The sequence below is a fragment of the Lycium barbarum genome, chromosome 3 (genome assembly GCF_019175385.1).
Source record: "Lycium barbarum isolate Lr01 chromosome 3, ASM1917538v2, whole genome shotgun sequence".
Taxonomy (NCBI): Eukaryota; Viridiplantae; Streptophyta; class Magnoliopsida; order Solanales; family Solanaceae; genus Lycium; species Lycium barbarum.
In genome coordinates this window covers 139,076,037-139,148,125 of record NC_083339.1, presented here as the reverse complement: position 1 = coordinate 139,148,125, position 72,089 = coordinate 139,076,037, and the positions used below count along the sequence as shown (strand labels likewise).

General features: G+C 35.2%; 1 long non-coding RNA gene and 1 pseudogene across 1 annotated transcript; both read right to left on the bottom strand.

The window, feature by feature from the left end:
* Positions 1 to 4,323: 4,323 nt before the first annotated feature.
* Positions 4,324 to 7,554, bottom strand: LOC132632955 (chitin-binding lectin 1-like; annotated as a pseudogene).
* A 38,855-nt stretch (positions 7,555 to 46,409) lies between these two features.
* LOC132634289 (uncharacterized) lies at positions 46,410 to 52,834 on the bottom strand. The gene is made up of 3 exons (XR_009580107.1): positions 52,689 to 52,834; positions 47,043 to 47,194; positions 46,410 to 46,717 (listed from the first exon to the last, which is right to left on the bottom strand). It is a non-coding gene; the product is annotated as an uncharacterized LOC132634289 (long non-coding RNA).
* Between the last annotated feature and the right edge of the window lie 19,255 nt (positions 52,835 to 72,089).

Here is a 72,089-nt window from a genome sequence, read left to right as displayed (position 1 = left end):
GTGTATCACACGACGGTATCTGGTAATTCAAATGTTTATTTACTGTTATATGTTGATGATATGCTTATTGTTGCTAATAGTATGACAGAGATAAATGATTTGAAGAAACTGCTAAGTAAGGAGTTTGACATGAACGATTTAGGTAAAGCTAAGAAAATTCTTGAAATGGAGATTCACAGGAAGAACGGTGAGGTACATCTTTCACATAAGAAGTATATTGAGATGGTACTTCAGAGGTTTGGCATAGATAAATGTAAAATCGTTACTTTACCGTTAGCACAACATTTCAGACTTTCTTCTTTGATGGCATCGCAATCAAAGGAAGAGGTGGAGTACATGTCAAAAGTTCCTTATTCTTGTGCAGTTGGTAGCATTATGTATGCTATGGTTTGCACTTGGCTTGATATTGCTCAAGTAGTGACTGTGGTAAGTCGATTCATGTCTAATCCGGGTAAGACACATTGGGAAGTAATTAAGTGGATATTGAGATATCTTAAAGGTTCTTCGAATGTTGATCTAACTTTCTGTAGGATGAGAAATGAAGGCTTCTCGGTCCTTGGTTATGTGGATTCTGATTTTGCAGGTGATCTTGATAGAAGGATATCAACAACGGGCTATGTCTTTACTCTTGTAGGTAGTGCCATAAGTTGGAAGACAAATCTCCAGTCTATGGTTGCTTTGTCCAAAACAGAAGTTGAATATATGGCAGCAGCAAAAGCAGTAAAGGAGGCTTATGGTTGAAAGGTTTGGTGTTAGAATTGAGCAGGGTTCAACATGAACCAACTCTAAAATATGATAGCCAGAGTGCTATACACTTGATAAAAAATCAAAGATTTCATGATCGCACCAAACGCATTGATATCAGATTCCTTTTTATTCGTGATGTTGTTGAACAAGGCACAATTAAGGTCTTGAAGGTTGACACAAAGGACAATGCAGCAGATATGTTGACCAAGGTGGTTCCTCTTGTCAAGTTCAGTCATTGTATGAATTTGGCAGGAGTTCGCATCAACTGATGCATCAGGATGGAGAACGGCAGGGCAAGGTAGAGCTATAAGTATGTACAAGGTTTCGATTAGTGTCTCTTGTTTCCTACACGGAGTTAGCTCACGTAGACCTAGAGACATTAGACTGAATGCCGTTCATATGGAAGATCAAAATTCATCTCAAGGTGGAGATTGTGAAGTTGAGAAGATATTCAAGTCAATTCCTACTCAAAAGACGAAAGAAATAAAAGGAAACTTTTTTTCTTTGTTGGTTTTCGAGTGTTATTGGGATTTAGATCCTTTCTATGAAACGATTAGACCGAGTAATATAAATACATGCTAGCTAGGATTTATTAAGCAGAACAGAATATAGAACCTAAGAGTATTCAATCTTGTAACTTACTTTCTCCCTTGATATGAATAAAAGTGTCGACCGTTCTCCGTGGACTAGGATCACATCGATCCGAATCATGTTAATTACTGTGTTTTTATCGTTTCCGCGATAACATATGGCAACAAGAAGAATTTTAATACTTGCATGATGATGCAATAAATCAGCTGGAATATGCGGGCATCAATCTTTAAAGCCTTCGCTACCAGTAGTTTGACATTACCCTAGTCTCTTATCGTGAGAAATCTCATTAAAAAAAGTACGCGACCCGAACACCACTTACTATTATTAAAAAAATTTAACCAAAACACAACGCATTACCGTGTAAATTAATTGATCAAATTATTATAAGGCATAATTACATTAATTGATACATATTTAACCAGGGATACTATTAGTTGATGTCCCTTTAACGATATTTCAGCAATGGGCAATGGTGGGTGCTACCAGTGTCATTAACAATGTTTAAAATAAGGATGTGTACACTGTTATTAGTGTTTACTTTAAAAATAAAAAAAAAATTAGTGTTCACTTCCCTCCACTTCTTCCATGAAAAGGAAAAAAAAAATAGCAAACAGAGGGAAATCTTAGTACCTCAGTTTGTAGGCTACATGAACTTCCACCTTGTTGGTGAGGGTTCGATTATAATCCTCCTCCCATTTCCGCTTCTCCTACCTCCTGTGTGACAAGAGAAAAACAAAGGGAACAGGAGTATGTTCAATAAAATGAAAGTCAAGTAACTGTCCGTTGAAATTCACTCTTCCATAAATGTTGAAACTAAATCTTTGATCACATAGACTTCTTAATTAAATAGTGACATATTAGGTTTGTCGGTCAATATGCTGATTTTGAATTTTGGATTAAGTAACGTTGAACAGAAATGATCTACAGTGGCGGAGCCAGATTTTTCGACAAGGGTGTGCAAACTTCAAAGAAGTAAATCGTGGGTGCGAGAAAAAAAAATCTTGTGAATGGATGCACCAAATTTTTTAAATAAAATTATATATTGTTGAACTAAATCATAAAGAAAACATGTAATAGAACTACCAATTGTATAAATCATAACTAATATAAAAAGTCAACTAAAGAAAATCGACTAGTCAAAATCCATAAAAAATAATACGTACAAATCAAAATAACATATAGAAGTTAACAAAATAGTAATCAAAGGAGACAGTGAAGGTGTTGAAGATTTAATTAAATAAAGCTACTATGTTAGTTTTAACCGTTTAATCTTTTAATTGAGCTGGCCACAGTATTTAATATATTTAGAGGAGAAATCAAAGGTACATAAACTTGAAAAAAAAGTCAAATATATTACACACAAAATTATATAGAAGAGGACGTAAAGTTACGGAAAACTTCCAAAAAGGATTAAGCTCCAAATAAAGACAAAACGATTAATACTTCTATAATGACTTTCATATATATATATATATATATATATATATATATATATATATATATATATATATATACACACAATGAGTAAATAGAGATAAAGGTCGACTAAAAAGGTAAATAAAGTAAAATTAAGGGGGATAAGAAAATGAGAGAGAGTCAATTTGACTAAAGAGAGAAAAAATACAAAAGGATGAAAGAGAGAACAGGGAGATAGATAATCATTGAGAATTAACGGACCTTTCTATTCCATTTGTCAATTAATTTTAAACAAGCAAAACAGCAATAAAAAATGCTCACGATGTAGTGAGCGCAAGTTCGATCTCGTGACATGAGACGCAAAGCATCTTTGCACACTCTTCACCGCTCGACTAAAGGTTGTGTTTGCATCAAGGGTGTGCAATTTCTTATATATACCAATATTTAGTAGAATTTGACCTATATACACCATGTAATTTTTCCGCCGAAGGGTGTTCACGTGAGCACCCTTACATGGCTGTAGCTCTGCCCCTGATGATCTAGTACGTACCTGAATCACATCATCAAAGTTAGCAACAACTTTGTCTTGAGAAGGTGCTATGGGATCAACTGCCACCTTTGTGCACTTGAAGACCGTAATGTCACATCCTAGTAGTCAAATTAAGGTAATGCAATTGCCATCATCATGTGCAGGTTTTCTTCTTTGGAAAGGACCATTAACATAAGCAGATTATTTTTAAACATCCAGAGAGTCGCCTCCCTTCAATTTGGATTTATATTATGGTCTGACAGCTCTTGGCATTGGCAAGAGAGTTCGGCCCCAAACTGATCAAAACACCACAATTTTTTTTTCAAAAAAAACTCAAAACGGGACGAGTTACCAGGAATAGATCACTAAAAGGCATCGTTAGATAAACTATAGTACAATATCTTAAACTACGTATCCTGTTAGTTGCGATCTCTTCAAGGATATCTCAGCTATATATATATATCCAGAAGACACAACAACACCTAATATGTATGTCAATTATAAGCTTAAGAGACAACTCTCTCTTAAACTGTATCTTATCCCCTTCACCGATATTTGCCCATGTAAAACTGTGTTACATGAAAGAAGAAAAGAACAGAAAACCGGAAGAGAGGATCAACTTATTTATTTTGCTGTATTTCCCTACATGTAATTTATATACAACTAGAAAAGAAGTAAAAGCCACTTATTTAGTGTTTTCCATCAATGTTATGCAAGATCGAAAACTTTAAATGTAGGGAATACTTATCACTCCCTGCTCTCCCAACAAGAAAACTCTCCGACACTATATCAACAGAACAAAAAAAAAAAAACTCAAATTATTTGTTGAAATATATATAAGCTAGCTACTTCATGTTTTTGATTAAGAGACAGTTTGTAGTAGAAACAACCAGGCCCTTCTTCAAATAAAGTGGTCATGTTCATCGACATATTAGGTTCGGCTTTCAAATTATAAAAACAAATCAGAGATTCAGTACAATTGAGGGTATTTTATAAAAAATGCTCTAATATTTCATCATAGGGGTCGAGTACGGTTACGCTGGGAATGGTAATATCACTCTTTATGGATGTAAAGAGTGGTAACTATTTGACATTAATGATTAAGATTTTCATTTTCATCGTTGGCTGTTTTGATTCAAACAAATTCCTTTATTTATTGGGGTAATAATTTCGCATTTCATAGGCATTAAATGCGCCCTTTACATTAATGTCAAGGGCATAGCCGGAGCTTAGTGCACCGGGATGTCCTTTTTTATAGGCATTAATTAAATTACACGCATTCAATTGCTTTATCAGTCCCAATAAAAGTTGGCGGACGAGGTTAGAGTTTTGAAAAAAGTTGGATCGATGAACTGACTTTGACAGTTTCCAGGAGCACAATGGGCTGATGTGGTTCCACACCAACCAGATTCACTACAACACTGTCCAGTAGGACATGCACCAGCAGCAGCTTGCTTTCCGCATCATTCCTGTGAGAATGAAGGGGGTGGGACTGGTGTATTACATTGGCTTTGACAGCTTTCAGGACCACAGTAGCTCCAACCTGTTCCACACCAACCGGAGTGATTACAACACTGTCCAATATGACAATATACACCACCAGCTTGCATTCCGCAACGTCCCTCTGGTATCGGGGGTGCTGGCGTATAACATTGGCTTTGACAATTTTCAGGATCACAATAGCTCCAACCAGTTCCGCACCAGCCATCTTTGTGGCAACAGAACCCAAGCGGACACGCGAGAATGTCAGTGTCTTTGCCGCACAGTCCTGGACATTGGTTTTGGCATTTTTCTTTGGCACAAGCGTGGTATGTGCTTCCACAAAAACCCCAGCGGCTACAACACTGTTTAGGAGGACAGTATTTTATATATCCTCTTTGATATCCGCACTGTTTCCCTTGTTGAAGGCCAAGGGTTTCATTGAGAGGAAGAGATAGCTTCTTGGCCGATGAGACTTCAATTATAATTACGAGGAACAATAAAATTAGGCTAATTAATCTCATCATTTTTCTATGGATGAGGATGAGTGGATTGGTTATTGTGTGGTCTCATGCTCAAGTATATATATCATAATTTTCAGGGGAATTTGCTTACGCTACAATGGCAATGTTTAATTCGATAATGGTTATTTCACCTACACCACCGCTTCTGAGAAAAAAGGACATGATATTTCTAAGAGTTTAATATACATGGTAGGGGTTGTATTTTGCTATTGGCTCCTGTTAATGTACTTGGTAGGGGTCTGCCTGACTCCCACCAGTAACGGGAGCAATCCCTTTAGCTTTTGTTTTGTCGTAAGTACTCTCAATTATGCGATATTTATGGTATTTGACGTGGGACACGAATCATTAGTTATATATTGAATCATATATATTTATCATGGGAAGAAAACTTTACGTCAACAAAAGTTAAGGCTGTCTCAGAATGGAAAGAAGTGTGTGCACTGTGCACTACTACGAAGAAGTGGATCCATTTATGGAGGATCCGACGGGTTCAAGTGGGCTTTTGTCATGTTTTAGGGAAAACAAGAATTTATATACAATAACCTATTAGTATGTGTTTTCATTGACTTAATTTTTAGTCAAGATCGAGTTGTTGATATATCATTCATAACTCAATAAAATCATTCACGACCTCACAAAGCACGGACAAATTTCCTAATAAAAAACAATTCTAGCAGAATCAGGTAGCCTTACTCTTTCTTTTTTTCCTTTATTGTTTACTAAATAAAAAATTACAAAATGAACTTCCTGACAAAATTTATTAGAAAAAACTGATTAAAAGGTTCGCGTACAAACCATATTTCACAAGTAAATTATGTCAATATTTAATTTGCTTGGGTTTTGAAAAAATATCTTGCATGGCGCATCAACAAAAAATCCTCTTAAAAATATGATCCATATTCAAGCGAGAAATTTTGAGATTTTTTTGATATTTAATTTGGTTGGTGCATCAAAATTCTTCTAAAAAATGTACTCCATATAACAAGCTAGCTTATTTGAAAGTATATCGATATGTTTATAAAAATGCTCTAATATTTCATCATAGTGTAGGCGGCGAGTGCATGACGCTTGGAATGGTGATATCATAACTTATGGAGAGTTAATTCCTTGGATGGTCATCCAAATTTAGGAAATTTCCTATAAAAGTCACTTTTGTTTCATTTAGGACAATAAGGTCAATCAAGTATCACTATTTTCCTCAAAAAATATCTAAACACCTCAAAAGTCTTCTTCTCTTCTAGTTGACATGCCATGTCATTAAAGCCCCATTTTTTATTTTAATAATAGATATATTTTACTCATCAAAATCATTTAACAAAATTCATATTTTATACCCAATTAAATATCACATGGCTAAAAAGCGACAAAAGAATCAAACCATACTTTTTATTAAGCCACTTTTTCAAATCTAAATTCTTTTTATCTCGATTCAAATATATTATCTTTTAATTTAAATTAAAGTTCAAGTAATTTAATCTTTCTATTCAAATTCAAGTTTTTTTAAATAGCATATTTTTTCCACATTAAACAACATATTCTTTCCACATTAAAATATAATTACACATATAACACAAAAGTTACATTCGTATTGGTTTAACTTTTAAAAAATCTAATTAAATTTTATATTTAAAAAATAAAGTTAGTGTAAATTTTTTCTCTCTATTTTTAGTTATCTATTCTTATATATGTAGTGTGCAATTTTTGGCATTTCCATTTTCATACCATCGAGGTCTTTTTATTTCTCACGCAAAAGGTATAGAATTTTCATTACTATAATACTTATTTTAAAATATTATATTATAACTCTTATTTTTTATTTTGAAATATTATATTATTAGTCTTATATGAAATATAATATATTCTTAATTTATTTCATGTTATGATATAGATATTCCAACTTGTCATGTTAATCATTTTAATACCTAGCAATATATTAAACTAAACCTCTAAACAATTTTTTTTAAAATTTTAATACTTATCTATAGATTTAAAAAAATTCTCTCTTTAATTTTAATTCATTTAGATTACATGCTAGTTTGTTCCTTTGCTGCTTTTTAACCTGGTCATATTTGATTAGATATAAAATATGAATTTGATTAAATGGGTTTGATGAGCTAAACAAGTCTATTATTAAAAAATATGGGGCTCTAATGACATGGCATGTCAATTAGGAGAGAAGGAAGTTTTTGAAGTGTTTAGTATTTTTGAGGAAAATAATGATACTTGAATGACTTTATTGTCCTAAATAAAACAAAAGTGACTTTTCTAAGAAATTCTCTAAACTTGGATAACCATCCAAGGAATTAACTCAACTTATGGAACATAAAGAGTGGTGATTAAATCCTTTATTTTGATGATGAATATAGATGAAAATGGTTGGAAAGATCTTGTAGAACTTCATTCGCAATTTTACTTCAAACAAAAGTCCTTTATTTATTATATTTCATGTGCATTATATTACACGCATGATCATCACTTCATATAAGACCCAGAGAGGAGTAAAACTACATCCTCTAGCTAGCTAGGACGTTATTGGAATGCACACAGATGCTAGCATCTAGACAGCGTTGAACAAGAAGCTTGCAATACCTCTCATACGATTCTTGTCGGGCAAGGTTATATTATTTTTTACAATAAATGAATCGACGCACTGATACTGGCAATTCCAAAAAGCGCAATACTTCGAACCAGTTCCACACCAACCCTGCTTATTACAACACTGTCCAAGAGGACACAGTACGCCACCAGCTTGAAACCCACATCGTCCTTTTGGGATTGGGGGTGCTGGCCTATTACATTGGCTCTGACAGTTTGCACGATCGCAATAGTCTTTCGTGTTCCCACACATGCCTGACTTGCTGCAACAGAATCCTGGGGGACAAGCAAGAATGTCAGGATTGCCTTTGCCGCATGGTCCGGGACATTGGTTCTCACATCGTCCAGGAATGCAGTAGTCTTCTGTGGTTCCGCACCAACCCCAATAGCTACAACAGTGTTTTGGAGGACACATTTTATAGCCACCTCGTTTTCCGCATTGTTGACCTAATTGATGAAGGCCAGGGGTTTCAAAAGGAAGAGATAGCTCATAGGCTGAGGCCTTGTAAATTACTAGGAGGAATGAAGCTAGAGCCAAAAGGCTAATTGAGAATGCACCTTTTGTCTGTTTCCCTTTCATTATTATTTTGTTCTAGTAGGATAGATGAGGATGAATGGATTGGCTAGATGAGGTCTCATGCTCTCAGCAGCTCAAGTATATATAGCAAAATTTTCAGGAGAATGTGCATACGTTACAATGACATTGTTTAATTCGATTACTGTTAAAAAAAAATTACTCCTATTTCACTCTATGTGTCCTAGTTATTATTTGGAGAGTTAACGATTCTTAGTTTATCACGAACTTTTCAAATACTTTTTTAAATTATTTTAGTTATTTGACTTATAGTGACTTTTTATGTACTCTCTAATTAATATGTAAATTTTATTCAAATAAAATTAAAAACTCTCTTCATATTAACATCGAACATCAATTAGTTTGACCCTTGTACTCCGAATTATAGTACTCCCTCTGTTTTAATTTACATGAATCTTCTTTTCAGAATACGGGGGCTAAATTTAAATATATATATATATATATATATATATATATATATATATATATATATAGCACTTTGTTAAATATACATGCATCCTCAAGCTTAAAGAGTTATATGGTGTCGTGGTTATTGGATGCACCCCTACAAGTGAGGTTGGAGGTTCAAATTTCATGTTTTTCTTATTGATTTTTCCTTTTTCTTATTGACTTGGGCCTACTCATGGGTAGGGCTGTTCACGGTTTTGTTAAAAAGCGATCCAAACCGAAAATCAAAATCAAACCGATTGAATAAACCGATATTTAATTTACTTGGGTTAGGTTTGGTTTGGTTTTAAATTTTTAAAAACCGATAATATTTGGTTTGGTTCTGATTTTACTAAAATCAAACCGAAGAAAAAACTGAACCGAACCGACAAATGTTATACATAATTTTTATAATTATATATATATACAATATATTAATTTTTATAAATACATTTAAATAATTTATATAATTTTTAAGCAAAAGTTCATTTTGTCTCTAATAGGCTAATAAACTTTATACCTTAAGCCGATTTTAAAAAAGAAATCCATGAATCAAACTCAATTATTCAAAGAAACAACTATATGAGATTTACCTAGATTTATTTTTTGTATTTCTTATAAACTTTATTCACTTAATTTAAATCATCAATCCTAAGACATTTTCTCCATAATGCAAGAAACTATAGCTACCACAATAAAAGGGTAATAATGGATTATAAGTAGGAAAAGGATAGAAAATTTCCTCCTAATTGTAGGGAAAAAAAAACATGAATGAGAGAAATACCGTTAATTTTCTTAAAAATTGAAAAACCGACCCAAACCTAACGAAACTGACTACAACCAAACTGATAGATATGTGTTATATTTGGTTTGGTTTGTCATAAACAGACCCTTAAAGTTGATAGGAAATTTCATTTTGGCACCTTACCTCAACTTGGTTACTTTGAAGCACCTCATGTATGCTAATAATTAGATTCTTATTTCGGGTCAAAATTTAAAAAGAAAATCTCGCAAAATCCACAAGCGGATATGAATAATATGTTGCTGACAATTGCCCTTGCTTAAAAATATGAGAAGAGTTTAAAAAAAATTGAAACTTTTTTCCAATCAGTTAAAGAGTATTATTTATAGTCCCAAATATTAATTGTTTTAACATTTTAATTTTTTAAAGAAGTTTAAACACCCCTATGATTGAGGTTGTTAAATTTCATTCTTTAAAGGTGTGAAAACACTTAAAAGATAAATAGTATGAATTTTACGCTTAATTGTCACTTATTTTACTTTGCTAGAACCAAAGTAATATCTGAGTGGTTTTTTCCTAACTCCCCCTCCCCCCCCCCCCCCCCCTCCCCGACCCCATGTACTCTGGTTGTTTTGGAATTTATGAAAAGGTGCAGTTCAACTATAAAAAAAAATCTTAGTGGTTTTAAACTTTTTAGTGGTCCTAAATTTAAAAAAGGAAAACTTCAATTTAAGTAATGCAGGTTTAAATGACACAATTTGAGCCTGCATAAGGTGCTCAAAAGGAATCTAGCTAAGATAAGGTGTCAAAATGAAATTTTCTGCCAACTTTGAGGGTCTGTTCATGTATTTGGCCAAGGTTCTATCTTCTATGCATGCCCCACAATAATGTACTATTCCTTTTGCTTCCAATTTTGGCGATTCTTACTTCTTTTTTAATTTATTATAAAAGGAAGTAAAATTTTCAAAATAATTTAATTTAAATATTTTATTTTATTTTTAATACAAGTTTTTATAGCTACATAAATATCACAGTACATTTAAGATTATATGTGTAAACTTTTTTTATAGACACACAAAAGGTTACTTATAATATGTTAAGATCTTAATTTTTAAATTTGATATCCACTTAAACGGATAATATAAAATGAAAGGACCGAGTAGGTTTGATGAACAACTTTTAAAGGTATTATAGTGGCTTGATTTTTCCTCTATTCGTATTTGTTTCCTTATTTATTTTGACATGTGCCAAATATATTGTGGGGATGCACGAACTTAACTTTTAGGATACATTCAATAATAATTGTACTACTTCACATGGTAATAATTAGATTCTTATTTTAGATCAAAATTTCAAAAGAAAATCTCGCAAAATCCACAAGTGGATATGAATGATATGATGTTGACAATTGCCCTTGTTTAAAAATACGAAGAGGAGTTAAAAAAAAACATGAAACTGTTTTCCAATCAGTTAAAGAGTATTATTTATAGTCACAAATATTAATCGTTTTAACATTTTAATTTTTTAAAAGAAGTTTAAATACCCCTATGATTGAGGTTGTTAAATTTCCTTCTTTAAAGGTGTGAAAACACTTAAATGACAAATAGTATGAATTTTACCCAAAGTAATATCTTAGTGGTTTTTTCGTAACATCCCTAACGCCCCCCCCCCCCCCCCCCCCCCACACCCGTACGAAAACTAATGCAGTTGGTAAATGACAAATAACTACTCTCAAGAATTATAAATTAGATATTCAGGACATTGTTATACTTTTTAATTTACTTTTTGTAAAATTTATAGTAAAGAGAAGAAAAGAAGGCCAATTACTCTTCACCTTCTAAATTATTGTTACTAATTGTCTTAAATGTTATACATAATTTCAATATATTATTGAAAGAGATGACTCATCTAGAAACAAATGCTTAACTAGTTATATATGTAATTACTTTGACCTCTTCCACAAATCAACCTTGTTGGCTGACTGAAATAATAGGACGATGCTAATGGCCGATTGCTCGATTAAACAATGGCCGCATTTTGCTCGATTAAACAATGGCCGCATTTTTTGGATGTTGTTTGCCAAACCTTTATGCTTTTGTGCACTTACCGACATAGTTTGTTTAGCATCGAGTCTAACTGAGACCAATTGAGTTTATATTAATATAATATAAATTGAATTGAGCTCAAGTAAATTCAGTCGAGCTTGTTGCATTATCAAATTAAGCACGCACCTGACTAGATCGAGCTTTATTACAATAAAGTTTAGTTCGAAGTTTAGTTCAGCCAAACTAGAATCCACTCTCTTTGATGTTTTCTTTCACACGTACCTTTAATATTAACTAGTCTCTAACTGTTCCTATAGTATAAGATTATAATCCACTTAATATTTCTCTGGGAATGATGTTCTTGATATATATGTTTTTTGTCTTTTCCCCCACATGAGAAGTATGTTACGACTAAGATTATTCAATATTAGGGATTAAATGACAACAAATCCAATATTAGTGTTGAAAATCATTACTAAACCAAATTACACTATAAGAATATCTTAATTTTAAGAATATTTAATTATTTATTATGAAAAAAAATTAAGATTTCAAAAAAGTGAAATATAATATTTGTTTTTAAAAAAAATCAATTCCTCCCGTCGCTGTAATTTTTTATGACATCATGGAAGTTTTCATGATGAAATGTTTATAGGAAGAAACAATTTCAACCATCTTATTTTCTTCACCATAAAGATTTATATACCGGCTTGCAAAAGATAATCAATTGATTTTATGATAACTATTCTTGTTTTTTCTCATCCTCTTATTTTATTTAAGCATATCCGTATTGATTCCCAAAAAATATATCCTAACCGATGGTCATTCAACTTTGAGTTTATCACAAAAAAGTCTTTTTTTCTATTTTTTGTTACTAAAAAATCATCCAACTTAAAGTTTATTCCACAAACAACTACTTTTTCTATATTTATTATGTAAAAAGTCAATTTCTAACATTCCTATCTTAAATTTAAAAAGCAAAAAGAAAGTGAGAAAGACTTCAAACTAAGAAAACAAATTAAAATACTTTGTATATTTCTCCAACAACTAAGAAAAGTAATTAAAAGGATGCAGGAAGAGTTGAAGGACTTTCAAGCAAAAGAATGAAAATCCGATTTTGAAGGTTCTAAGGTTTTTCTTTTTATTTATGATCAAAAAGTTGAATAATATAAAAGGTGTAGTTGTATCGTTTAGATGATTTCTTACTGTTATCCAGTGTAAAAGTGTTATCCTCTATCCAAGTTCAACCTTACTTAACTCTAATTAAACAATTACTACGGATATGAATTGAATCCTTTTAAAAATCAACCTAAAGATGACAACAAAGACCGATATTGTAGAACAAATCTTTGAAGACAACTTTGCTTTTAGATATCTTCTTCTCTTTAAATCCTTGCAGCCAAGCAGGGAACTTGCTTTTGATCAGCTCATTGATACGAAGAACTGATCAAGGTTCATCACCTTTGTCTCTTTTTTTCTTTTGGTGAGTTCGTTTACCTTTTCTTTACATGTTTGACGTGTGGAAGTTGTACAAAATTATTTGGATTGAGGTAATGTTATATCAATTAATTTGACCAAATTTTGATTGTGCGCCTGATTTTCGTTCATTCAAAATAATTAGGTCCATATTGGTTTAAGAATAAATGTTTTGTTTCAATTACATGCCTATAAAATTAAGATTAATGCACCTAGAAATCATATTGTAAATGTTACCAGTAATTCTCTTGACAATAAAAAATAAAAGATTTTCCAAAGTTGAACATCAAAGAACATATCTAAGACAAAGAAAATTCCATTTTTTTCACATCTTTTGTTTTTATTTAGGAGAATGAACCAAAATCAATTTGGGTGAACAAGAGAAATATTAGGTAACGTCCTAATGAAGATATCAGTCATAGTTGGATTGGAAGTCTATTTTTATTTTCTCCAAGTAGAATTAATATTTACATCGGCACCATATGTCTCGTTACAAATTTTAAAAAATCTTATTTTTAGTTGATTTCAAATTTCTTTTGTTAAGTGTTTAGCTTATAAAAATTAATATAAAAACAAAACATAGTGCAAAGGAGGAAATATTTTAAACAGATGTGATTTTCTAACTTAAAAAGAACAAGATAAGCTCCTGTTACTTAATGAAATACTTAGTACCTACTTCCTAGTTGTAATAGGATTGTTCCAAAAGATTATTACTAACGTGGGTTTATAGTTTGAGGTTTTTTGGTTTAAGAACTATGTCCAAAAGAAATAGGATTCAAGCTCATTAAGGGTATAAAAGTCGTTCAATATTGAAGCGTATTTTGGTTAACCAACATTTATATTCATGCTTTTAAAATAGATATAGATCGATATAAGTTCATCATAACAAATTGATTAAACTTTTAAGCATTAATAGTTTAAATTGAACCGAATTCAAATGTTATGAATTCTATAAAATTATACGTTTAAATTAAAACTCAAATTGAAATATTTAACATAAAATAAAACTTTCAAATTAAAAATAAATAAATAATTTAGAAATAAATTCAAAAACTTTGTATTCAATCAAGTTTGATTAAGTTCATTTTTAACTCTTAAATTAAATTTTTTTGTTAAATTTTTCTTTCAAAATTTTTTACATCGCCCTTAAAAGTAGTCTTAATATGAATGAAATATTAAGTACCTCACTTTTGTTCTTTACTGTGTATGTCGATTTTTGAGTTGTGTCATTAATGAAATCTTTCTAAAATGTAAATACAATCTTATCTAAAGTTTAGAGAACATTTTAATAATTTGTTATAAAATCTACCTATAATTTTAATAATTATTATTTTGTATTATGTGTATTGAATATATACTTTAAGTTCTCGCTCTCTTTTATACTCAATTGAATAAATACGATTTTTTAGTAGAGATTCGCTATTGATCAAATTACTGATATGAACAATTTATTTCTATTCTCAGATCTTTTGTTTTGCTTATTTTTCATATTCAACATTATTAAACTATACATGATTACTTCTTCTTAATTCAAAAATGAGATCTGGTGTTTTATAAATAGGTCCATGAATAATTTAGAAAAACAACAAAAACATATCATGCAATATTGAAAAAACAAAAACTCATCGACAATATGTGGCGAGTAGTCGTTGCTTCATTTTAATACATCACATCAGTAAAGCATTCATGCTAGTATAAAAGGACGATTTCTAGCTGTGATCATTGGCAGATTGCTTTCATTAAGTCGACCATGGGATGATTGCTTGATTATATTCATGGCCGAGTTTTCCTTTAAATATCTGTCCTCATCCTTGAGGTTTTGAGCACGTCCACTAGTATGTGTGGATGCAAAGTGTAATTTTCATTATGCCTTATCTTTGTATTAAACAAGTGTCAATTTTATAATACATGTTAAGAACTTGATTTTTTCTTTTATATATTAAGCCATCGATCCAGGCTTTCACCTCATGAAAATAGCCAAAATAGTGATTGTTAAGCCTTATCAAAAAAAGTGATTGTTACTTCTCTTAATTGTTATACATAATTTAACTATATTATTGCAAAAGATAACTTATCTAGAAAAAATGCTTAACTAGTTATATATGTAATTCTTTGACCTCTTCCACAAATCAACCTTGTTGGCTAACTGAAATAATCGGACGATTACCCAATCTAATACATCAAGATCTATTATCCAAAAAAAAAAAAAAAAAGAACTAACCTACTTTGAAATGGTATAGCTAGTTCTAATATATTATCCTAGAACTCTAAATATTTTCTTGCTTGCTTGTCTACCCATTTGCATAGAAATCAGACAAATAATTATGACTTCTTTACCATTTTTCAAATATGGGTTGGCTTGTATTATAAGAATTTAAGCTCTATCTATTTATAGGTTGAACTTTTCTAAACAAAGTTACTAACATTTGAAAAAAAAAATTGCCAAATTTTAGGGTTGTAAATCTTCATAATATTCAAGTGTACACAAAAATTTAATTCTCGATCGCACACTGATGATGGTATATATTATATTCAAATTAAACAAAAAAAAACAATCAATCAAACTTTAAGTTGAAACTCCTAACTAATTGAGAATAGTTTGGACAGTTGACATCCTAAGCCAAAAAATTCAAGATTTTTGACAAATCGTCTATATAGAGTGATGATACACTTGGGCTTGGCCAAGGCTTTGAAGTGATTGGAATTTGGAGCAAATAGGCTAGGTAAAAATTGATATTTGAGGCTGCTATACTGATTTACTTTCTAGAAGAAAAGATATATAGATGAGTCAAAATTTTCCTACTCTATCTTCCTTTGTGAGGACATGCTCAAACGTTAGACCAAATGCGATTAACATGTACACTTTTGATGTAATAATTCACATCAAAGTTTTTGATTAGCTAGCCATGTTTATCTTATGTTTGTAAATTATACCATTAGCACTATTAGAGCTCGTTTGGTAGGTATGTCTGATACGCTCAAATTACACCTATTAAATGACGTAAATCGAATGATGTCAAATATAGTAACCCAACAAGGTTGGGATCAAATCCACAGAGAATATGGTGTGAAAAGGTTACAAAGTCGTACAATACTTACTTGCGGTCTAATTTCGTATTCCGTTGAGTTTGTTGAAGATTGGTATTTACTAACTAATTACTTTTGGTTGTAATAAATGGGTAAAAGAAACCAAGGTTGTGTTCCCTTTTAGATAAAGTGTATGCTATAGTGGTTGGTCTTGATATACTTTTAATGGATCGTTGTATGAATGCACTTAACCTCTAATTGAATCCCTAATATTTTTCAATAGTTAAGGACTATTTCACTTTATGATTTTCCCAAATATAAAAGAATGTATATGAAGAACGGTTAATCTTTCGCCAAGTAAATTCCTCTTATCACTAAGTAAATCTATTAAATGAGGATTAATGCCCCGAGTTCTTATTACTTGTTCTTACCAAACCCTAATTTATCTTCCCAAATAAAACAAGGTTTATGGCTTAAGTTAATGTTTGCAACTATCAACTAACAATCTAGAACAAAAATAGGTAAACCCTAACAATTCATTATGCATATATCAATTTCGATTCCAATCGTATAACACCCATCCTAGGGTTCACAACCTTAGTAATTAATTTATTGAATAAAGAACAACATAATATAATGGAAATCACAATGCTTACGGTTGATTGGAATTAGAATAAGTAATTGCCCTTGTTTAGAATAAGTAATTGCCCTTATTTAAAAATGTGGAGTTAAAAAAAAATGAAACTATTTTCAATTAGTTAAAGAGTATTGTTTATAATCCCATATATTAATGGTTTTAATATTTTAATTTTTTAAAACAAGTTTAAACACCCCTATGATTGAGGTTGTAAAATTTCCTTCTTTAAAGGTGTGAAAATACTTAAAAGACAATTAGTATAAATTTTTACAGCTTAATTGTCACTTACTTTACTTTGCAAAACCAAAGTAATATCTGAGCGGTTTTTACCTAACATTCCCCACCGCCCCAACCCATGTCCTCTATTTGTTTTGGAGTTTATGGAAAGGTCCAGTTCAACTATAAAAAATCTGAGTGGTTTTAGATTTTTTAGTGGTCCTAGATTTGTTACTTCTCTTAAATGTTATACATAATTTAAATATATTATTGCAAGAGATGACTCATCTAGAAAAAAATGCTTAACTAGTTATTTGTAATTCTTTGACCTCTTCAACAAATTAACTTTGTTGGCTAACTGAAATAATCAGACGATTATCCAATCAGATACGTCAAGATCTATTATCAAAAAAAAAAAAAAAAGTCTAACCTACTTTGAATGGTATAACTAGTTCTAATATATACTAAAACTGTAAATATTTGCTTGCTTACTTGTCTACCCATTTGCATAGAAATAATACAAATAATTGTGACTTCTTTACCATTTTCCAAATAAGATATGAGTTGGCTTGTATTATAAGAATTTAAGCTCTATCTATTTATAGGTTAAACTTTTCTTAACAAAGTTACTAACATTTGAAAAAAAAATTGCCAAATTTTAGGATTGTAAATCTTCATAATATTCAAGTTTACATAAAATTTAATTATCGATTGCACACTGATGGTGGTATATATTCTATTCAAATTAAACAAAACAACAATTAATTCGACTTTAATTTGAAACTGCTAACTAATTGAGAATAGTTTGGACAATAGACATCCTAAACCAAAAGTTCAAGATTCTTGACTAATCATCTTTATAGATTGATTTTTGTTTTCACTTCATCTATTAATTCATAAGGGACATGATATGTCCATAGAAGCGTACAACATCATTTACAATCCAATTTGAGAATATTCCTTCCCATGAAAATTCGTGCAACAAAGAAATTGCAAACTTTGCTAAGTTATGAGCAACCACATTAAACCTCCTAGGAATATGTAAAAAGGCAACACAGTCTAGAGATGCACACATGTTCCAGATATCTTCACAAGCCACATTCACATCCCAAGTAGCCTTCATATTTCTCTTCAACATATCCAATATTCCATTCGTATCAAAGAAGACATAAAGTTTCCTCCATTCATATTGTAACGCATGTTCCACAGCTTTTCTAATTGTCTTGGACTTGGCCAAGGCTTTGAAGTGATTGAAATTTGGAGCACATAGGTTAGATAAAAATTGATATGTGAGGCTGCTATATTGATTTAATTTCTAGAAGAAAAGATATATAGATGAGTAAAATGTTTCCTATTCTTTGGTCTCCCTTTGTGGGACATGATCAGACATTGGACCAAATGCGGATTGACATGTACACTTTTGATGTGACCAGTCATATCAAAGTTTTTGATTAGCTAGTCATCTTTATCTAGCTAGCCATGTTTACTAACACAATTAGATCTCGTTTGGTAGGTATGTCTTAGATAAAATAGTTATAGTATTAATAGATGCCTGTTGCCCGTGCTCCATACGGGCCTGAGATTAGCACAACAAACTCTAGAAAAAGAACATTCACCGTAAGAATATTAGATATGAAGAAAGTAAAATAACATCAGGTATGAAAAAGGTAAAAGGGATGTCGGCTTATAGTACATCTAATCTAGCAAACCCCCCCCCCCCCCCCTCCCCCCATTAAGATGTACTACATAAACACATAAAGTCAACATGTAGATGTACTATATAAACCCATAAAGTTTGTAGATGCACATGAAAGACGTCAAGTACATAACTTCAAACAGTTTCCCCTCATTATTTTTTCCCTAAAAGCATGTATTCCAATCAATCCACATGGTATTTACAGCACAAAATATTTAAACTAATTTTTCCTGTAGGTAAAATAACAATTATACTCTAAAATAGTAGTGTATGAATTCATGGACACATCATTATGCTCTACACAAGAACAAAGTCTATAGTTATTAGCTCAGAAGTGTCAAAATCATATACACAGTGATAGAGTAATCAAATTACTTATATCGAATGGCATGCATTCATGACTTGGTGAAAGCCAACTCTCTTTCTCTAAGAAGATAGTAGGCCAAAACCATGTTGTTCTGACATAAATAACACCCAAGAAGATGTGAATGCATCACACTATTCACGGAAGATGCAAAACGTGCCACTGGTCTTCTTAATCCACGGCTATGAAGAATCGCCCAATGCCGTACGAAAATGCAAAAATAATTAATCATTATTATATCCGCCTTTGAAAAAGAACCAACTGAAAAGCACAAAAGTCTAAAGTAAATCATCTCATAAATTTAAATTATTTCTAAATATAGAAAGGGAACAATCTTTTTGGGACAGACTAAAAGAAAAGGAGGACAATCTTTTTTGGACAGAAGAAGTATATGGCCCGTAAAATCTTCAAATCTTGATCGTAAAATCTCATCCCGATTTCCAAATCTAAGCTCCACTTTGACGGACCGAAACAGTGGTTTTGGTTGAAACTTAAATTTGTAATCTGCATCACCATCTTTCCCAAATTAAAAACCTATGACTGCCATAATATAATGATCCCCCAATTATTACTTCATTAATACACCCCAATGATTGCATAATAAAAAGATTCTACTTTTAATATAGTAATAAAAAGAATGATATTCCTTTTCGTCCATTTCAAGAACATAGCTACCCTTAAGAGATTGAGTATATACCTGGATATAAAATACTACTTGAAATTCTAGGATCCACTTTTGTCTTATATGAATTCAAGCCTCTAAATTTGATTCCAAGAAATTGCTTCGTCCTCACCCTTAGTGTCGCCGTCAACTTCTATTCTCCTGTACCCCCTTTTATTTTTCTCTGTACCAAACCAATAAAAGGATTCCTAAAGTTATACTACCCAGGCTTCAAACGTGGCAGCAAAAGAAACTGGGCTTGCCCACTTCTTTCCCACTCAAGTCTTCTTTTCCCACTTAAGAATATTCTATCATCTAGTCATTATTTTGATTCACCAACTTATACCTTATTACACACATTTATATTTTACTAATCTTTATGAACATGCCTCGCACGTTATTTTCTGTCAGTTATATTGTACAATTGCATAAAAGAAAAATTATTGTATAAACACAATTGATGTAATAACATTAATAAAAGATAAGTTCTCTCAATCAAAATACATTTTTAAAGCATCAGAACCTTTAATGAGGTTGTAATCTAAAGGGAATATGCATATGACCACCAATTCAATTATAGGAAGTGTTGGCCCTCAAAATCCTTGCAAACACAGTTTGTTAGGAACATACCCCAAAGCTTTAACATGAAAATATAAAAATTGCTAAAAAAGTTATCATGTGAATAATTGCGAACACAATCATTGTGATTTAACAGCGGCCGGCGGGTTATTTTTATAGAACATTTTCTAGTAAGCCATATGCCTTGTCATGTCCCATCGGTAAAAATAACCATAAATAAGTGTTGTTATAATTATTATAGTTTCTATTCACATAATTGGAGATAAAGAGATAACTTTTTTAGCAATTTTTATATTTTCATGTTAAAGCTTTGGGGTATGTGTTACATCTAGGACTGCTTATCGGGCGGATTGCGCGGATAACTACACTTAACGGTTTGGCTTAACGGTTATCGGCTTTTAAAAGTACTAATCCGCTAGCCAACCGATAAGATATCGGTTGGTTCGGTATCGGGTTAGCAATTATCGAACGGTTATCGGTTAAATTACGTAACTATTTTTTTTTTTTTTTTTGCCTTGAAAGACAAACGTTTTGTTCATAATTTAACAACTAGGAAGTCAATTAAGCCCCATAGCCACAAGGCAGGACTTAACAATTAAGAATTCACAAGTTTAATCTCAACCCTTCCGATGGTGATCACTTCACCACCTTTCTCTGGAACCACAATTATTGCAATAGTAAATTCCAACACATAATAATAATAATAATAATAATAATAATAATAATAATAATAATAATAATAATAATAATAATTTATGGTTAATGGAAGAGTTTACTGAAGATAATTACTTATGGTTCAGACTTTTCACTTTAGTGCTTTAGCTTTAGATTTTAGTGTTTTAGGTTTACAATACATATTTTATACGTTTAGGGGTAAAAATATAAATATGATAAATTCTTAACGGGTTAACGGTTTGCCCAATAAGAAAATTGTGTAATCCGCCCCCACACCGATAAGCCGTTAACTACAAAATTTTAATTCATTCCCCAACCGCTAATCCGATAGCCCACTACCAATAAGCCAATAAGCCAAGTTTACGGTTGGGTTATCGGTGACGGTTCGGTTTTGAACGACCCTAGTTACATCCCGTATTTTTGGACTAGAAAATTGAATCGTCCAATATGAGCAAAATTACCCGAGCTCGGAGAATTCGATAATATTCAAGCATGAAAATCAAGAACTCGGTGTATACAAGGAATGAAGTCCCGAAATGTTTTAAGACGAAAAAGTGTGACGACGGTAACTGGAAATAATATTTTATGTGTGGCAAATGAGGCTATGGACTAGAGCCATGTCATATGAGCATAATAATGAGTATATGAAGTATGTTAAAAGTAGTTCATGTTTAAGTGAATTGAGATCAAAAAATTAATTCCGTGTGTAATAATAAATTTTTTTAGTACAAGACAACAAAATAAATAACATCTATGGATAAGTGATGAGTGGAAAAACCTCATCCATGTGGCAAAGGGACAACACATGAACGTGACAATTTATGGGATGAGTTGGTGGCAGATTTGTTTTGGGTAAGGATGTTAATATAAATCTATTTATTGAATAGCATGGGTCCCACAAGAGAATGATCACCATTAACAAATCTATATATAATATAAAGCTAGGCATAGACAAGGTGATGTGGCACCTCTCTATGGCCTAGAAACCTAATTATCTTTTTTCTCCTTTTTTTGAATTTTCTCTCATTTTAAAATCAATATACTATCTATTAAATAATTCAAAAGCCACTCTATTAATTAGCTTAATTACACCTCTTAATTATTTAATTGCACCTTTTCATCCACTTCTATCCGTTTGGTTTTTTCAACTTTTCCTAATAAGTCATTTGTGACCGTTTTCCTTAATTCTTAATTAATAGAGCATAAAAGTTCTTCTACTATTTAAGTTGGAAACAAGAAGGTTGCAAACAATCATTCAATTAAATTCTTCCAAATGATAGAGTAATAGTGTGTTCTTTTGTTCTTCCAACGAGGGAGTAATATTATTTATTTTTGTTTGATTATTTTGTTTTCCTACATTGTTGTTTTATTTCTAATATTAGATTGATTTGTTTTATCATACATCTTTATGTTTAATTTTTGTGCTATTGCGAATTTTAGATTGTTGTATTTTTTGTCTTCCCCTGCTTCGACAAAAGTCTAGGAACTATGATTCAATTAAATATGCTTCGGTTTCATCTACCCTTTACGAAATTAATGTTATGTACAAGATTTTTCTTTGTTCTTCTTCTATTTTGTCCACTTTTAGGATGAAGACCTTAAAGAAACTTCCTTGAGTTTTCCCGTGATTCAAGCAGGAGTAAAATATTGTTGAAATACTGAAAGAGACAAGGCAATTCTTAAGGTTCTTGATGTAATTATGTTATAATCTCAAAAAGTTACAAGTGCAATTCCATAAGTTATTGTATTCTTTTTCGCCTTTATAGATTCGCAGTAATTTTATGTCCAAAAGGAACATTGAAGAGGGATTTTATCTTTAACATATTCGGTTTCATAGTTTTTCTTTTCTTAATTATTCTCTATATATGTGAAGACAATAATTAATTGACTAACGAAGAAAAAAATGGAAGAAGGAAGACAAAAGGTGGAGTTGTAGAAATGGAAGGTTGTAAAATCTGCTTATTTCATTCATTATGGTATATCTATTTTAGTAGTTATATTCTTTTTTCCAAAATCCTCGGTCACTCTTTGAAAAATTAAAATCATTTTATTTAGAATAAGTCCTTTTAATTTGATAGTACGTATATTTTTTTGAAATAATTTAATTATTCTGACATAGATGAGGAGTTTTAATCATATTTTAGGTTTAAGTGATTGTTCAATAAAATAGATGTTATTTATGATTTAATCTTCTAAAAATATCTAATTAAAATAAAAAAACCTTAAATTTTCAATTTTGTATATGTACAAGATTTTTCTTTGTTCTTCTTCTATTTTGTTCGCTTTTAGGATGAAGACCTTAAAGGAGCTTCCTTGAGTTTTCCCGTGATTCAAGCAAGAGTAAAATATTGTTGAAAGACTGGAAGAGACAAGGCAATTCTTGAGGTTCTTGATATAATCTATATATAATATAAAGTTAGGCATAGACAAGGTGATGTGGCACTCTCTATGACCAAGAAACACAATTATCTTTTTTCTACTTTTTTTGACATGTTTTCTATTTTTTTCTACATTAAAAAAAAAAACTCTCACTTATTTAACTCTCTTAATAATTGTGTTAAATGGCTATGTTAATTAGATTACTCTTTCAGTTACATACCTCTTTGTATTCCAAGCATTGATAGAAAACGAAAAAAGAACGGCCGAATGAACATGAATGGGCAGGCAAAATTCAACTACTATAAATTTTAGATGTTGATCTTCCAACCTGTAGTGTAGGCATCCAAATTCACCTGTATGCAACGATTTTGTATGTAATAGTTTGCTAATGATATCTACCATTTTCTTATTTGCATAGTGTAATATTGGAGTTTTCGTTGATCTACTCCATTTCCAGGGCCTAAAGTTCTCTTTTTTTTTGTTCTTTGTTACCACCATAAGGCCAAAGAAACCCAATGGAAAAAGATAATTCATACCATTCACATTGTATCCATTTTTTTATTTGCATAGTGTTATAATAAGTTATATTGAAGTTTTTGTTGATCTACTCTTTCCCAGGCTTGAAGTTGTTTTTCATTAATTCTTTATTACGACACTAAGGAAAGAAGCCTAATGGAAAAAGGTAATTCGTATCATTCAGGTTAGAAGGCAGGCTCTCAAGGTTTGTGATTCAATTCATGATGATTCCAATCATTATAGATTTTTGCAACATAATATGCAAGGATTTTAACAAACTTTACCCAAGCATGCAGGGAGTATTTAAAGAGAGGTCGCCCCACAAAGTAATAGGTTTTTGGAAGTGCTAAGAATTTTCAGGAATGAAGGTAACACAGTATGATGAATTCAAAGTGCCAGGGTCAAAGCACTTGATATGGCACCTCTCAATAGCCAAGAAATGTATTTATATATATTTTTTTGACACCTCTCAATAGCAAAAAAATGTATTTAACTTTTCCCCCCTTTGTTTTAGTCTTTCCTCTAATTTTTCTATTAAAAAATGATTGTGCCTATAAATTAAATGCAATCAACCCCACGTAGTAGCAGTAACTAAAGGCCGATATTTAAGACTTTAACCTTTGCAATAAAGTCATCAAACCACGTAGCTGTTGTCTTAATAACCTACGTAACAGCAACCTTAATGATAATCACCTTAATGTGCATTACACTTGCATATTTAGAATATGCATGAAAATTATAAATTACATTATTAATAGCTTAAAAATTTAAAGAATACCTTCAAAAATATATGATTGTAAAAGAGTTCGGTTAATTTCAATAAACGCGCGAAGCGCGGGAAAGTACACTAGTAATATGGATAAAGACCAATATTTGGTCCAAGGAGCAGCACGTGGATCTCCAATCTTCATGATAAATAGGCTACTAATTAACTTAGGTGGCTAGTAGAAGAGTTAGGGAGGGACAATTGTCATCCTCATTATAACTAGGCTTAAGAGGTGGCATTTTAATCAATTAAATATTGGAATAACTTATGAAAAAAAGCAAAACAATTTGCTTCAGCATTGTTGTTGTATACGTATATTGCATTAAAGGAAAAAAAATGAACCAGCAAACAAAAGAAAAGGGTCTCACCTTGTTTTCTCAATTCAACAACGTTTTCATCTCCCTTTTTGACATAAATTATATACTTTCCAACAAAAATAATGGTACTACGTTCTACTATGGAGGCAGCAACGTATTAGTGTGTAAATATGCACACATCAACATTATTCAATGAACGTGCACAACTATGTTGTTCAATTTTATTTCGGATTTCACGCACCGCTTCAGTCTCATTGTTCCGTTTCATCGTGTTGTTGAATCCGGGCTTTCTTTGAAGGGAAGTTAGATTGAAGAAGAGTGGTTCTTGGCATATAAGGTAAGAGTTATTCTCTCCTAGGTATATTTAAATTCATCCCGGTCATAGCTAAATTGTGAGATGGGAACTACGACATTAAATGCGGGAAATCGGATAAGTTATGGAGTTAATATTGTAATTTTGGGTTGTTTTGAGAGTGATCTAAAGGTGGATTTAATTCTAGTTTGGTATGAAATTGTTGATATTGTTGTTGTTGGTATTGTTGTGATAATCGAAGATTAATTGGAAGTTCGGGTTAGGCGAGTTATATAGAGAAAATGCTGCCCGATTTCCGTTAAGTTCTTAACTAATCAAAATACTAATCAAGAAGTATGAACTAAGAAGTGATTCCCATAAGTGATTGGCTATAAATTTATAAATTTGGGAAGTCGTAGTTTATTAACAATAGTGTTACTCTCATATTAAACAGGCTAAAGGGGCGACGAAGCAAGCTTGGTTACGGTTGATCTACGACAGGTATGTAAAGCTAATCCTTCCTTCTTTTGGGCATAATCTTTATGAAACAAACAGATGACGTGTATATGACTCCAAAGAAGCTCCTATTCTTAGAGACACTAGGATGGTTAATGTTCTTGATTCCCAGAACTCATTTTATTATGTCTCGATACGTGTCTATGATTCGAGGCGTCTTATTTTGATATAATCCATTGTGACATTCGAAGGATACTTGATATGATTACTGTCTTGGTTTTCAAATGATAGTTCATTTTGATTATTCTATCGAGTCTCGGATATGACTTAGTTTGCATATGGTTGCTCACTACTCTGCTCGTGCATGCCTCAATATATCTTTCACCGAGTCCCGGACCGGGTATGTTCTCGTGCACAGTTTCACTGCATTGTTCACCGAGTCCCTCACTAGAGGGCCGGGTACGGTATATATATATATATATATATATATATGATGATGTGATGATATGATGATGTGATTATGGTGCCAAGGATGACATGTGATGACTTTATTCACCGAGTCCCATAATGGGCCGGGTATGATATATGATATTGATATGCATGATTTACATTTCATAAGACAAGTGTATTGGTATTTTGAATGTCATACTTGTCTCCTGTGGTCTCTATTTCAGTCATGCTCCTCTTTATTGTATTTCATGCTTTATATACTCAGTACATATCTCGTACTGACCCCCTTTCTTCGAGGGACTGCGTTTCATGCCCGCAGGTACATATACTCGATTTGGTGATCCTCTAGCATAGGGTTTCCACTCAGCTGTCTTGGAGAGCTCCATTGTTCCGAAGCCTAGACTTTTGGTACAGATCTTTGATGTATATATATATATATATATATATATATATATGTTTATCCAGGGGTACGGCGGGGCCTTATCCCGTCATATTTCATTATCGATACACTGAGAGGTCTGTAGACATGTGTGTGGGTTGTGTATAAGTTTTGTTCAGTTGTGTCTTTATGGCTTACGTACGGTATTGACATGTTGTGACAGCCTTGTCAGCTTGCATATGGTATTGATATGTAGTGGCAGCCTTGTCGGCTTGCGTATCATATTGACGTGTAGTGGTAGCCTTGTCGGCTTGCGCATCATATTATGTATTGATTAGTTGTGACTCCTCAGGAGACAGGTTATCCGGATACCTATATATGATGACGTTATGAACCTTTGAGGTTTTTTTGCAAGTTTTCATATCGTTCTTAAGAATCAGTTTGTCTATGTTTAATAGGTACGAATACGAGTGTCCAGCTCGGGCACTAGTCATGGCCCACGGGGTTGGGTCGTGACAAAAGTGGTATCAGAGCAGTTCATCCTCGGAGTGTCTAAAGACCGTGTCTAGTACAGTCTTGTTTATCGGTGTGTTGTGCACCACATCTATAAACAGTAAGCTACAGGACATTTAGGATGTTACCCTTCCTTTATATCTAAGATCGTGCGATAGAGCCAAGAGATAGGAAATGATATCCCTTATTTACTGACCTTTTATTTCAGCAGGAGAGTGGTGTCGATAAGAGAAGGTAAATAATGCTACTGGGAGTTACAGAGGCTAATATTTCATTGAGGTTACGTTATCATAATTTGTATATACAGAATGGCAAACTTGCCATCATCAAGGTAAGTTATTGTAAGTATAGTAAGAAAATGGATTTAATGTATATATTGTTGATAAGTTCAGTTATAAGGTGCGCACAGAAGAAGCTGAAGGAATCAGTAACGGTAAGCAGAAAATATGTCAGATATAGTGTGAATGTTGCAGGTATGATTGAAACCTGCGGTTAAAGATTTGAAACCTGCGGTTAAAGATTGAAAGGGAAAATAAACAAGAAAGTGTAACAGGTACAGTTTGAGTTGGACATACGAGGTAAGTTCATCATTTTTATATTGTTATTGATATGGGGAGCCCTGTGCGGCTATGATACGATATAATATATATGTATATATGTTGGCCCTGTGAGGCATTGTTGGTATTTCCTGCGTGCAGGTTTTGAGATAGTAAGAAATACAGAGGAAACTCTGCCAAAAATTTCTTAGAAATAAAAAAGGAGAATGAGATATAAGTTCGTAATATTCTTGAAAGGTCGATGTCAATATGGTAAAAAGGAAATGCTAGGACAATTTGGAAGGGCTTGTGATAATAAAAGATGATTTAGAAAAGGCTAGCAAATCTTAATAGAGTGTTATATTGAGGTATCAATTGAATTGACCAGCAGGGATAAATTACGACGAGTTTACAGTTAAAAGGAGTAATAGTATGATTAAGACAATAGTACGGAGGAGGAAGAATTGTGACGAATATGAATGTATTGATAAGACAGCCTGTGAGGTATTAAGGCTAAGATTGATCAGAAAGGATAAAAGGTTAAGTACACCTACTCCACAAAGTGTAATTAAACCATAGTAAGAATCGTGAATATGGTTAAGAAGTGTTACATCGTAGGATTGATTACGAACAGAATATAATGTGAATATTATAAGGATTGTTATGAAGACGAGTAAAGTCTAGCGAGGAAGTGACTAAAAGATATGACGTGATCTATGTGACTACAGTATAAAGGCGAGCTATAGAACGAATAAGAAAGACTTATAAAGTTCTTCTATAGGGAAAGTTCAGAATAAAGATTATGTGATAACAGAGATGATAGCGAGCACAAGAGAAGAAGGAGTTAATTGAAAGACGGAAATAAGAAGAAAGCGAGATAACAGTGCAGTAATAGGTTATGACATGTATAGCTGAGAACACGAGTAATATAAGTGATAGAACTATGAAAGATCAAACTATAGAAAGATGAGCAACGAGGTAGAATGAGTGTCAGAAAATGACTGGGATGATAAGAACAAATAGGGATGAACAGAATACGTTTTGAAAATGAGAAAGGGATTATGCAGAAGTAATGTCTTCCGAAGGATATAGCGGTAGCATAAGATTCCTCGTGCACAGAATAAAGATAGACATAGACTGGAGAAATGGTAAGGGAATTCTAAAGGAAGCACCCAAGATAGACGTAATTAATTGAGTACGAGTATTGAACGAAAGGGAAATATATAGCTACAAATTTAAAGGCGTAGTACAACGACATGGTGATAAGATAAGACTACCATTAAGATGAACTTGATATGATTTTGAGTAAGTTAGAAGTCGGTACTGGGTACACAATAATGGTAAAAGAGCATAAGGCATAAAGGAGTACTGCGTGTATATGACTTCACCTCGTAAACAGTGGAATCCTTGAGGGACAAAGACTGTAGGCTTGAGAAACAAATGATGTATTGTAAATTTGTTAAAGGAAACAGATGATATAAGTTGGGATAAAGATAATGTTACAAAAGAACTTTGGACACTTATCATCAGAATATAAGTGCTACCTAATTGAGAATTTGAAACGACTACAAGTGCTAATTAATTGTTGATTGGAGTAAGTGGAATGTGGCCTTGGATGAGTTGCTACATTGGTTGCATTACTCGATTACAGTCTATCAGATGAGATTTTGTACTATATATAGAAAGGTTCTCGTCGCTTCGTAGTTTTGTTAAGGTTTCATACATGGATAATCAAAGTTACAAATTATAAAGAAAAGACATGGATATGGTACAGTATACCAAGTGAATTGGAAAAAGGATCAGATGAATTTGAGATTAGAAATGGGGACATAAAGCAGAATATAAATAGATAATGGTATAAGTACACCCTAAAGGGGGTAAGCGGGTGAGAGAAATGCAGGTGTAAGATGGAAACAATTGACACTGAAGTATATTTGATATAGATGCTTAAATTTCAGTTGAGATCCCTCGCTGAAACAAGTTTGTAAGATCTGAAAGCCAACAATAAATGGATAGAAGTCATGATGGTATTTGATAGTGCTAAGAATCATTTGTAAAGAACTTGGATGATATGACCTTAGAAAGGGGGTGCTTATAAAAAGAAAGAATACGACAAGAGAATAGTAACGAGTAACTTAAGAGATATTATGAAGGATAGCAATGCTATACTGGATTAGAGGCTAAGATGTTGGCAATAAAGTTGTTTGCTAATGATATTGCGACTTACAAGTAGCAAAGGAGAAGAGATAGAAAATCTCCTATAGTAGGATATGAGAAAATCAAATGGTGAATAAAGGAAGGGAAAGGAGTATGACAAGATAGGCTACGAGCGATTCTTAGTACGGATGAGATAGGTAAAGCAGAATGAACCAGGAGAAGGAAAGACTATGACTAAGATTGGATATACTTTATACAAGTTGTACAAGAATAGTTATGCAACCTACGAATATTTGTATGCTAAGAATGAGACCAAGTGAGTACTTGATAAGAAGAGTAATGATTCAGTAATAACAATGCGGCTATGATATTTTGGGTACATTAAGGAAAGATGTAAAAATGGTTTAAGCCAAATTACCGAAATAGAATTAATACTAAGGGCAAATAGGACATGGCCATGGTTGAGCCGAAGACTTATCTCGATACTGATTGAAAGATACGAGAGGAGAAGGAAAGGTTAAGCATGAAGACTAGTAAGACGACGCTAAGGTATTTCTTGGGCTAATTTGAGAACCCACGTATATTCTTGTAAGATTGCAACATGATACGTGATAGGAAAACTAAGAGCAAAATCTGGGTAAAGAGGCAATAGAAGAGTTTGAATTAGAGGTAAAGAAAAGACACGAGATAATGTGCCTAAAGTGTTATAAGTTGGATTAAGGGAAATGGTTTAAGCGAGACGATCAGAACAAGCAGGTTACTGGATGACAGTCAAATCAAAAAAAATCCTTCAGAATTATACCAGTTAATGATGGTTAGGTCATAAAGCAGCTATGTAAAGTTATTATACGAGGGAAAATGATTCAGTAATAACAATGCGGCTATGATATTTTGGGTACATTATGGAAATATGTAAAGATGGTTTAAGCCAAATTACCGAAATAGAATTAATACTAAGGGCAAATAGGACATGGCCATGGTTGAGCCGAAGACTTATCCCGATACTGATTGAAAGATATGAGAGGAGAAGGAAAGGTTAAGCATGAAGACTAGTAAGACGACGCTAAGGTATTTCTTGGGCTAATTTGAGAACCCACGTATATTCTTGTAAGATTGCAACATGATACGTGATAGGAAAACTAAGAGCAAAATCTGGGTAAAGAGGCAATAGAAGAGTTTGAATTAGAGGTAAAGAAAAGACACGAGATAATGTGCCTAAAGTGTTATAAGTTGGATTAAGGGAAATGGTTTAAGCGAGACGATCAGAACAAGCAGGTTACTGGATGACAGTCAAATCAAAAAAATTCCTTCAGAATTATACCAGTTAATGATGGTTAGGTCATAAAGCAGCTATGTAAAGTTATTATACGAGGGAAAATGATTCAGTAATAACAATGCGGCTATGATATTTTGGGTACATTAAGGAAAGATGTAAAGATGGTTTAAGCCAAATTACCGAAATAGAATTAATACTAAGGGCAAATAGGACATGGCCATGGTTGAGCCGAAGACTTATCCCGATACTGATTGAAAGATACGAGAGGAGAAGGAAAGGTTAAGCAGGAAGACTAGTAAGACGACGCTAAGGTATTTCTTGGGCTAATTTGAGAACCCACGTATATTCTTGTAAGATTGCAACATGATACGTGATAGGAAAACTAAGAGCAAAATCTGGGTAAAGAGGCAATAGAAGAGTTTGAATTAGAGGTAAAGAAAAGACACGAGATAATGTGCCTAAAGTGTTATAAGTTGGATTAAGGGAAATGGTTTAAGCGAGACGATCAGAACAAGCAGGTTACTGGATGACAGTCAAATCAAAAAAATTCCTTCAGAATTATACCAGTTAATGATGATTAGGTCATAAAGCAGCTATGTAAAGTTATTATACGAGGGAACTCTAGCGCTACTTGATAGCCAACTCTAAAGGTCGAGATTAAAAGCTAAAAAGTAGAGTGACAGTTAAAGTCTTTTAAAGAAGTCGAGAAGTGATACATGAGACCGAAGATTCCAGAATATGTATTGGAATGGCAGAGCAATGTAAGATTATTGAAGTAAATAATGTAACACCTTGGAAAATTTTGTTTTATTCGTAGAGTCTGCGAAGGGTCTACAGGTTGCCAGAGGCATGAAATTATAAGGATTGTAAAGTCTAGTAAATCGACGAGGGACGCCTACGCGTTATAAAATCTCAGGTAAAGATTAAGAGGTAAGACGAAGTGAACGATACATCTTAAGGGAGTAACTATAGAAGAAGAAAGAGTTGAGTTATGACTAAGTGCATCAGGGAGTGAGTAAGATTTCAACAGAAGAGCTCGCATTACAACTGTCAACCAACTGCGAAATAACGAGGGGGGGTAAGACAACGACGTGACATTATTACCTCGAGAAGCAACACAAAGAGGAAAAATTACGGGAATGGTTACTTAAAAATCTGCGATGCATTAAAATAAATTGAAGGGAATCGATCCACGCAAGAGGCATGTGAAAGGCATGATTCAATAAAAGAACATTTAAGGAAGTATTGGGCGCGCAGTACTAGTTTAACATTTGAGGACGACCAAAGGAGGGAAGGATGTTACATCCCGTATTTTTGGACTAGAAAATTGAATCGTCCAATATGAGAAAAATTACCCGAGCTCGGAGAATTCGATAATATTCAAGCATGAAAATCAAGAACTCGGTGTATACAAGGAATGACGTCCCGAAATGATTTAAGATGAAAAAGTGTGACGACGGTGACTGGAAATAATATTTTATGTGTGGCAAATGAGGCTATGGACTAGAGCCATGTCATATGAGCATAATAATGAGTATATGAAGTATGTTAAAAGTAGTTCATGTTTAAGTGAATTGAGATCAAGAAATTAATTACGTGTGTAATAATGAAAAATTTTAGTACAAGACAACAAAATAAATAACATCTATGGATAAGTGATGAGTGGAAAAACCTCATCCATGTGGCAAAGGGACAACACATGAATGTGACAATTTATGGGATGAGTTGGTGGCAGATTTGCTTTGGGTAAGGATGTTAATATAAATCTATTTATTGAATAGCATGGGTCCCACAAGAGAATGATCACCATTAACAAATAATATGGATAAAGACCAATATTTGGTCCAAGGAGCAGCATGTGGATCTCCAATCTTCATGATAAATAGGCTACTAATTAACTTAGGTGGCGAGTAGAAGAGTTAGGGAGGGACAATTGTCATCCTCATTATAACTAGGCTTAAGAGGTGGCATTTTAATCAATTAAATATTGGAATAACTTATGGAAAAGAGCAAAACAATTTGCTTCAACATTGTTGCTGTATACGTATATTGCATTAAAGGAAAAAAAATGAACCAACAAACAAAAGAAAAGGGTCTCTCACCTTGTTTTCTCAATTCAACAACGTTTTCATCTCCCTTCTTGACATAAATTATATACTTTCCAACAAAAATAATGGTACTACATTCTACTATGGAGGCAGCAACGTATTAGTGTGTAAATATGCACACATCAACATTATTCCATGAACGTGCACAGCTATGTTGTTCAATTTTATTTCGGATTTCATGCACCGCTTCGGTCTCATTGTTCTTTTTCATCGTGTTGTTGAATCCGGGCTTTCTTCGAAGGGAAGTAAGATTGAAGAAGAGTGGTTCTTGGAATATAAGGTAAGAGTTATTCTCTCCTAGGTATATTTAAATTCATCCCGGTCATAGCTAAATTGTGAGATGGGAACTACGACATTAAATGCGGGAAATCGGATAAGTTATGGAGTTAATATTGTAATTTTGGGTTGTTTTGAGAGTGATCTAAAGGTGGATTTAATTCTAGTTTGGTATGAAATTGTTCATATTGTTGTTGTTGGTATTGTTGTGATAATCGGAGATTAATTGAAAGTTCGGGTTAGGCGAGTTATATAGAGGAAATGCTGCCCGATTTCCGTTAAGTTCATAACTAATCAAAATACTAATCAAGAAGTATGAACTAAGAAGTGATTCCCATAAGTGATTGACTATAAATTTATAAGTTTGGGAAGTCGTAGTTTATTAACAATAGTGTTACTCTCATATTAAATAGGCTAAAGGGGCGACGAAGCAGGCTTGGTTACGGTTGATCTACGACAGGTATGTAAAGCTAATCCTTCCTTCTTTTGGGCATAATCTTTATGAAACAAACAGATGACGTGTATATGACTCCAAAGAAGCTCCTATTCTTAGAGACACTAGGATGGTTAATGATCTTGATTCCCAGAACTCATTTTATTATGTCTCGATACGTGTCTATGATTCCAGGCGTCTTATTTTGATATAATCCATTGTGACATTCGAAGGATACTTGATATGATTACTGTCTTGATTTTCGAATGATAGTTCATTTTGATTATTCTATCGAGTCTCGGATATGACTTAGTTTGCATATGGTTGCTCACTACTCTGCTCGTGCATGCCTCAATATATCTTTCACCGAGTCCCGGACTGGGTATGTTCTCGTGCACAGTTTCACTGCATTGTTCACCGAGTCCCTCACTAGAGGGCCGGGTACGGTATATATATATATATGATGATATGATGATGTGATGATATGATGATATGATGATGTGATTATGGCGCCAAGGATGACATGTGATGACTTTATTCACCGAGTCCCATAATGGGCCGGGTATGATATATGATATTGATATCCATGATTTACATTTCATAAGGTAAGTGTATTGGTATTTTGAATGTCATACTTGTCTCCTGTGATCTCTATTTCAGTCATGATTCTCTTTATTGTATTTCATGCTTTATGTACTCAGTACATATCTCGTACTGACCCCCTTTCTTTGGGGGGCTGTGTTTCATGCCCGCAGGTACAGATACTCGATTTGGTGATCCTCCATCTTAGGGTTTCCACTCAGTTGTCTTAGAGAGTTCCATTGTTCCGAAGCCTAGACTTTTGGTACAGATCTTTGATGTATATATATATATATATATATGTTTATCCAGGGGTACGGCGGGGCCTTATCCCGTCATATTTCATTATCGATACTCTGAGAGGTCTGTAGACATGTGTGTGGGTTGTGTATAAGTTTTGTTCAGTTGTGTCTTTATGGCTTACGTACGGTATTGACATGTTGTGACAGCCTTGTCAGCTTGCATATGGTATTGATATGTAGTGGCAGCCTTGTCGGCTTGCGTATCATATTGACGTGTAGTGGTAGCCTTGTCGGCTTGCGCATCATATTATGTATTGATTAGTTGTGACTCCTCAGGAGACAGGTTATCTGGATACCTATATATGATGACGTTATGAACCTTTGAGGTTTTTTTGCAAGTTTTCATATCGTTCTTAAGAATCAGTTTGTCTATGTTTAACAGGTACGAATACGAGTGTCCAGCTCGGGCACTAGTCATTGCCCACGGGGTTGGGTCGTGACAGTATGTTCCTAACAAACTGTGTTTGCAAGCACTTTGAGGGCCAACACTTCCTATAATTGAATTGGTGGGTAGTATAACTTTAGGAATCCTTTTATTGGTTTGGTATAGAGAAAAATAAAAGAGGGTACAGGAGAATAACAGTTGATGGTGACACTAAATGGTGAGGACGAAGCAATTTCTTGGAATCAAATTTAGAGGCTTGAATTCATATAAGACAAAAGTGGATCCTTGAATTCCAAGTAGTGTTTTATATCCAGGTATATACTGTCACGACCCAACCCCGTAGGCCGCGACTAGTGTCCGTGCTGGACACCCAAACGTACCCGACAACCCAAACCAGCATATTAGCAGAAAAAAATCAATATGAAAGTTAGTTGGCGCTACTAAATATCACAGATAAACAGATTTTTCACGTGGAACCCGATAAGGCCATCACAGATCATAACAACCCAAAATATATACAGAACCCACACAAGTATGTCTACAGACCTCTATAGAACATGACAAAATCATAAGACGGGATAGGGCCCCGTCGTACCCCTGAATAATGTACATATATACAATAGCAGCAGACTGTGCCAAAATATAGGCTCTGGACAAAAGAGCGCTCCAGAATAGCAGAATAGATGTCCTAGGCAGGCGGGTTAGCAAATATGTCGTCAGTACCTGCGCGGCATGAAAACGCAGCCCCCGGAGAAAGGGGGTCAGTACGAAATATGTACTGAGTATGTAAAGCACGGAACGTAGTAAACAAAGTCATAATCGAAGCAGATGATACAGAAAATGAACGGAATATCCAGATTAGCAAAATGCTGATCATAAAGCATAAATAGTACTTGCAGAAAACGTATGTCATACCTGGTCCCATTACGGAACAAAATCATAACCGGAACAGAGCGTACAGAAAAGTGAGTGTGATATCCAGAGTATCAAATGCATATTTTTAAAACATGAAGAGCGTGTACAGAAACATATGCCATATCATATCCGGCCCCTGCCAAGGGACTCGGCAGACAGAACGTGGTCACCCCCCGACACTGGTGCCACAACACATAAGGATCAGAAAAGGGGAATAACCCCGTAACATAACATATCATATCAGATGGCCATATCATATCATATCATATCATATCATATCAAATGTGTGTACATGGCACAGCATACTCCACAACCCATGTACAAGTAGACCTGCCCCCTCACATCGAGGCACGGCGAACAATGCAGTGGAATACGCTTGATAACATATCCTGGCCCGGGCTCAGTGTGGGAAACATTGAGGCATCCACGAATGGAGTAGTGAGAAACTAAATGCAATAAAAATACCAAATATATTTCCAGAGACTCAATGAGGTATATCGAATGACAAATCAAATCAATGAAATCGGACGGAATCATAGTAAGTAAATTTCGAATGTCATAATGGCTTACGGAAGCACAATCTTTCTGAGATCGTTTCCAAGTTCCAAAACAATTCATAAGGCTTAATGAAATATTTAAAACAATTTTTATTTAGTAGCAAAAGGGTAGTTAGAATGTTTCTTAAAAAAATGCTCGAAGACAAGTCATAAACATGTAAAGGGTAAAATCGGAAATAGTGGGCCCACCTCCGGACAAGCAAAGCGGTGGGCTCCAATTATGCATATTAAACTTATGGGGTCACCTACAAAGGTCCTAGGGACATTCCATAACTTTCTAAGCAGTTTGGGGAAGTTTGCATAATTTTTCAACAAAGCATACCTAAAGGGTTCAATCCTATTGAATGAAAAAGTGACAATTTCAAACGCGGATTCCGATGAGCAGAATATTTTTCGAGGTTCGAATCCGATCCTAGTACACCTAGGACATGCCAAAAGAAGAATCGGGTTAGCTTTACATACCTTATATGCTCTTTACGCCTTTCCAAATTCAATTCCCGTTTCGCCCAAAATCTACAAATGGTCACATTTACCAAATATTAGCCATAAGACTTTAGGACCTAAATCTTAAATCAACACTTTTCTACAAAAAATTGGGCAGCATCTCCCCTATACATATAGCATCCCCGAGAATTCAACTCGGCCAAAACAATCAACAACAACCCAACAACAACAACAATCACTATATAACACAGTATAACTCAACTAGTCCTTTTTCCGACATAATGCAATAACCTTCGTTTCAACCTCTAATTTCCAAACCAATCTCAATGGTTTCACATTCATCATTAATCAAGATCATCACAATATAATTTGGAAGCATTTCATATCATTTCTACAAAATATTCACAAGATATACAAAATATACAAACTTTCCACCAGAGTCATAATTCATCCAAAACTTCCAACCTTTAGCATATTTGTTCATAACATGTTTCCATCTTCCAAGTTCATCAATAATCATCATAATTTGCACCTTAACAACTTCATTCCATAATGTCATAAAATCATACTAAAATGACATAACTTCTACATTCCATTTCAATGCAAACTTACATCATTTTACCTTCATTTACATTACAAGGATCATAACAACACAACTAACACATTAAACAAAATTAATTCATTCCCATTATAATTTCCATATACCACACGGCCAATACCCATATTTCCAACTTCAACCAAATTCATTCAACTTTCATTCTCAATATGAATTCCATCATACCCACAACTAGAATATAACCTAAATTCAACTCACCATATGTATACAACATATATACACACACGGCCACATACTATATTTTATACCCACTTTGCAAACTTCCATTTTTCCATACTTTCAACTCATTTCTACATACCACAACACAAACAAACCTTCATAACATAATAAAAAGGGATGAATTCTTACCTTTTTCTCCAATCTTCCACTTGCCAACACAAGCACTTTCTTGCCTTAAAAATTATACCATGTTGAAGAGCATCCTTGAGTTAGTAATATTGCTAGAAAATTATGATTTTTGAATCAAGATTCATGGACTTGGAAATTCTTTTTTTTTTCTTTGGAGGGGGCCGAACCCCTCTCCTCTTGTTCTTGTTTCTCTCTTTTTTGCTTCTTGAATCATCTAGTGGATAATAATACATATATGGCCCCTTATATTATTTGGCACATGGGAAAATATTCATTAATTTGGTGGGCTTGGGCCTATGATGGCCGGCCACCCCCCTTCTCTATTGGGCCAAATTTTTCATCATTTATTTGGGCCCAATGGCTTATGGATCACATTTTGTAATTCCCGAAACTAATTTCCGAAATTCCAATTTTGCCCTTGGCCTTCTTCAACACTTCCACATTAATATTCTTTCATAAACAACTCATGTGTTAAATGCAATCAATTATGACCTCATTTCTTTCAAGTCAAAATTATTTCCAATTTTCCAATGTGTGAAAACACGGGATATAACATATACTCAATCTCTTAAAGGGTAGCTATGTTCTTGAAACGGGCGAAAAGTAATATCATTCTTTTTATTATTATAATAAAAGTAGAGTTTTTTTTATTATGCAATCATTGGGTGTATTAGTGAAGTAATGATTAGGGGAATCATTATATTCATAGGTTTTTAATTTAGGAAAGATGGTGATGCAGATTACAAATTTAAGTTTCAACCAAAACCATTGTTTCGGTCCGTCAAAGTGGAGCTTAGATCTGGACATTGGGATGAGATTTTACGGTCAAGATTTGAAGATTTTATGGATCATATAATATTTATGATTCGTATGTTAATTCGAAGGGGGCCACTTTTGTCAACTTATTATTCACGACTCAGACCCTTATAAATATTTGATGCAGGGTTGTTGTAGACTATTCTTGGTTAGATTTCAGTACTATTCTTCTAGCATTCAGTACTTTATAGTTTTTGAAGCTTTTTGGAGAACAAAACAAGACAAAGGCAATTACTTATTCTAATTCCAATCAATCGAGAGCATTATGATTTCCATTGTATTATGTTGTTTTTTATTCAAAAGAACTGAAAACTAATAGATAAACAAGGATTAAATGTGCCCCTCCACCCTATCTGTACAAATTAATTACTAAGGTTGTGAACCCTAGGATGAGTGTTATGTGATTGGGAATTGAAATTGATATATGCATAATGAATTGTTAGCATTTACCTATTTTTGTTCTAGATTGTTAGTTAATGGTTGCAAACATTAACTTAAGCCATAAACCTTGTTTTATTTGGGAAGATAAATTAGGGTTTGGTAAGAACAAGTAATAAGAACTCGGGGCATTAATCCTCGTTTAATAGATTCACTTAGTGATAAGAGGAATTTACTTGGCACAAGATTAACCGTTCTTCATATACATTCTTTTATATTTGGGAAAATCATAAAGAGAAATAATCCTTAACTATTGGAAAATATTAGGGATTCAATTAGAGGTTAAGCGCATTCATACAACGATCCATTAGAAGTATTGATAAGTGGTGATTTTACCACTTATTCTAGTCTCTGTATCTTAATTTTTGTATCCTTTATTGATAATATGAGGCTATTTATGGTGTGCATTGCTATTCTCTCAGGTACATTGAGTTATAAAGGGAATTGGGATCAAACCAAGTCAAAAATAAGCCAAAAGAGGCCAAATTGAAAAAATGGCAGAAATTGTGCAAAACTGTCCAATTTTGCAAAAACGGGAAAGAGCTGCAAATCCCAAACTTATGGGGCTATTTTGGTCATATTTTGATGTGAGAAAATTGGGCAACTATAAAAGCAAGACTTGGGCAAAATATCTATATCTTTGGCCACATTTCAAGCTTGGAGTTAGGGTTCATCATCAACCACACCATTGGTTGAGAAGATTGGAGCTCTTGAATGATAAAACTTTTAACCCTTTCTTCAATTCCTTCTTATGTATTGAATATTTAAGTGTGTTGTATTTTATTCTCTCACTTGCATCTTGTTTATGAGAATATCCATTATCAAGTGTTGAATTAAATCTCTTGTTTTGCTTATGTATTGAATAATTTTTTATTTCTAATGAAGTGGGTTAATGTTTTTCTATCAAATCTTCATGCTTTAATGTCTCTTAATGGTTGAAAACATTACTTGTGCCTAAGTACTTTTACTTTGCTTGAGAAAGAAAGTGAAAGTTAGGAAAAGAGTTAGATAGCAAGGACTTGGGTCATTAAATCCATCTAATAACTTGAGCTAGAGATAGGATAGTTAACTTAAGGTTGAATTGATTTTGTTTAACATCACACTCTAAGGCTTGAAAAAGCTTAAGAGTGAAATTCATTGATTTGGTTGAGAGACTTTCAATGAGATTTTAGAAATCATTATCTGTTAACATAAACCCGCTCTTAGTTATAAAATTGTAAAATACATTGGATCGTTACTTGAGAGTAATTTACCTTGTATCCATGCTTGTGGCCATTGATCATTTTACTTTCTTTCTAGGTTAGTTTATGTTTTTGAATTAGTTATAATTTTCTCAAAACCAAAATATTATCAAGTGTTTGGCTTATTGTAGAAAGTGAAAATTCCTTACTTACTTGATCGCCTAGTATATTGTTCCTTGTGGGATTCGACCCCGACTCATAGTTGGGTAATTATATTGCATACGACTGTGTACACTTTCTCTTTGAGGAGTGGATTTAATTTGGACATTATCAATTTTGGCGCCGTTGCCAGGGAACAATTTGGCGTATTTAGGTTAGTTTGGAATTTAAGCTTGTTTGCTTTGGTCCAAACTTTTGAATATTTGTGTTGTTGTTTCGTTGCTTTATTTTATTTTTATATAAAAAAATGGCATCATTCCATGAAAATGGGTCGAATGGTAGTTGTTCATAATTTGATGACCCTTGTCCTTATTGTGGAAGACCCCACTGATAAGTTGGTATTTTTATCAACTTATTTCTTCTTTAATCTTAGATTGCTGCTATGTTTTGATTGAGAAAATAGTGCATTTAATGTCGTTTACTTCCATTTTATTGTTTCATATGTTTGAGAAGAACTTTGAAAGAAATCAAGTGAAAAACAAGTAAAAAGAGACCAAATTGAAGCAAACTGAAAACGTGGCTAAAAATGCAAAAAGGGGTCAGAACTGTAAAAACTGAAATCTGGGGAATATTTTGTCATTTTTGGACTTGGAAAAATTGAGCAACTATAAAAGCAAGACTTGGTGAAATTATTTATCATCTTTGGTCATTTCATAGAAGTCTTGGAGAGCTTAGGGTTTTTGCACCACACTTTGGGGTTGAAGATTGAGTTGAGAACTTTTTAAAATTTTTCTCCATTTCTTTGATTTCTTGCTTTGTAATGAATATCTAAGTGTGTAGTATTTATTTTCTTTACTTGAATCTTGTTTATGGAAATATTATATGATTAAAGTGTTGGATGAAACTCTTGTTTTGCTTATGTATTGAATGATTTTTATTGCTTTTGAAGTGGGTCTTTATTGATTTAATTAATCTTATTCTTTAATGTTTCTGAAGGGATTAGCTAACCTTAAGACCCGCCCATTTACTTCGAATTGAGCTCGAGAGAGGAAGATTGAGATTGGGAAAGATTAATTAACAAGAATTTGGGTCATTAAATCTCATCTAATAACTTGAGCTAGAGATAGGAAAGTTACTTGAGATTATATTGATTGTGCTTAATATCATACTCTAAGGCTTGAGAAAGCTTAGAGTGAAATTCATTAATTTGGTCGAGAGACTTTTGATGAGAATTTAGAAATCATTATCTATTAACATAAACTCACTCATAGTTGTAAAATCGTAAAATACATTGGATCGTTACTTGAGCGTAATTTCCTTTGTATCCATACTTGTGGCCATTGATCATTTTACCCGCTTTCTAGTTAGTTTTATCTTTGTTAGTCGTTAAAACAAAAATCAAATATTGAGAGAGTGTTTGGCTTAGCATAGTTGGTGATAATTCCTTACTTGTTTAAATCGCCTAGTATATTGTTTCTTGTGGGATAAACTCCGACTCATAGTTGGGTAAACTATATTGCATACGACCGTGTACACTTTCTCTTTGAGGAGTGGATTTGAATATTATCACCCACTCCTGGCAAAATTGTTTAACGTTTCCCGGAGGAGGATTGTCCGCACAATCTAGAACCCATGAGTGGAGCATATGTGATAGATGTGGTGGTCAAAATGACCACTGATCTAATTATGCTTATGTGTCCTTCCGTTCCCTGAACCCCCACTATGACGATTCTACTTTTTATTGTGACAATGATAGGAAAATGGAAGTGGAAGAAGTTGAGAAAGGTCAAAATGGAGAGTTCAAGCTCATAATGGAGTGCCTACTTGATGGAGGAAATGAAAATCAAAAAGCCTTGGAGAACTACTTGGAAACTAGTATCCTAAATGGTTTGATGACTGAAGGAAAAACATCCTCCATGGGCACTTAAACAAAATCAAGAAAAATTCTCAAATGCTCAATATGAAAGGATAATGCCCATGTTGGAGGCCAACTTTGAAAAGAAGGAATCAAGAATTGAATGTCCTCCAACTGGCTTTATGCTAATTGGAGATGCCAAAGAAAAAGAAAAGAAATTAGAGTTAACCGTTGTCATGAAAAATATGGTTGAAATTGACTCTAGTTCGAGGGAAAATGAGAATGTCAAAATCAGGACATATTTGCAAATTGGGAGGTTGAAGTCTCACTCCAAGCATTTTTCAACATTGAATTTGTATGGTGATGTGGGAATTGAGCCACACACATCCATGTTGGATGGTGAAGAAGAACGACAAGTGCCTTACATTTTGCAATTCGAAAGAGTAAGAAGGCAAAATGACATTCCTCATTTGAAAGCCAAGAAGTGCAAAATGAAGAAATTAACGTTTGGCTTGTTCATCTACTTACCACTCCCCACCTCTCATGGTCACAAACTTGAGTCCAAGTTAGGTGGCCCAATTCATATCTTCCAAATGGAAGGAAAAGTGGTAAAGTTGGTAACCGTCGTGGCGCGACGTTAACTCAAGCGCTTCTTGGGAGGCAACCCAAGTCTTTTGTTTAATGTTTGTTTATGTGTGTAGGATGCAAGGTTGCAAGGAAGTGAAGGGGAAAATAAATATAAAAATGGACTCTTGGAAAAATTGGAAAAGGAAAAAAGAACCAAAGGCAACGGTGAATTTGCGGCCTTGATACGGCACCACATCTATGGATGCGGCGAAAAATTACAGCCACATCTTCACCCCACAAAATGGCAGTGACCAATGAAAACATGAAGTTTGCGATCAATTTGCGGCTCTGCAACTTTAGTTTGCGGCCGCAACTTTGCTCAACCTTATCAGCCAGTGCCACGTCAGGTAAGTGGAGTTTGTGGAGAGAATGCAAGGTCGCAAACTCGATATGCGACCGCATTCCCTGTGCAAACTCCAAAGGCATATAAGGTTTGTTTTGAAACTCGTTTTCATTTTTTTTCCCTTTAGGTCTCAAAAGTGTCACTTTTCCCTCCTTTCTATCCCTAAGCCTACATTATTTTATTTTTTTTCTTAGCTTCTTTAATTAGTCTTGTAGTTTAGGTGTAGGTTCTCCTTTGAGCAAGAATGTGGAAACTTGTGGCTTGTTTGGTACTAATAGAGTTAGTCTCTTGCATGTGAAGCGTTTAATTGAGCATACCTCTCCAAGTGAAATTTAAGTGAAATGAAAAGCAAGATGCATAGAAAGAATGATCTTTGTAACAACTTTTTGTCTCATTTTGTGACTCTTTACCTACTAGATGGGTTTACTTTGGATTATGAGATATTGCTCTAATTGTTTTTGCTTAGGAAATGAAATTGATCCATCTTGACTGGTTCATATGCCTTGTGTGGTGAGTGTTTGTTGAATAATTCTTGTACTTAGTTTTATCATCTAGAACTTGCCTGGTTAGTCTTTCAATGCTAGTTTTGATTATGTTGGTTGGAGAGATGACCATGGGCTATCTTTATGATTTTTTAAAAAGCCTCTTTAGCCTTTATAGCCTATCATTGCATAAATAATATCACTAGCAACCCCATTTGAGCCTATGACCTTTTCTTTGATTGTCACATTACAAGCCTTTACCCTTCTTGATGAAATTCTCTCTTTTGAACCTTTCCCTCCTTGAACATTAAATTGTGAATTTGAGGCCAAAAGCCTAAGTTGAGGTGTTAGTGTTGCTTGAGAAGAGGTGAAAATTGGTGTTATGAAAAAGTCAAAAGAAATGAAGAAAATTTGAAAAATACAAAAAAAAAAAGGCAAACTTTTTGTGCAAAAAAAAATGTATCCTTGTGAAAAAAGAATTCGAAAGGAACAAAAACATTAGAAATCAAGAAAATTGTTGCACAAAAAGAGTTGGAATAATTGGGGAAAATAGTATGCAAAGGAAGAAATGATGTTTTGAAATGAAGAGGAAAGTGGACATAAGGTACTGTGTAGTGTTCTAGGAGGGTGTAGTCACTTCTATCCAAATATTTATACTGCCCTTCCCTAAGCCGACATTACAAGCTTAAAAAGTCCCTATGTGATCTCTAATCGAATGTTCTTGAGTTAGTCATGATTGAAAATAAGGGCAATCTTTTGGTGTGATATTTGTTAGGACTAGAATTTCTTTGTTGAGTGTGAGTGACTTTGTGTATATGTCCCTCGTGTTGTTGTTGTTGTGAATATAGTGATTTTGGGACTTTCTTTCTCGTGAGGGCATATGGATTACGATAGATTGGTGATGTTGAAAAAATTCCAAGTTGAGTCAATTCAGCATATCTAGTAATCTAGTGGTTTTGAGTCACTTCTTGAGGCTTGGTTGTTGTTACTTGATTGTTTTGAAACTCCATTGCATTCTTGAATTTGTATTTGAAAATGAGGGAGTTATTTGGTTAAAGATTCACATGCTTGTAGCCTAATTATTTGTACCAACCAAAGTCATGAGTTTTGTGCTTAATTGATGAATGTGATTTGAAATGATAGTGATACTACTTGAACTTGAATTGATAGGTCCTCATTGAGTTTTTGGTTTTGATTTGCTTAAGGACGAGGAAAGACTTTAAGTTGGGGGTGTTGATAAGTGGTCATTTCACCACTTATTCTAGTCTCTTTACCTTAGTTTTTGTATATCCTTTATTGATAATATGAGGCTATTTATGGTGTGCATTACTATTCTCTCAGGTACATTGAGTTATAAAGGGAATTGGGATCAAACCAAGTCAAAAACAAGTCAAAAGAGGCCAAATTGAAAAAAGGGCAAAAACTGGACAATTTTGCAAAAACTGTGCAAAACTGTCCAATTTTGCAAAAACGGGAAAGAGCTGCAACTCCCAAACTTATGGGGCTGTTTTGGTCATATTTTGATGTGAGAAAATTGGGCAACTATAAAAGCAAGACTTGGGCAAAATATCTATATCTTTGGCCACATTTCAAGCTTGGAGCTAGGGTTCATCATCAACCACACCATTGGTGGAGAAGATTGGAGCTCTTGAATGATAAAACTCTTAACCCTTTCTTCAATTCCTTGTTATGTGGGAAACTGGTACAAACACATCACCGAACACAAAAACAAGGAGATATCATTTTCAACAGCATCATCAACGATCGAATAGGAATCCAAAACTTCAGGATCGATCTCATCAATTTCCCAGCTTCAAGCACAAGTAACAACCCACCACATGTTTGATATTTTGGCTCAAAGAAGTATTTACCTTTTGTTTACTTATAGCCTCTGGGCACTCCTCCTCTCTCTTCTAAAATAACCATTTCAATCTCGTATGGCCACGGCGGCCGGCGGCCAGCCCCCTCCGGTGGCTGGTGTGCCATCAACCAACACCACAAACAACACTGCACCTCAACTAAATTATAGGTCAGCCTTACAACCAACTACAACAGAGGAAACCTTAAACCTTAAACCCATAACATATTTGCATGGAGAACCAACGATTGCATGGACGAGGAAGGAATTTTTGGAATTGTCGCGACGCCAAAATTTAAAATATGCTGTTATTGCGAAATTCTCTCATGGCAGGCCAGATTTACATGAATTGAGAAAGTTTATGCCAATTCAATTAGGGATTAAAGGGCGTTGTGAAATTGGTTATCTAGAGGAACAACACCTTCTTATAAGACTTTCTTTGCTTGAAGATTATGCATTCCTAACATCCAGCGCATCTGAATTGCATTATAGGGGGAGGATATACCCTGTAAGATTTTTAATATGGAATCCATGGTTCAACCCGGAGGAGGAAACAACGATAGCAGTCGCATGGATTTTATTCCCTGGACTACCCACAAACCTTTTTGATAAAGAATCAATGTTCTCTATGGCACAAGCAGTAGGTACACCATTGGTGATCGATAAATCAACTACTAATCAGACAAGACCAAGTTGTGCACGTGTGAAGGTGGAAGTAAATCTTCTAAAAGAATTGCCAAAGAGAATCCATATTAGTTGCGTCGACGAGGAGAATGGAGAAATACAAGCAAAATGGCAAAGGATCCAATATGACTATTTGCCCAAATATTGCAACCACTGTAAACTACAAGGTCATGATATACAAGGCTGTTGGGTAGTACATCCGGAATATAGGCCAAAGAAGGAGGAAACAAAGCTGGAACATCATAAAGAGCCTGAAACATCAAAGCAGAAATAGGTTAATGAGGTTGGTAAAGATTAAAATGAAGATAAACAAAATGGAAAAAACTATGAAAATAATAATTCTCAACCTGCCAAACCAGTGGCAGCATAGGTGAATGGAGCATACAACTACTATGGGAGAAATTATGGGAATAACAACAAAATGGAGTGGAATGCAGTGACTCATAAAAAGAAAAAAAATAACAACATGGAAGAGGGGCAAAAAGGAAAGGAAGCAAGGGATAACACATAGGAAAAGAGCCAGCAAAATACAGCAGGAAAGGAGGTGAGCAAAGGAAATTCTTTTGAGGCACTTACAAAGGTTGATGAGGAAAATTCTCTGGAGGTAACTAAAGAACAAGGGCAGCAACACATTTCAACCAAACCTGGGGTGGAATCATCTGCTGGTAAATCACAGGGAGAGCCGAGCAAGGATCAAACAGTAGTGGAGTGTAGTTCCTCTAAAAAATCTGCAAACAAGGATAACACAGACGAAGGCAGCAAATCAGAGAGAGAAGTCGACAAAAATGATCAAACACAACAAAGCCACATCAGTCCCAACAATCAGACAGAGGCGTCAAAACCAGAGGAAAGCAAAGAAAAAATGGAAAAAACAGTAATCACATTCGTGGGGAAGAAGATCAGCTAAATAATGAGGTGATAAGTAAAAAGGTTGAGGAAGTGATCAACAATTCGGAAGTAGTTGAGAAAGAACAGGTGAATGCTGAAATAATGCAACATGTGGATCTGAATAAGGTGCCAGATAAACCACCCGATGATAGTTTGTATGGGACAACCGAAGAGGAAGGTGTTTTATCACCTTTAAAAGAACCTGATGACACTCAATCATCATCAGAAGTGGAGAAAGGGATCACTTTGGTCCAACATGTGGAGAAGAAACAACAAGGGGAACAAATTGAAGAAGCTATCGGGGAAATCAGAAATATAAATGTTGAAGTCAATAAGGTTGATGCTAGGGATAATGTGGAAGAAATTCAAAAGCAAAACTCTCAGTTAACAGCTAAGAATTTTGAGCAGAGTGTCCAGCAACAAAAGGAACAAGTTGAAGACGGAGAAATTGACATTAGTAATGATGAAGAACTGGATGAGCAGAACATAGCACAAAGTATGCAAAAGGCTATGGTTAAAGGGGACATATCACCAAGACATGGCGAAAATCAAAAAAAGCAAAATGCCAAGAAGGCAGTCAGAGAAAAAAGTGCACCTCCAGCAGTGACAGCAGGTGTACAAACAAGGAAAACAACTTCAAAATCCAAAGTTTCCCAATGAATAGTGCATTAATTTGGAACATTAGGTCTGTTAATACTCAACAAGCCTTTGAGAGGGTGGTGATGTTACACAGACAGAAAAAATTTAATTTTATTGCTTTAATGGAACCTTTTCAACATCAAAGACACATTGAGATGTAAAAATTATGGGTGGGAATGGCAACCTCATGGCATAATCGGAATGGAAAAATTTGGATATTTATAGATGATGAGTTTCAGGTGGAGACCCAAATGGATACTGAACAATTATTGTCATTGAAGTTGACAAGATTAATTGGAGGGCAGGAAATGGTCATTTCTATGGTATATGCTAGTACTGATAGAGCAACTAGAGTGACTTTGTGGAATGATCTTCTTCATATTTCAAACACTATAGATTCACCATGGCTAGTGGGAGGTGATTTTAATGTCATTGTGGATGAGATAGAGAAATTTGGAGGCCTAGAAGTACCTTTTGTGGAAATAGAAGACTTAAATCAATGTATCAACATTTGTCAACTTACAGACTTGGGGTTCAAAGGGAGCATGTACACTTGGTGGAATGGAAGGTCAGATGAGCAGTGCATTTTCAAAAGGCTAGATAGATGTTTAGCTAATCAAGGGCTACAGGATTTATACCCTAACATTGAGGTTGAGCATATTATCAAGCAAGGATCAGATCATTCACCATTGCTGATTACTTGCAAGGAGGATAGTAGGGTAATCAAGAAATCATTCAGATTCTTGAATTTTTGGATTGAACATCCTACCTTCCTTGATGTGGTGAAGGAAAATTGGTCAGGGTTTCATGGATCAGATCCTTTTTATATTTTTCATAGTAAACTGAAGAAATTAAGTAAGGTATTGTCTAAATGGAGCAGAGATACTTATGGTAATATCTTCAGGCAGATTGATACTCTAGAAGAGATAGTAAAAGTTCATGAGCAGGAATTTGAGGAGAATCCTTCTGGGGCCAATAGAGAAAGACTACAAAAGGTGCAAGCAGAGTTGATTAAGTTCTATACAGTAGAGGAGAAGTTCTGGAAACAAAAATCCGGAATGCAATGGTTCATGGATGGAGATAGAAATACAAAATTTTTCCATGCTCATGTGCAAGGGAAAAGAAAAAAGTTGCAAATAAACAGAATTCAGAACCAGAATGGAGTGTGGCTTGAAAGAGAAGAAGATATTGTGGTGGAAGCTATTAATTTCTTTCAGGAACAGTTCACTGCAGAAACAGAGGCTACTGATTTTGGTCTGTTAGATAAAATTCCAAAACTTATCTCAACAGAACAAAATAATGTTATTAATGAGTTTCCTGAAGAAAATGAAATCAAAGAGGCAGTGTTTGGGTTGAATGCTAACAGTGCAGGTGGTCCTGATGGATATACTGGGAAATTTTTTCAAGCAACATGGGATATTATTTCTAATAATGTCATCACCATGGTGCATGCTTTCTTTTGTGGACATGAACTCCCAAGGTACATTACTTGCACTAATTTGGTACTATTGCCTAAGAAGAAGAAGGTGGTTACTTGTTCAGATCTGAGGCCTATTAGTTTGAGTAATTTCATCAGCAAAGTGTTTTCTAGAATTATTCATAATAGACTGGTGAAATTATTACCAACTATAATTTCTCCTTAGCAGACTGGTTTTGTCAAAGGCAGAAGTATTGTGGAAAATATCTTACTGGTGCAAGAAATAGTATATGATATCAAAATAAGAGGTAAACCTGCCAATACAGTTATCAAACTTGATATGGCAAAGGCGTATGATAGGGTATCTTGGCTTTTCTTAACAAAGGTGCTTAAACAAATGGGTTTTGAAGAGAGGTTAATTGACATGGTGTATAGAATTATTTCCAATAACTGGTATTCAATCTTGATAAATGGGCAAGCTCAGGGTTTCTTCAAATCTTCTAGAGGTGTAAAGCAAGGTGATCCTTTATCACCTACGTTATTCATTTTAGCTGCAGAATGCATGACAAGGGCACTGAATGGGTTACATTACAAAGCAGGGTATGTGGGATATGGTATGCCTAAATGGAGTCCATATATCAATCATCTTGCTTATGCAGATGACACCATCATTTTCACATTTGCACAGCATGATTCTTTGAAGATGGTGATGGAAACTTTGACGGAGTATGAGAAGATTAGTGGCCAAAAAATCAATAAAGAAAAGAGTGCTGTGTATTTACATCACTCTGTATCTCAAACAGTGGTCAATGGTGTGATCGAGGAAACAAATATCCCCAGAAAAGAGTTCCCTTTTACTTATTTAGGAGTACCAATCTACTATGGAAGAAAGAGGATTTGTCATTTTAAGGAGATCATTGATAAGATCCAGAAAAGGCTAAGCTTATGGACAGGAAAACTCCTTTCCATAGGGGGAAGGACTACTCTCATTAAGCATGTCCTTCAGAGCATGCCCATCCATTTACTCTCAGCTTGTGATCCTCCTTCAGGAGTGTTTGCTCAGATTCACAGGTTACTGGCGAAGTTTTTCTGGAGTAATTCAGTGAGGAACTCAAGTAAACACTGGTCCACTTGGACCACTCTTTGTTATCCAAACGAAGAGGGAGGAATGGGTTTCAGATGTATGCAAGATATGTCCAGGGCCTTATTTGCCAAGCTATGGTGGAATTTTAGAACAAAGCAATCATTGTGGAGGACTTACATGTGCAATCAGTATCTGAAAAAAGTCAATGTTATTTTAGCAGAATGGAAAGGAGGCACCTATGTGTGGAAAAAAATGCTACAGGTTAGAGATGATATTGATCAGGAAATTTGGTGGAAGCTTAATCAAGGAAATTCTCATTTCTGGATAGACAACTGGTCTGGAATGGGAGCTTTATATCATAGAGTACCTATAAATTTCCAATGTGATTTTACAATTGTACTGGTTAAAGAAGTTCAAGAGGGGGGAAGATGGAATGAGGAGACACTAAGAGGGATTCTTCGTGTAGAAATGGCTAATCAAATTGTTCAACATGTGAAACCACCTACAGGTGGAGAAGAGCTTGATAAGGCATACTGGAAACTTGACTCTAGAGGTATTTTTTCTGTAAGTTCTGCATTTCAATTACTCAGACAGAAGAAAGAATCTAGTAAGTTATATGACAACATATGGGTTAAAAAACTGCCTATCAAGATATGTTTCTTTGTTTGGAAACTATGGCAATCCAAATTACCTCTAGATGACACCTTAAAAAAGTGGGGTTTTCAAATTGCATCTAGATGTAGTTGTTGTCTAACACCTCAAGAGGAAACTATTTCACATGTTTTCCTAGGGTCTGCAGTGGCACAAGAAATTTGCAGTACTTTTGTGGACCTGCTGGAATTAATATAGCAGGTTTACAGTTGACTCAGGTTATCACATCTTGGTGGGAAGCTTTAGTCAACAACCATATTGAGATGATATACCAAGCTGTGCCAATTGTTATTGTTTGGGAACTTTGGAAAAGGAGAAACACTCTACTGCATGGTGGCAAGTTGGCAGTGAATAGTCTAAAATATAAGATTCTGCATTCTCTTATTCTATTCATGAAGGCAAGAAGAAAAAAATTCAAGTATGCTCCATATAGCTGGGTGGATGTACTGAAAGCACTGCCTGCCTGTTCTCCTAAAATGAAGATAATTCAGGTAGGTTGGAGACCCCCAGATATAGGATGGCTAAAATGCAACACTGATGGAGCATCAAGGGGAAATCCTGGTAGAAGTTCATGGAGTTTTTGTCTGAGAAATGAAGATGGAGATCTGATTTTTGCTTAATCTCAGGAAATGAAAGAGGGTAATTATACTAATACTGAGGCTGAAGCAGAATCCATTGTACAGGCTTTGAGATACATGGAGAGAAAACATATTCCTCATATAATTCTGGAAACTGACTCTATGTTAATGAAAAATGTAATGGAGAAGAGGTGGCATAGCCCTTGGCAAATCATCAACAGAGTAGAGGAGATTTGGAGGATTATGAATCAAAGAACAATTCTGATTTCTCATGTGTATAGAGAGGGGAATAAACTTGCAGATTTTCTTGCAAATTTAGCTCTGGACATGGGAGATTTCACTGCTAATAGCTTTCAGGAGATGGAAGTATGGGGTAGGAAGCTTATTAACAGTGATAAAAGCAAGGTACCTTATTTGAGAATCAGGAATTGTAAAAGATGATGGATTATATGCAACATAAAAAGGAACAGAAGGAGAGAACAAGGAGAAGGGTTACTAAGTATCAACATTCTCAAATTCTGTGGAAGGAGAGAATGGAGATATTTGTTTTTTTTTTTACTTTAACATGTTTGTTTCATGTGCAGGTTTCCTACGCATAGTGTATACAATAATACAAGGTTTAAACAGTTATTACACTAATGAAGAGGCAAATTACTCACAGCAGGCAAATAAACACAATTGGAGAACCTTAACACTCAAATATGGAGAACAACAAGCCAAAAAAGACGCACATAGTAGCAAATCCACAATGATATGGAAGCCATACTCAAAACTGACATCGGGCACAAAATCTATATATACAAATCCCGCTCTTACAATCCATATAAAAGTCAGTAGAGGAACACAAAGATCCAGATCACAAACAACAGCGAAGCGACAAAACTTTCAATCAACTTTGGTAGAACTAGAACCGCAAAAATGAAGGTGGAAATGCAGGAAACCAAAGCAGAGATCAAGCAACAAACCAGAGTACAGAGAAAATCAAAGTTCAAATCAGTTGAGAAGATGGATATGGAAGAGATTCCGGTGCACGACTACCACCACCGTGTTTATCCCCAGTTTCCTAATTCTCTTCAGCTCAAACTATTTACATTTCATTTTGTTGTTTTATGTTGACTACTGAGACGATGACGTTTATTGCTTTAGACAATATTAATAAAATAGCCCTAGGTGGTACAAAGCCTAGTGGCCTTTAATTTAAAAAAAATAAAAATAAAAAAATTCCTTGTTATGTATTGAATATTTAAGTGTGTTATATTTTATTCTCTTACTTGCATCTTGTTTATGAGAATATCCATTATCAAGTGTTGAATTAAATCTCTTGTTTTGCTTATGTATTGAACAATTTTTTATTTCTAATGAAGTGGGTTAATGTTTTTCTATCAACTCTCCATACTTTAATGTCTCTTAATGGTTGAAAACATTACTTGTGCCTAAGTACTTTTACTTTGCTTGAGAAAGAAAGTGAAAGTTAGGAAACGAGTTAGATAGCAAGGACTTGGGTCATTAAATCCATCTAATAACTTGAGCTAGAGATAGGATAGTTAACTTAAGGTTGAATTGATTTTGTTTAACATCACACTCTAAGGCTTGAAAAATCTTAAGAGTGAAATTCATTGATTTGGTTGAGAGACTTTCAATGAGATTTTAGAAATCATTATCTATTAACATAAACCCGTTCTTGTAAATTTGTAAAATACATTAGATCGTTACTTGAGAGTAATTTACCTTATATCCATGCTTGTGGCCATTGATCATTTTACTTTCTTTCTAGGTTAGTTTATGTTTTTGCATTAGTTATAATTTTCTCAAAACCAAAATATTATCAAGTGTTTGTCTTAGTGTAGAAAGTGAAAATTCCTTACTTGCTTGATCGCTTAGTATATTGTTCCTTGTGAGATTCGACCCCGACTCATAGTTGGGTAATTAAATTGCATACGACCGTGTACACTTTCTCTTTGAGGAGTGGATTTGGACGTTATCAAGACCAACCACCATAGCATACGCTTTATCTAAAAGGAGACACAACCTTGGTTTCTTTTACCCATTTATTACAACTAAAACCAATGAGTTAGTAAACAACCAATCTTCAACAAACTTAACAGGATACGAAATTAGACCACAAGAAAGTGTTGTACGACTTTAGTAACCTTTTCACCCCATATTCTCTGTGGATTCGATCCCAACCTTGTTGGGTTACTATATTTGACATCATCCGATTTACGTCATTTAATAGGTGTAATTTGAGCGTATCAGACATACCTACCAAACGAGCTCTAATAGTGTTAATGGTATAATTTACAAACATAAGATAAACATGGCTAGATAATCAAAAACTTTGATGTGAATTATCACATCAAAAGTGTACATGGTAATCGCATTTGGTCTAACGTCTGATCACGTCCTCACAAAGGAAGACCAAAGAGTAGAAATTTTTTGACTCACCTATATATCTTTTCTTCTAGAATTTAAATCAATATAGCAGCCTCAAATATCAATTTTTACCTAACCTATTTGCTCCAAATTCCAATGATAAGAACAGAAACTGAAAACCTGGACATGAACATGAGCATGAGCATGAGTACATATATATATATATATATATATAACATAAGTAAAACATGATAAGTAGGGAGAGCATTTCATAAACCGACAACATAATATCACCACGTGGATACGTGGAGTCTGGTACCTTACCGGACCAGTAGAGCCCCCATACCTTGCCAAGGTATAAGGTGGTAACGTGCCTGATGGATCCATTCAGTGTGAAATTAAGAAATCGTCCTAACTGGGCGGAGCGATCCTTGTCCTACGATGGCTACGTAGTTTCAGGCTATCTGAGCCTTCTCGGTAATTCATGCAACTCCCAAAAATATGAACATGATATAATTGGTTAAGAAGCCCATGATTTTCGTGAATTAACATGTACTTGTCTTGTAATCATGATTTCACGAAATAACTTGTAAACATGGTTTCATGAAATAACTTGTAAACATGTTTTCATGAAATAACTTGTAAACATGGTTTCATGAAATAACTTGTAAACATTGTTTCATGAAATAACTTGTAAACATATTTTCATGAAATAACTTGTAAATATGGTTTCATGAAATAACTTGTAAACATGATTTCATGAAATAACTTGTATTTAGCATGTATGTATCTTGTATCATAGCATGAAAATAATTATATAATATAGCAGCATGAAAACTTGTAGACATGTAGGATGTTCATGAAATAATCATTCTTAGTTAAAAACATGCATGTAAGAACGCATGGAATACAAGATAAGGGTTTTCATGGATTACGGACTAATTCTCAATAATCATATGAAGTTATTAAGAACACAATGATAGAATAATAGCAATTCATACATAATAAAATCGTGGACATATAATCATGGACATGGACCTAGGGTTAGCATGAGCATGGTATAGAAATCCTAGTTTTCATAAGGATTCATACTTTATGGATTAAGAGGCGAAGGGAAGAACAATGATGTTCCCACACGTAGATAGCAACCTTACATACCTGGTAATGCTCCAAAACTTGAATTAAAAAGTTGAACTTTGAAGAAGATTTCCAAAATCTTGAATTATTGAACTTTGAGATGGGTTTTCTTGAAAACCCTAGTTTAGGAATGATGATTTCCTCTTTAGATTACAAGGATATGTGTTAGAATTGATTTGGAATAATTAGAGTAGGCTTACCTTGGTGTTCTTGATGATGGAGGAGGGTAGGAGGTCGTTCTAGGGCATGAACGAATGAAAAATAATGATTTAAACTGATATGGACGAATATATACTGTTCTGGAAAAATTAAAGTTTAGACTCAGTTAAATACTGGTCGTATTTTGAAATACGGGGCCGTATTTCGTATGGACTGCACTGCGTCTCTTCAGTAAAATGGCCATAACTCTTTGCACAGATGCCAATTTGACCCCCATAATATACCGTTGGAAAGATATTTCAAAGTTCTACAACTTTCATCAAGGAAGTTTTTCCAAATTCCAAATACATTTTGAAATACGGCCATATTTTGAAATACAGTATGTATTTAACGATGTAACCTCTAAGTGTCAAATTCCAGAATGCTCATACCAGTTTACGACATGAAATACGGGCCGTATACTGAAATACGGTCACTGTTCATGGGCGTAACCCACCATCTTACAACTGAAGAGGAAATTTCAAATTCCCACATTCTTTATCTGGTTTTCTTAGTCTAGGATCATGGTCAAAGCTTAGGTTAAAGGTACGGGAGGTTACAAAATCTCCCCTTTGGGATCATTCGTCCTCGAATGATGGGTCATGATTAAGAACATGGCTGGACATGGCTTGAATACATAACATGAAAGAAACATGCCGTAAAACATAAGAGCTTGACATGGTTACGTAGGAACATGGTCATGGATCATCAGAACTGAATACGTGATTACATGAAAACATGTACATGGGGAACATGAAACTGAGTAGCACCTACATGAATGAGAATCATGAAACATTTGTCCTCAATTTATGACTAGTGGTTAAGAATCGCTACAAACTCTGGAATCTACAAAATTTATGGCAGGACTTCCTTCATAATTCGAACCCTCACGACATTTCTCAAATGCTTGTAAGCTAACTAAAGTACCAACACACAACTCACACGGTATCTTAATATGCATGATGTGACATAACGTGATTACTGCATCTTGTATGTAGCTAACATAAATACTAAGCTGGCTTGAACACATGGACATTGGCTGAATGATTACATGATTACTATACATGGGGTTTGGAATAAAATCCGTAGGAACAAATGACATGAGTACTGGAAATAGGCACGAACATGACATGATTACCTGGGCATGAGACGCATGACGTGGGACATAAATACATGAAACTGGATTTCATGAATACATGAGTGCTAAACTGTCATGAGATACGAATATGTGTAAACATGGATATCGTAACATGGGATCTGAATGTCGAAAACATGATTGTTACAACATGAGGGTTGAATACTAAGCGCATGTAGGATTTGTATACTTAGATACTTAATCATAGATGTTCATATGTCACCATGGTAATATGAGATAGGAGTATGACTTAGGCTTTGAATATAAGCGCAACTCGATGTGAATGCGCCAGACTTGAGTCGTATAACAAGAATATGATCCTAACATAGGTAATCCTAAATCTCTGGCATAGGCATGACATGAATACGTCGAATCTGAGTAGAATACTCCTGAGATAAGTACCACAGGGTACATGAAAATATATCTATTTGAATATAGGAATGCACCTTACTTCTGATTATCTTGTTAACTGTTAATCAAGATTATGAATACCTTAGCTCATCCTGCTCATTCTCGTGAGCGAATCATAAAGGACTGAGAGAAAAGGAATCATTGGTACTATTCATATGAGATAATTTGCTTTAGAGAACAGACATGACATTGTACATTGTGCATTGTACATGGAGGACGTAACATGGAACATGCGTACATAGGAACGTGATTCATATGGCATGAAACGTGAACAGCATGACATAGGGCATGGGACCATGAAAAATATGGCATTTATATGAGTACGTACATACCATGGCGTATGGACTTGAGTTCATGAGTATTGAAGTAAGACTAAGGCATTATTCTGACTTGTATAGAGCAGAAGTTGCAGGCTAACTCTTGGGTACTCAGAGACGTAAGGCATGGATAAAACATTACCTTTAGAATTTAGATATACCGAAAGAATAGGACATGGTTCAACATAGCTTACTCTTATCACCGTGAGTAAACGCCCTTGTTATGAATAAGGCACATGAAAGAATGGATTATAGGCATGTATAACTCGTTCCTCGAGCATCTAAGACATGGATAAAAATTCACCTTGAACATAACTAGGCCTAGATACTTAGCGAAAGGAAAATGGAATCATGTCATCATGATCGTAAAACATTAGCTAAAGGAACATAAGCACGAATTACATAGAATCATGGGTAGGACATCCATCTTGGTTCACCTTCATTATTATCCCACAAAATCATTGTTACGATACCGCTATAAGTGGAATACATAGCAAAATGAATTGGGGCACGAGTATGTGTAACATGGATAACACAATCATAGGGGTCAAGATCATTATCAGAATTGAATATCACTTAGATGCTAGAACATGGAGATGAGTATAAAATCATGATAGATATGTGAGACCTGAATGCAAAGTTTTTTTTAAGACATGAGCACACCTGATGTGCGAAACATGAAAGGACATTCCCTTGCATAGCTTACTATCGTAAGAAGTCTTAATTCTTGTATCTTAAACGTGGAGTGTAAAGCTCTAACATGGGCATAATATGGGTATGAAAGGCATGAGTAGAGTACGTCTGAGCATTAGTACCACATAGTACATGAATTACTCTAGAATTGGAACTGTTATACCCTTAAAACCCGCTATTCGCTCTAGAACTTTATCTTATAACATAATTACGTAGTACTTGATCTCAACAACATGACAAAAATCACATTCTACATACCTTATCTTGGCTACATGAAACTGTGACCTCTCTGACATAATCTCATTAACACCTATCAACTTACAAAACACATAGTTTATATCGGCACCTTATCGCACAATCTCCCTCTTAGTTCAAAAGCTGACGTTTAAAGCCTGTGGATCCCTTGAGTTAGCGATAAGTGGTCATCTAGTGGTTCTGCTAATTTCCTCTAACATACTGACGACTCATTTCTTCCGCTTACTTCAAGCAAATCTTACTTAATGGGGAAACTGGATTACTTAAATGAACGGGTTTCTAATGTACATAACTGGCATACTAGTTTTGTCAGTCTTGGGGAAAAATCTTTTATGATAACTCTTAAAGACTCTTCTTCTGTAGCTTGCTCTCTTACTGCTTAGATGGTTTTCTTCTTTCACCAATTTCTATACCTCAAATTTAACTTAGACCCTTTGGGTTCTAACACGCCTTCGGTGTATTTAGACAGTTACCTTAGTAGTGCTAACTTTACTAAGTAACTCAAATCGTACTTCTACTAACTCTGCTGAAAATTTCTAATTCACTGTGCCTATTCAACCTTACTCACTATGCTTCTGTTAACCACTTACTAGCATCATATTCTCTAATTCTTCTCTGAGTACTAAAGTGAAGCATAAGGTTATTTCTAACTTTTCCTCCTTATCTGACTCTATTCTGGGGTTGTATACTATCTTTCTGAACTATAGACATGAATCATACTTAGGAAACTTCATCAGTCTCAAACAAGGAATTGGAACAACTAACTCCAAACTCCCTATACACTTTCAAAATTATATCATACTATACACATCAGGAATAAATACTTAATCACATAACCTAAGAGGAAATTGTCATATCTTTTATCTCATAGTAATATCTGCTTCTAGTAGTAACTTACTAATGTCATACTTTCTAGGTCTGATCTGAATAAGCTGAAATAATTTAAAACTAACCCTAAAAAATTCAATATCGTCTGTTCATGGTTTTCTTATCGCATCATTCCCTTCCTAGTCATGTGCATAGATCATATGACAAATATATATATATATATATATATATATATATATCCTTGAAAAAGTCGAGACTTTCTAGTATTACAGGTAGTTGGCTCTTAGGCTACTTCCTGCTCAAAACTACCGTGGACAATTTATGCCTGCTACGTTTAATTTCATAACATGCTACCTCGTGGGGTCTTAAATATGAACCATCACCCTTATACCATAGCTCCATGGTCAAAGAGTCCAAATAATTTTACTCTATAGGGTATATAACCTACATGTGCTACCATACCGAAATTTGTCTTTCAAATGGTACTAACACTTGATAAACACACCACACAGTATTTGGAAAGTCTTAGGTCTCGAATTTCCTTCTTGCCGCTTACACATTTGATACATTCAGAATTCGATGGAAAAAGAATGTTACTTACTGCTCTAAACTTCATGGCACGAATTAGAATAATTCCTGATAACTCCATCTGAAAGCAACACATCGATAATGATTAGATTTACATATCCTCATCTATTGAGACGAGGCGTATTCGGTAGAACGGGAAACAATACACGAGTCCGAGTGATTTCTGAGAAACATAGCTCTATTGCACGATCTAGAGTTGAAAGAAGTGAGACAATCTTAAATGTCTTGGTGGTCAACTGTTTATATGTGTGGGCGCCACACACATATAAAAGTGACCCCACTGGACACGGTTTCATTGACTCCCTAAGACACTTGAACCTAGGGCTCTGATACCAAGCTTTGTCACGCCCCGAACCATGGCCTGGGCGAAATATGGCACTCGGTGCCTTACTGCATGTAATCGAGTGAACCACTGATGAGTCGTGAAATTACGCGATATTCAATGCTAATTCCTTAAGTTTTTGTGACTCTTCAAGCACTTTTGTTGTTACTTTATGTGTATTTTTGTTGTTTTGTAGGAAAAGATGCCCATAGAGCATAAAAGAGCAAAATGGACCAAAATGGAACAAAATAGAGCAAAACAAGCCAAGATAGCTGAAATGAACCAGAGCACCACCTGCAAATCGCAGGTACTGCATGCGAGTCACAGGTGGTGCAGCATCTGTTGACATAGAATGGCCAAATAAAATAAGACAATGATGCAACACATGCGATACCACATGCGACTCGCATGTGGAACCCGCGAGTCGCATCCTGTGTCGCAGATGCTGTACCTCGGCTGGTTTATGAGATATTGGTGCTCTATCCAGTTTTATGTGATTTAGAAGTGATCGGAAGAAACCAAGTGAAAAGAAAGTCAAAAAGAGGCCAAACTGGACATTTTTGCAAAACTGTCAAAACTAGACAGTTTTGCAAAAACGGGACAAATTTGCAAAACTGAAACTTTGGGGTTTATTTTGTCATTGTTTGGACTTGGAAAAATTGGGAAACATAAAAGGAAGACTTGGGGGGAAAACAGATCATCTTTGGCCATTCTTACAAGCTTGGAGGCTAGGGTTTTTCTACACCATTGGAGGAGAAGATTGGAAGCACTTCAATGAGATATTTCTTAAACCTTTCTTAAATTCCTTGCTTTGTATTGTATATCTAATTGTGTAGTATTTATTTTCTTCACTTGAATCTTGTTTATGGAAGTATACATTGTTAAAGTTTGGATTGAAACTCTTGTTTTGCTTAAGTATTGAATGATTTTTATTGCTATTGAAGTGGGTCTTTGTTGATTTAATTAATCTCGTTCTTGAATGTTTCCAAAGGGAGTAGCTAACCCTAGGACTCACCCATTTACTTAGATTGATCTTGGAAGAGGAAATCTAGGTTGGGAAAGATTAGTTAACAAGGATTTGGGTCATTAAACCCATCTAATAACTAGAGCTCGGAAGAGGATAGTTACTTGAGGTTAAATTGATTGTGCTTAATATCACACTCTAAGGCTTGGAAAAGCTTAGAGTGATATTCATTGATTTGGTTGGAAGACTTTCAATGAGATTTTAGAAATCATTATCTATTAACATAAACCCGCTCTTAGTTGTAAAATCATGAAATACATTGGATCGTTACTTGAGTGCAATTTTCTTTGTATCCATGCTTGTGGCCATTGATCATTTTACTTGCTTTCTAGGTTATTTTATATTTTTGCATTAGTTATAATATTCTCCAAAACCGAAAATATTAGCTATCGTTTGGCTTTAGCTTAGTTGGTGAAAGCTCCTTACTTTCTTAATCGCCTAGCATATTGTTCCCTGTGGGATCGACCCCGACTCATAGTTGGGTAAAATATATTGCATACGACCGTGTACACTTTCTCTTTGATTAGTGGATTTGGACGTTATCAACCACATGGCTTGCTGAATCATTATGAGGCATAACATGAGCGGAATTTAATGTGAATGCATGATGAGCCTTTATAAAATGCAACAAGTCATAATACTTAATCAAAATACTTGTTTAAACATGAGTGCGGAAATAACATGAATGAGACAAAAATGGCTATACAACTCCGAAAGTGTGACATGACATAACTGACTTGTCTAGTCTATGAAACCTCTAACATAAGTCTGAACATGGAAAACATACTCGCTGGGACAAGGCCCCCAGCATACCTTAGATGCATAGCTAATCATAAAATAAAGAGTTTACTAAACCCCGAATTAGATGGGGCTCACCAATAAGCTGATACGAATGTTGTCCTACTGAGCGGATGCACCGTCCTGTAAATCAGTACCTGCATTGTGAAATGCAGGCCCTCGGGCAATAAAAGAGGACGTCAGTACATTGAATGTACTGGTATGTAAAGCAACTAAAAGAAATAACATGTGACATGGAATAACATGATAAGAACTTAAACTAAAAACCTAGACAGGAACATGAGCATGAGCATGAGTACATATATATATATATATATATATATATATATATATATATATATATATATATATATATATATATAACATAAGTAAAACACGATAAGTAGGGAGAGCATTTTATAAACCGATAACATGATATCACCATGTGGATACATGGAGTCTGGTACCTAACTGGGCGGAGCGATCTTTGTCCTACGGTGACTACGTAGTTTCAGGCTATCTGAGCCTTCTCGGTAATTCGTGCAACTCCCAAAAACATGAACATGATATAATTGGCTAAGAAGCCCATGATTTTCCTGAATTAACTTGTACTTGTCTTGTAATCATGATTTCACGAAATAACTTGTAAACATGGTTTCATGAAATAACTTGTAAACATGTTTTCATGAAATAACTTGTAAACATGGTTTCATGAAATAACTTGTAAACATGGTTTCATAAAATAACTTGTATTTAGCATGTATGTATCTTGTATCATAGCATGAAAATAATTATATAATATAGTTGCATGAAAACTTGTAGACATGTAGGATATTCATCAAATAATCATTCTTAGTTAAAAACATGCATGCAAGAACTCATGGAATACAAGATATGGGTTTTTATGGATTACGGACTGATTCTCAATAATCATATGGAGTTATTAAGAACACAATGATAGAAAAATAGCAATTCATACATAATAAAATCGTGGACATATAATCATGGACATGGACCTAGGGTTATCATGAGCATGGTATAGAAACACTAGTTTTCATAAGGATTCATATTTTATGGATTAAGAGGCGTGGGGAAGAACAACGATGTTCCCGCATGTATATAGCAATCCTACATACCTGGTAATGCTCCAAAACTTGAATTAAAGAGTCGAACTTTGAAGAAGATTTCCAAAATCTTGAATTCTTGAACTTTGAGATGGGTTCTTGAAAACCCTAGTTTAGGAATGATGATTTCTTGTTTAGATTACAAGGATATGTATTAGAATTGACTTGGAATAATTAGAGTAGGCTTACCTTGGTGTTCTTGATGATGGAGGAAGGTAGGAGGTCGTTCTAGGGCTTGAACGAATGAAAAATAATGATTTGAACTGATATGGACGAATATATAATGTTCTGGAAAAATTAAATTTTACACTCAGTTAAATACTGGCCGTATTTTGAAATACGGACCGCATTTTGAAATACGGTCCGTATTCCGTATGGACTACACTGCGTCTCTTCAGTAAAAGAGTCATAACTCTTTGTACAGATGTCCATTTGACCCCCCATAATATACCGTTGGAAAGGTATTTCAAAGCTCTACAACTTTCATCAAGGAAGTTTTTCCAAATTACAAATACATTTTGGAATACGGGCCATATTTTAAAATACGGTCCGTATTTAACGATGTAACCTCTAAGTGTCAAATTCCAGAATGCTCAGAAATCTTTGGTACCAGTTTATGAGTTTTAATACGGCTCGTATACTGAAATACGATCACTGTTCATGGGCGTAAACCACCATCTTACAACTGAAGAGGAAATTTCAAATTCCCACATTCTTTATCTAGTTTTCTAAGTGTAGGATCATGGTCAAAGCTTAGGTTAAAGGTACGGGGTGTTACATATGTCACGACCCATTTTAGCCTAGGTCATTGATACGCTCAAATTACACCTATTAATGGCGTAAAGCGGACGTTGTCAAATATAGTAACCCAACAAGGTTGGGGTCGAATCCCACAGGGAATATGGAGAGAAAAGAGTATTAATCGTATGCGATACCAGTCTTTAAATGCTTTAATCCTATTCCGAATAGTTTGAATTGATTGTTGAATAATGTAATTCAATACTTTGACTTAAAATGTAATTAATGTGAGAGAGAGACTAAGGTTGTGTTCCCCAATTTGATTAGATATTATGCTTCAGGTTTCAATGTGATATACTTTTAATGGTTGTTCTATGAATATGCACTTGGTCTCTTAAGGACTTCTTAATGTTTCCCAACAGTTAAGCAGTATTTCCTCTTTATGATTCTTCCGAATATAAAAGAGTTACAATCGAAGAGCGACCAATAATGCCAATTTAGACTTATTCTTATTCCTAAGTTAGTCTATTAAACGAGGATTAACGTCTCGAGTCATTGTTATTCAATCTTACCAATATTGACTCTCTTTCCCAAGAAAAGTCAATATAATGGCTTCGGCTAATGCTTGCAATCATTACCTAACGTTACAACTCAAAGATAGAATAAATAACAACAACCATTATGCATATATCAATAATAGAAACCCATTCACATAATACCCATCATGGGATTCACAACCTTAGAATTGAAATTAGCTACTCATAATATTTGTTGACAGAAAAAGCTTAAAGATTAACATAATACACTTACAATGCTAATACAAGATGGAATGAGAGTGAAGTTGTTGCCTTAAATGCTCCAACCACTTCTAAGATTAAAGACCTAGGGTTTATGCCTCCAAAATAAAATCTGAATAATGAATTAAAACCCTACATTAAGTATTTATAGAGCCAAAAATCGCGCCAAGTTTCTGGACAAAAATGCCCTTACGCCGCATCGTTACGGACCATAACTCAGGTTACGGTCCGTCCTTCATTTCGTCATTTGTCCACTTGTTGTTACGGCCATCATGCGACGGACCGTAACCTGTGTTACGGTCCGTTCTTCTGAGGCGTCACTTGTGACTTTACTTGGCAACTCTCTGGAAATTTGGCTGATGTTACGGTGATATGTTACGGACCATAACACTACACCGTAACACTGATGGTTTCATTGAAAACTCTCTGGAAATTTAGCTCATGTTACGGTGATATGTTACGGACCGTAACATGAGTTACGGACCGTAACACTACACCGTAACACTGATGGTTTCAATGAAAACTTTCTGGAATTTTAGGCCCTGTTACGGTTCAATGGTACGTAACTTGAGTTACGGACCGTCACTTAGCTCCAATTTGTCCGTTTTTCAGCATTACTTCTCATTTTCGATCCTTAGTTAATCAACCCTATAAAACACAAAAATAACATAAGAAACAATATAAAAACACATAAAATCAAGCAACATTTCTAGTTACAAAGGCATAAAATGTGCCAAAATTCACGGCACATCAACACCCCCAACTTAAGATTTTGCTTGTCCTCAAGCAACTACCACAATACTCACTACTAACACACGACATCTTAGCGAAATAAGAATGACTACGGTGGTTTTGGCATGTGTTTCTAGCACGGACTCTTCAATTCAAAAAAACTATTTAGGCTCTTATCCATCTCCTATTTGTGACACAAGACGCACATTTCAGAAAAATTGCAATTCACTATGCAACCTCAATTAATGACACAATCATAGTACGGGGGCCTCTATGCACATCAATTTCAACTTCCGGAAAGCCAGTTACTTTGAAACCTAGAATTCTTACGCCCCCACATAGACCAAATAATGTCCCAACACACATTTACGACATAAATGGGACAGAAGACTAAAGAGACAGAAGAACACTCACACTCACATAGAAATTTGCATACCATGCGTGCACATACCATAGGCTTGCCTTTATTTTCCATGCATTCAACTTTGAACAATTTGATTGTGATCACATTAAGACTTTTTGGGCTTGTAACATTGGCTTAGGGACGGGTAGGATGAATATTTGGGTATCGGTGACTCACTCTCCTCGACACTTCTTTTTGACTTCATTCACCATTCTTCTTATCATTTCCGACCCTCCATCTTTAGCGTGGATTTATTTAGAACTTATATACCTCTATATCTATTTTTTTTTGTATATACATACATATATATATCCACGCTGAATTATGTCCCTTTATATTCGTGATCACCCCCAACAGGCCTGTGGCCTCATTTTCCGCATCTTTGACTTATCACCCCCAAATTAGGCTTTTAGCCTCATTTTCCGCATTTTTGACTTGTCACCCCCAATTTAGGCTTTTAGCCTCATTTGTCATTCTTCCGTGTCAAGGAGGGACTTGGTGCCAAATGAGTTTATTCACAGAAGGGAAAGAGGTCAGTTCATTGTTAATCGAAGAAAAAGTCTATAGGCTCAAAAATGAGAGACTAGGGATCATTTTCTGTATGGGCCAGGCTCATTTAAGATACTTTGGGGTTAATAAAAAGAAAGCCTAAGATCACTTCACAATCAAATTCTCCTTAGAATTCACGCACGACCAACCGGGCAAGTTCTAGATTGCAAGCATCATATGCAAATAGAAGCTAAAAACTCACAACACAATGGCATAAGGATTGTTTAAATACTCCGACTTCATTTCCGTTTGAAGATTTCACATGCATAAACACCCTTTCTTTGCAATGTCATTAAAAGAACCATACATGTCAATATCAACAACTCATTTTTGATGTACATCACAAATTATTTTTCGGAGGGATATCATTGAACTTGTAAAAACCATTTTTATCTATGCTAGAAACACGGACCACTACCACTTAAGTCATCATTACTTTACTTCTATATTAAACATCCTAAACATGATAGGTTCAACATACACATAGCATTCTTCGGGAATAGAAACACATAGCAAAGAACAGCCGAAGAACGTCCTAACACAAACTTGCTAATAAAAACAATACCAACAAAATAAAACAATAACAATTGTCTTAAACACATGCTTACTATCACAATTTTGGGATAAAATACCCACCAAAACAAAAATAATAAAAACAATATCCAGTATACTAAAACAGCAATCCCAACAACCAATCAGCAATACCCACACCCCCAACTTAAAAGCATGCATTGCCCTCAAGGAATCAATATAACGCATTAAAAGAACGGAGGGACTCCCTGGAGCGCATTAGGCGCTCGGATCTGTAGCAGCAGCATGAGGTGGAGCAGTGGGTGGGGGAGAAGTATGGTGAGCCCGCTCAATGGGCTGGTCTGAGCTAGAAGTAGCTCCTGCGGTGTCAGGAGTCAGCCGGGACTCTTGGCAGAGCCTTTTCAAAGTACGTCGCTCTTCCTCCTCATTCCGTGGGCGAATATCAGCAAATGGATCAAGGTTATGGAGAATGGGGTCGAGGTTTTCATCATCCGACGATGCTCTACTCCGCTTCCCTTTGGCCAAAGAGGGGATATCCTCTTCCAATTCCTCGTCGTGCTGTTCCTCAACCGTGTCCTCGTTGTCATCATCCCCTAGTAGGCTCTGAACAGGCTGGTATAGGCTCTGTACCAACTCCGTGTGTACTTTAGGAAGCTAGTCTGTCACCACAACCACTTCCTAGGCCTTCAATTTCTGCACATCATCCTTGACAGACCGCAACTCACTCCGAATAGTGCCCAATTCCATAGCAGGGTGTGTCCTAGTCAGCTCAGTCATCCTGCTCTCAATACCATCTATCCGGGAGTGGATTTGTAGGTGGTCCGCAGCCATTTGTTCTTTTATCAGTCACAACGTTGCATCAATAGCCCTTTTTGTGTATAATTTTAGCTCAGTCATGATCTGCTTGACCTGCCTATCTGTGCGATCCGCTTGTAGGACCACTGCCCTAAAAATTTCCCGGTTGAACATCATTTTTCTCGCAAGCTCTGGTGGGACTCCTGGTATTGGCTGAGCTGGTGCTGGGCTCGCTCCAGTGGAAGAGGTAGGACCACCCGAAATAGGCATGGGCTGTGTAGCATACGCAGCCGGTGGAGCCTCAGAATCTGTGGGCTGACCCGCAGCAGCTTCCTCAGCACCCATGATAGCCAAGGGTATAACATCTGACCCCGTAGGCCCCTCCGGCACCTCAGAAGACGATGCAGAGGGCACTGAACCCTGGCTCAACACATCATATTTCCCTTTTGTGATGTCATAAATATGGCTGGCAATCACACTGTGATCGATATGGGTAGGGGTTCTGGTTCTGCACGCAAGTATAGTAGTGTAAGCAGACATGGATGAATGAGGGAAGTGGCCGGTTGGGTGGCTCTCTCTCGGAGATCTTCGGCTATTAGTCATCCGAAGTTGATCTTATACCTCGACATTATGGCAACCATAAGAACAGCCCTGTCTGGAGTCAAATAATTATCTGATTGGGTAGGACGGATGCGGAACAGAACAATCTGCCACCAAAACTTTGCCTCTGGCGTTAGGGTGTTTTCCCAAACCGTGTGGTGGCTGTCAACTTCTGCACTATGGCCCATTCAGCATCTGTTGTCCGTGCAATAACTGAAGCTACCCATTTTCGGACGGGGACTATATCCTTCTGTTCAATTTTGTATGCAAACTCCCCTTCTTCTGCTGCTGTAGGCTCTATATAATCTTCCCCGAAGAGTGTTTTATTTATGGCCGATGGAGAGACATCTATCTTCTTTTTCCGGAATACTACCTCATTCATTGCCGGCACTTGAGTTGCTCGCTGCCCTTTCTTCACTGCTTTGAATACAGCAGCCCCATACAAAGCGTAGAATTCCCTAACAAAAACAGGGATGTAGGACCCCACGGGGTTTTTCAAAAACTCCAGCTTGTGGAATCGGATAGTATCACGAATGCCCGGATATCCTTCTAGACCATCGAAAATGACATTCCGTTCCTCGAAAATACTCCGCCTTAGGTCCGTCCCCTCATTCTTTACCAGCTCACACCCCTTGTTGTATAAATCTTCAGATCCCTCCACAGAAAATCAGAGGGCCTGCTTATACACAGCCTGCATTCGAATGTCGGTTTCTCGCCTTTCCTGCTCGCGCTCTTTTTCGCCCTCCTCCGCAGTAGGCTGTCTAATGGATGGTTGAGGTTGGAGTGTTGGTGTGACAGCCCGCTGGGGTTCACTTTGGCTCGACGAACTCGACGAGATCGACTCTATCAACTCCTCAGCTGAGGAGGAACTTTCTGATTGTGGGTCTGGCCGCCTGGGTGCGACTGGTGGGGCTGGCTTGCTAGGTGCGATTGGCCTCTTTGTAGGCCTGGCGTCCTTGATTAGATCGTCGTCGCGCAGCCGTGAGGTTACTTTGCTTGCAACACGACCTTTTCCTTTTTTCGAGACTTTAGGTGAAGCCTTCTTTGCTTGTCGTGGTTTACCCATACCTGTGTAAGGTAAATTTAGATATAGTACACGAGAAGTTATTCAATTACACAGTGTATTGGTTCAAATTATGGCTTCAATTAGCTAAGGCACCGTAACACAGTCGACGGACCGTCATTCGTGTTACGGTCTGTATCGTCAAACCGTAACTCAGTTTGTTCATATCTAACACAGGGACCGTAACACAGTCGACGGTCCGTAACATAGGATACGGTCCGTAACATCTCACCGTAACATGACCAAAATTTCCAGAAAAGTTACTGGAAATTTGAGAGGTGTTACGGTATGATGTTACGGTCCGTCACTCGTGTTACGGTCCGTAACTCCTCACCGTAACATCTCTCAAAATTCCAGAAAGTTTTTCATAGAATCCATCGATGTTACGGTGTGGTGTTACGGTTCGTAACATAGGGTACGGCCCGTAACATCGAACCGTAACATCAGCCAAATTTCCAGAAAGTTTTCATGGAAATTGTCGATGTTACGGTGCGATGTTACAGTCCGTAACACACGTTACGGTCCGTAACACAGAATGACGGACAACAGACTAACAAACAAATGACTTGGCCAAATTTTCTTGTATTAAGCACGACGCCAAGATTTTCGATTTAATGCTCAATGGGTATGTTGTAAAACAATATTTTATCCCCCCACATGCCTCGGGTTACTCAGACTTCACCCGGTTTTACTAAAGTTTTCATTGGGGACTTTTATCGAACAGTTGGTGGGCAAAACGATTTTTTGAATTTCACGAATGACACTTTCAATCGGATTGCCCTCCAATTCAGTGGGAAGCAATTGGTTGTGCCCACGAATCTTTGCAAATAGCACACATACCAATCCCAACCCCCAACCATTATCAAATCCCACACAATTTATCAATGGGAATATAAATTCATCAAACACAATCACTTCACAAATTTCACCGCATATCATACGAAATACCTGATCGTTGGCGATTGTTAGGATAAAGGTCGAACTTACAACAGTGATTTTGATAAGAAAATAGTAACGAGATTCAGAGAAATATGGGGGAGAATGGAAGATGAAGAGAGGAGGATGTGAAGAAGGGAAGAGGGAAAGTGTGGGAAGAGGGAGTTTAAAAAAAAAAATTAAGGCACCGGTTATAATTTTTGTAACCGTCGGTTCATGTATTTAAACATTCCCGACGGTTACGTTCCCTGTTACGGACCGTAACACAGGATACGAACCATATCACGTGTTATGGTAAACCAAACGACATTGTTTCCCATTTTCATTAATGACATGGCACTACAGCCGACTGTGTTACGGTCCGTATCACCTAGCGTAATATGGTCAAAATTTCCAGTGAATGCCCAGATTTTGTATCAAAGTTACGACCACGTGTTACGGTCCGTAACACGTACGACGAACCGTAACTCATACCGTAACACTCTTCCTCATCCTTCAGTGATTTTTTTATTTTTCTTTTTGCCTGTTACGCTCCATGATACGGACCGTAACATGAGTTACGGGCCGTAACTTGGAGCGTCTCGCCTTGGATCACTCAGCAGTTATTTGGCCCCTTCAGTTCTCAAAATCCCACCACATTATCACATCAACAACACAAAAGAACACAAGGAAAATACAAACTTTAAACTACTTACAAAGCGGTAAATGTGGGTTGCCTCCCACACAGCGCTTGGTTTAACGTCACAGCTCGACGTGGTACCTCATTTTCCAGTTCAGGAGCCATATTTCAAACGATACCTATCCACGACCTTACCATCATCAATACACCAATGGTAATGCTTCACTCTTTGTGCATTCACCTTAAAAGTCTGAGTGCCATCCTCGGATTTCACCTCAATAACGCTTCCATTTGGGGACACACTTACAATTTCAAAAGGACCAGACCAGCGAGACTTTAACTTGCCTGGAAAGAACTTCAGGCGTGAATTGTACAACAAGACCAAGTCTTTTGGCTGAAAATCCCATTTTAGGATCTTCGAGTCATGATAGTATTTCATATTTTCCTTGTACAGTGTTGCACTTTCATAGGCATTGTACCTAAATTCATCCATCTCATTGATTTGAAACAACCGCAGCTTGGTTGCTTCATGCCAATCCATATTCAGCTTTTTCAATGCCCAAAGGGCTTTATGCTCAAGCTCAATAGGCAAATGACATGCCTTCCCAAATACCAACTTACACGGTGAGTGCCAAAATTTGATATGCTCAAATTACACCTATTAATGGCGTAAAGCGGACGTTGTCAAATATAGTAACCCAACAAGGTTGGGGTCGAATCCCACAGGGAATATGGAGAGAAAAGAGTACTAATCGTATGCGATACCAGTCTTTAAATGCTTTAATCCTATTCCGGATAGTTTGAATTGATTGTTGAATAATGTAATTGAATACTTTGACTTAAAATGTAATTAATGTGAGAGAGAGACTAAGGTTGTGTTCCCCAATTTGATTAGATATTATGCTTCAGGTTTCAATGTGATATACTTCTAATGGTTGTTCTATGAATATGCACTTGGTCTCTTAAGGACTTCTTAATGTTTCCCAACAGTTAAGCAGTATTTCCTCTTTATGATTCTTCCGAATATAAAAGAGTTACAATCGAAGAGCGACCAATAATGCCAATTTAGACTTATTCTTATTCCTAAGTTAGTCTATTAAACGAGGATTAACGCCTCGAGTCATTGTTATTCAATCTTACCAATATTGACTCTCTTTCCCAAGAAAAGTCAATATAATGGCTTCGGCTAATGCTTGCAATCATTACCCAACGTTACAACTCAAAGATAGAATAAATAACAACAACCATTATGCATATATCAATAATAGAAACCCATTCACATAATACCCATCATGGGATTCACAACCTTAGAATTGAAATTAGCTACTCATAATATTTGTTGACAGAAAAAGCTTAAAGATTAACATAATACACTTACAATGCTAATACAAGATGGAATGAGAGTGAAGTTGTTGCCTTAA